This window comes from Passer domesticus, chromosome 26, assembly GCF_036417665.1.
Source record: "Passer domesticus isolate bPasDom1 chromosome 26, bPasDom1.hap1, whole genome shotgun sequence".
Taxonomy (NCBI): Eukaryota; Metazoa; Chordata; class Aves; order Passeriformes; family Passeridae; genus Passer; species Passer domesticus.
In genome coordinates this window covers 2451871-2521235 of record NC_087499.1, presented here as the reverse complement: position 1 = coordinate 2521235, position 69365 = coordinate 2451871, and positions in this window count along the sequence as shown.

Sequence of the window (69365 nt, the reverse complement as noted above, 5' to 3'; positions counted from 1 at the left end):
TTGTTTCTCAGGGGAAAGGGCATCGTTCGTGTCCAGGGCCCGGTGGCCCGGAGTGGCCGGCTGCCTGCTGAAATTCCGCATGCTTCAGGATATCTCCCAGATGCAAGGTGCCCCCACAGGCAACTGTGTCTGGTTTGACAGTGCCAAGTGCCTCCTGCAAACTGACATCAGGAACCTGGCCTGGTGACTTTTGTTTCTCAGGGGAAAGGGCATCGTTCGTGTCCAGGGCCCGGTGGCCCGGAGTGGCCGGCTGCCTGCTGAAATTCCGCATGCTTCAGGATATCTCCCAGATGCAAGGTGCCCCCACAGGCAACTGTGTCTGGTTTGAGAGTGCCAAGTGCCTCCTGCAAACTGACATCAGGAACCTGGCCTGGTGAGTTTTGTTTCTCAGGGGAAAGGGCTTCGTTTGTGTCCAGGGCCCGGTGGCCCGGAGTGGCCGGCTGCCTGCTGAAATTCCGCATGCTTCAGGATATCTCCCAGATGCATGGTGCCCCCACAGGCAACTGTGTCTGGTTTGACAGTGCCAAGTGCCTCCTGCAAACTGACATCAGGAACCTGGCCTGGTGAGTTTTGTTTCTCAGGGGAAAGGGCATCGTTTTTGTCCAGGGCCTGGTGGCCCGGAGTGCCGGCTGCCTGCTGAAATTCCGCATGCTTCAGGATATCTCCCAGATGCAAGGTGCCCCCACAGGCAACTGTGTCTGGTTTGACAGTGCCAAGTGCCTCCTGCAAACTGACATCAGGAACCTGGCCTGGTGAGTTTTGTTTCTCAGGGCAAAGGCCATCGTTCTTGTCCAGGGCCCGGTGGCCCGGAGTGGCCGGCTGCCTGCTGAAATTCCGTATGCTTCAGGATATCTCCCAGATGCAAGGTGCACCCACAGGCAACTGTGTCTGGTTTGACAGAGCCAAGTGCCTCCTGCAAACTGACATCAGGAACCTGGCCTGGTGACTTTTGTTTGTCAGGGGAAAGGGCATCGTTCGTGTCCAGGGCCCGGTGGCCCGGAGTGGCCGGCTGCCTGCTGAAATTCTGCATGCTTCAGGATATCTCCCAGATGCAAGGTGCCCCCACAGGCAACTGTGTCTGGTTTGAGAGTGCCAAGTGCCTCCTGCAAACTGACATCAGGAACCTGGCCTGGTGAGTTTTGTTTCTCAGGGGAAAGGGCATCGTTCGTGTCCAGGACCCGGTGGCCCGGAGTGGCCGGCTGCCTGCTGAAATTCCGCATGCTTCAGGATATCTCCCAGATGCAAGGTGCCCCCACAGGCAACTGTGTCTGGTTTGACAGTGCCAAGTGCCTCCTGCAAACTGACATCAGGAACCTGGCCTGGTGAGTTTTGTTTCTCAGGGCAAAGGCCATCGTTCGTGTCCAGGGCCCGGTGGCCCGGAGTGGCCGGCTGCCTGCTGAAATTCCGCATGCTTCAGGATATCTCCCAGATGCAAGGTGCCCCCAGAGGCAACTGTGTCTGGTTTGACAGTGCCAAGTGCCTCCTGCAAACTGACATCAGGAACCTGGCCTGGTGAGTTTTGTTTCTCAGGGGAAAGGGCATCATTCGTGTCCAGGGCCCGGTGGCCCGGAGTGGCCGGCTGCCTGCTGAAATTCCGCATGCTTCAGGATATCTCCCAGATGCAAGGTGCCCCCACAGGCAACTGTGTCTGGTTTGACAGTGCCAAGTGCCTCCTGCAAACTGACATCAGGAACCTGGCCTGGTGAGTTTTGTTTCTCAGGGGAAAGGGAATCGTTTGTGTCCAGGGCCCGGTGGCCCGGAGTGGCCGGCTGCCTGCTGAAATTCCGCATGCTTCAGGATATCTCCCAGATGCAAGGTGCCCCCACAGGCAACTGTGTCTGGTTTGACAGTGCCAAGTGCCTCCTGCAAACTGACATCAGGAACCTGGCCTGGTGAGTTTTGTTTCTCAGGGGAAAGGGCATCGTTCGTGTCCAGGGCCCGGTGGCCCGGAGTGGCCGGCTGCCTGCTGAAATTCCGCATGCTTCAGGATATCTCCCAGATGCAAGGTGCCCCCACAGGCAACTGTGTCTGGTTTGACAGTGCCAAGTGCCTCCTGCAAACTGACATCAGGAACCTGGCCTGGTGACTTTTGTTTCTCAGGGGAAAGGGCATCGTTCGTGTCCAGGGCCCGGTGGCCCGGAGTGGCCGGCTGCCTGCTGAAATTCCGCATGCTTCAGGATATCTCCCAGATGCAAGGTGCCCCCACAGGCAACTGTGTCTGGTTTGACAGTGCCAAGTGCCTCCTGCAAACTGACATCAGGAACCTGGCCTGGTGAGTTTTGTTTCTCAGGGGAAAGGGCTTCGTTTGTGTCCAGGGCCCGGTGGCCCGGAGTGGCCGGCTGCCTGCTGAAATTCCGCATGCTTCAGGATATCTCCCAGATGCATGGTGCCCCCACAGGCAACTGTGTCTGGTTTGACAGTGCCAAGTGCCTCCTGCAAACTGACATCAGGAACCTGGCCTGGTGAGTTTTGTTTCTCAGGGGAAAGGGCATCGTTTTTGTCCAGGGCCTGGTGGCCCGGAGTGCCGGCTGCCTGCTGAAATTCCGCATGCTTCAGGATATCTCCCAGATGCAAGGTGCCCCCACAGGCAACTGTGTCTGGTTTGACAGTGCCAAGTGCCTCCTGCAAACTGACATCAGGAACCTGGCCTGGTGAGTTTTGTTTCTCAGGGCAAAGGCCATCGTTCTTGTCCAGGGCCCGGTGGCCCGGAGTGGCCGGCTGCCTGCTGAAATTCCGTATGCTTCAGGATATCTCCCAGATGCAAGGTGCCCCCACAGGCAACTGTGTCTGGTTTGACAGAGCCAAGTGCCTCCTGCAAACTGACATCAGGAACCTGGCCTGGTGACTTTTGTTTGTCAGGGGAAAGGGCATCGTTCGTGTCCAGGGCCCGGTGGCCCGGAGTGGCCGGCTGCCTGCTGAAATTCTGCATGCTTCAGGATATCTCCCAGATGCAAGGTGCCCCCACAGGCAACTGTGTCTGGTTTGACAGTGCCAAGTGCCTCCTGCAAACTGACATCAGGAACCTGGCCTGGTGACTTTTGTTTCTCAGGGGAAAGGGCATCGTTTGTGTCCAGGGCCCGGTGGCCCGGAGTGGCCGGCTGCCTGCTGAAATTCCGCATGCTTCAGGATATCTCCCAGATGCATGGTGCCCCCACAGGCAACTGTGTCTGGTTTGACAGTGCCAAGTGCCTCCTGCAAACTGACATCAGGAACCTGGCCTGGTGAGTTTTGTTTCTCAGGGGAAAGGGCATCGTTTGTGTCCAGGGCCCGGTGGCCCGGAGTGGCCGGCTGCCTGCTGAAATTCCGCATGCTTCAGGATATCTCCCAGATGCATGGTGCCCCCACAGGCAACTGTGTCTGGTTTGACAGTGCCAAGTGCCTCCTGCAAACTGACATCAGGAACCTGGCCTGGTGAGTTTTGTTTCTCAGGGGAAAGGGCATCGTTTGTGTCCAGGGCCCGGTGGCCCGGAGTGGCCGGCTGCCTGCTGAAATTCCGCATGCTTCAGGATATCTCCCAGATGCAAGGTGCCCCCACAGGCAACTGTGTCTGGTTTGACAGTGCCAAGTGCCTCCTGCAAACTGACATCAGGAACCTGGCCTGGTGAGTTTTGTTTCTCAGGGGAAAGGGAATCGTTTGTGTCCAGGGCCCGGTGGCCCGGAGTGGCCGGCTGCCTGCTGAAATTCCGCATGCTTCAGGATATCTCCCAGATGCAAGGTGCCCCCACAGGCAACTGTGTCTGGTTTGACAGTGCCAAGTGCCTCCTGCAAACTGACATCAGGAACCTGGCCTGGTGAGTTTTGTTTCTCAGGGGAAAGGGCATCGTTCGTGTCCAGGGCCCGGTGGCCCGGAGTGGCCGGCTGCCTGCTGAAATTCCGCATGCTTCAGGATATCTCCCAGATGCAAGGTGCCCCCACAGGCAACTGTGTCTGGTTTGACAGTGCCAAGTGCCTCCTGCAAACTGACATCAGGAACCTGGCCTGGTGAGTTTTGTTTCTCAGGGGAAAGGCCATCGTTCGTGTCCAGGGCCCGGTGGCCCGGAGTGGCCGGCTGCCTGCTGAAATTCCGCATGCTTCAGGATATCTCCCAGATGCAAGGTGCCCCCACAGGCAACTGTGTCTGGTTTGAGAGTGCCAAGTGCCTCCTGCAAACTGACATCAGGAACCTGGCCTGGTGAGTTTTGTTTCTCAGGGGAAAGGGCTTCGTTTGTGTCCAGGGCCCGGTGGCCCGGAGTGGCCGGCTGCCTGCTGAAATTCCGCATGCTTCAGGATATCTCCCAGATGCATGGTGCCCCCACAGGCAACTGTGTCTGGTTTGACAGTGCCAAGTGCCTCCTGCAAACTGACATCAGGAACCTGGCCTGGTGAGTTTTGTTTCTCAGGGGAAAGGGCATCGTTTTTGTCCAGGGCCTGGTGGCCCGGAGTGCCGGCTGCCTGCTGAAATTCCGCATGCTTCAGGATATCTCCCAGATGCAAGGTGCCCCCACAGGCAACTGTGTCTGGTTTGACAGTGCCAAGTGCCTCCTGCAAACTGACATCAGGAACCTGGCCTGGTGAGTTTTGTTTCTCAGGGCAAAGGCCATCGTTCTTGTCCAGGGCCCGGTGGCCCGGAGTGGCCGGCTGCCTGCTGAAATTCCGTATGCTTCAGGATATCTCCCAGATGCAAGGTGCACCCACAGGCAACTGTGTCTGGTTTGACAGAGCCAAGTGCCTCCTGCAAACTGACATCAGGAACCTGGCCTGGTGACTTTTGTTTGTCAGGGGAAAGGGCATCGTTCGTGTCCAGGGCCCGGTGGCCCGGAGTGGCCGGCTGCCTGCTGAAATTCTGCATGCTTCAGGATATCTCCCAGATGCAAGGTGCCCCCACAGGCAACTGTGTCTGGTTTGAGAGTGCCAAGTGCCTCCTGCAAACTGACATCAGGAACCTGGCCTGGTGAGTTTTGTTTCTCAGGGGAAAGGGCATCGTTCGTGTCCAGGACCCGGTGGCCCGGAGTGGCCGGCTGCCTGCTGAAATTCCGCATGCTTCAGGATATCTCCCAGATGCAAGGTGCCCCCACAGGCAACTGTGTCTGGTTTGACAGTGCCAAGTGCCTCCTGCAAACTGACATCAGGAACCTGGCCTGGTGAGTTTTGTTTCTCAGGGCAAAGGCCATCGTTCGTGTCCAGGGCCCGGTGGCCCGGAGTGGCCGGCTGCCTGCTGAAATTCCGCATGCTTCAGGATATCTCCCAGATGCAAGGTGCCCCCAGAGGCAACTGTGTCTGGTTTGACAGTGCCAAGTGCCTCCTGCAAACTGACATCAGGAACCTGGCCTGGTGAGTTTTGTTTCTCAGGGGAAAGGGCATCATTCGTGTCCAGGGCCCGGTGGCCCGGAGTGGCCGGCTGCCTGCTGAAATTCCGCATGCTTCAGGATATCTCCCAGATGCAAGGTGCCCCCACAGGCAACTGTGTCTGGTTTGACAGTGCCAAGTGCCTCCTGCAAACTGACATCAGGAACCTGGCCTGGTGAGTTTTGTTTCTCAGGGGAAAGGGAATCGTTTGTGTCCAGGGCCCGGTGGCCCGGAGTGGCCGGCTGCCTGCTGAAATTCCGCATGCTTCAGGATATCTCCCAGATGCAAGGTGCCCCCACAGGCAACTGTGTCTGGTTTGACAGTGCCAAGTGCCTCCTGCAAACTGACATCAGGAACCTGGCCTGGTGAGTTTTGTTTCTCAGGGGAAAGGGCATCGTTCGTGTCCAGGGCCCGGTGGCCCGGAGTGGCCGGCTGCCTGCTGAAATTCCGCATGCTTCAGGATATCTCCCAGATGCAAGGTGCCCCCACAGGCAACTGTGTCTGGTTTGACAGTGCCAAGTGCCTCCTGCAAACTGACATCAGGAACCTGGCCTGGTGACTTTTGTTTCTCAGGGGAAAGGGCATCGTTCGTGTCCAGGGCCCGGTGGCCCGGAGTGGCCGGCTGCCTGCTGAAATTCCGCATGCTTCAGGATATCTCCCAGATGCAAGGTGCCCCCACAGGCAACTGTGTCTGGTTTGACAGTGCCAAGTGCCTCCTGCAAACTGACATCAGGAACCTGGCCTGGTGAGTTTTGTTTCTCAGGGGAAAGGGCTTCGTTTGTGTCCAGGGCCCGGTGGCCCGGAGTGGCCGGCTGCCTGCTGAAATTCCGCATGCTTCAGGATATCTCCCAGATGCATGGTGCCCCCACAGGCAACTGTGTCTGGTTTGACAGTGCCAAGTGCCTCCTGCAAACTGACATCAGGAACCTGGCCTGGTGAGTTTTGTTTCTCAGGGGAAAGGGCATCGTTTTTGTCCAGGGCCTGGTGGCCCGGAGTGCCGGCTGCCTGCTGAAATTCCGCATGCTTCAGGATATCTCCCAGATGCAAGGTGCCCCCACAGGCAACTGTGTCTGGTTTGACAGTGCCAAGTGCCTCCTGCAAACTGACATCAGGAACCTGGCCTGGTGAGTTTTGTTTCTCAGGGCAAAGGCCATCGTTCTTGTCCAGGGCCCGGTGGCCCGGAGTGGCCGGCTGCCTGCTGAAATTCCGTATGCTTCAGGATATCTCCCAGATGCAAGGTGCCCCCACAGGCAACTGTGTCTGGTTTGACAGAGCCAAGTGCCTCCTGCAAACTGACATCAGGAACCTGGCCTGGTGACTTTTGTTTGTCAGGGGAAAGGGCATCGTTCGTGTCCAGGGCCCGGTGGCCCGGAGTGGCCGGCTGCCTGCTGAAATTCTGCATGCTTCAGGATATCTCCCAGATGCAAGGTGCCCCCACAGGCAACTGTGTCTGGTTTGACAGTGCCAAGTGCCTCCTGCAAACTGACATCAGGAACCTGGCCTGGTGACTTTTGTTTCTCAGGGGAAAGGGCATCGTTTGTGTCCAGGGCCCGGTGGCCCGGAGTGGCCGGCTGCCTGCTGAAATTCCGCATGCTTCAGGATATCTCCCAGATGCATGGTGCCCCCACAGGCAACTGTGTCTGGTTTGAGAGTGCCAAGTGCCTCCTGCAAACTGACATCAGGAACCTGGCCTGGTGAGTTTTGTTTCTCAGGGGAAAGGGCATCGTTTGTGTCCAGGGCCCGGTGGCCCGGAGTGGCCGGCTGCCTGCTGAAATTCCGCATGCTTCAGGATATCTCCCAGATGCATGGTGCCCCCACAGGCAACTGTGTCTGGTTTGACAGTGCCAAGTGCCTCCTGCAAACTGACATCAGGAACCTGGCCTGGTGAGTTTTGTTTCTCAGGGGAAAGGGCATCGTTTGTGTCCAGGGCCCGGTGGCCCGGAGTGGCCGGCTGCCTGCTGAAATTCCGCATGCTTCAGGATATCTCCCAGATGCAAGGTGCCCCCACAGGCAACTGTGTCTGGTTTGACAGTGCCAAGTGCCTCCTGCAAACTGACATCAGGAACCTGGCCTGGTGAGTTTTGTTTCTCAGGGCAAAGGCCATCGTTCGTGTCCAGGGCCCGGTGGCCCGGAGTGGCCGGCTGCCTGCTGAAATTCCGCATGCTTCAGGATATCTCCCAGATGCAACGTGCACCCACAGGCAACTGTGTCTGGTTTGACAGTGCCAAGTGCCTCCTGCAAACTGACATCAGGAACCTGGCCTGGTGAGTTTTGTTTCTCAGGGGAAAGGCCATCGTTCGTGTCCAGGGCCCGGTGGCCCGGAGTGGCCGGCTGCCTGCTGAAATTCCGCATGGTTCAGGATATCTCCCAGATGCAAGGTGCCCCCACAGGCAACTGTGTCTGGTTTGAGAGTGCCAAGTGCCTCCTGCAAACTGACATCAGGAACCTGGCCTGGTGACTTTTGTTTCTCAGGGGAAAGGGCATCGTTCGTGTCTTGGGCCCGGTGGCCCGGAGTGGCCGGCTGCCTGCTGAAATTCCGCATGCTTCAGGATATCTCCCAGATGCAAGGTGCCCCCACAGGCAACTGTGTCTGGTTTGACAGTGCCAAGTGCCTCCTGCAAACTGACATCAGGAACCTGGCCTGGTGAGTTTTGTTTCTCAGGGGAAAGGGCATCGTTTGTGTCCAGGGCAAGGTGGACCGGAGTTGCCGGCTGCCTGCTGGAATTCCGCATGCTTCAGGATATCTCCCAGATGCAAGGTGCCCCCACAGACAACTGTGTCTGGTTTGACAGTGCCAAGTGCCTCCTGCAAACTGACATCAGGAACCTGGCCTGGTGACTTTTGTTTCTCAGGGGAAAGGGCATCGTTTTTGTCCAGGGCCTGGTGGCCCGGAGTGCCGGCTGCCTGCTGAAATTCCGCATGCTTCAGGATATCTCCCAGATGCAAGGTGCCCCCACAGGCAACTGTGTCTGGTTTGACAGTGCCAAGTGCCTCCTGCAAACTGACATCAGGAACCTGGCCTGGTGAGTTTTGTTTCTCAGGGGAAAGGGCATCGTTCGTGTCCAGGGCCCGGTGGCCTGGAGTGGCTGGCTGCCTGCTGAAATTCCGCATGCTTCAGGATATCTCCCAGATGCAAGGTGCCCCTACAGGCAACTGTGTCTGTTTTGGCAGTGCCAAGTGCCTCCTGCAAACTGACATCAGGAACCTGGCCTGGTGAGTTTTGTTTCTCAGGGGAAAGGGCATCGTTTGTGTCCAGGGCCCGGTGGCCCGGAGTGGCCGGCTGCCTGCTGAAATTCCGCATGCTTCAGGATATCTCCCAGATGCATGGTGCCCCCACAGGCAACTGTGTCTGGTTTGACAGTGCCAAGTGCCTCCTGCAAACTGACATCAGGAACCTGGCCTGGTGAGTTTTGTTTCTCAGGGGAAAGGGCATCGTTTTTGTCCAGGGCCTGGTGGCCCGGAGTGCCGGCTGCCTGCTGAAATTCCGCATGCTTCAGGATATCTCCCAGATGCAAGGTGCCCCCACAGGCAACTGTGTCTGGTTTGACAGTGCCAAGTGCCTCCTGCAAACTGACATCAGGAACCTGGGCTGGTGAGTTTTGTTTCTCAGGGCAAAGGCCATCGTTCGTGTCCACGGCCCGGTGGCCCGGAGTGGCCGGCTGCCTGCTGAAATTCCGCATGCTTCAGGATATCTCCCAGATGCAACGTGCACCCACAGGCAACTGAGTCTGGTTTGAGAGTGCCAAGTGCCTCCTGCAAACTGACATCAGGAACCTGGCCTGGTGAGTTTTGTTTCTCAGGGGAAAGGGCATCGTTTGTGTCCAGGGCCCGGTGGCCCGGAGTGGCCGGCTGCCTGCTGAAATTCCGCATGGTTCAGGATATCTCCCAGATGCAAGGTGCCCCCACAGGCAACTGTGTCTGGTTTGACAGTGCCAAGTGCCTCCTGCAAACTGACATCAGGAACCTGGCCTGGTGAGTTTTGTTTCTCAGGGGAAAGGGCATCGTTCGTGTCCAGGACCCGGTGACCCGGAGTGGCCGGCTGCCTGCTGAAATTCCGCATGCTTCAGGATATCTCCCAGATGCAAGGTGCACCCACAGGCAACTGTGTCTGGTTTGACAGTGCCAAGTGCCTCCTGCAAACTGACATCAGGAACCTGGCCTGGTGAGTTTTGTTTCTCAGGGGAAAGGGCATCGTTCGTGTCCAGGACCCGGTGGCCCGGAGTTGCCGGCTGCCTGCTGAAATTCCGCATGCTTCAGGATATCTCCCCGATGCAAGGTGCCCCCACAGGCAACTGTGTCTGGTTTGAGAGTGCCAAGTGCCTCCTGCAAACTGACATCAGGAACCTGGCCTGGTGAGTTTTGTTTCTCAGGGGAAAGGGCTTCGTTTGTGTCCAGGGCCCGGTGGCCCGGAGTGGCCGGCTGCCTGCTGAAATTCCGCATGCTTCAGGATATCTCCCAGATGCAAGGTGCCCCCACAGGCAACTGTGTCTGGTTTGACAGTGCCAAGTGCCTCCTGCAAACTGACATCAGGAACCTGGCCTGGTGAGTTTTGTTTCTCAGGGGAAAGGGCATCGTTCGTGTCCAGGGCCCGGTGGCCCGGAGTGGCCGGCTGCCTGCTGAAATTCCGCATGCTTCAGGATATCTCCCAGATGCAAGGTGCCCCCACAGGCAACTGTGTCTGGTTTGACAGTGCCAAGTGCCTCCTGCAAACTGACATCAGGAACCTGGCCTGGTGAGTTTTGTTTCTCAGGGGAAAGGGAATCGTTTGTGTCCAGGGCCCGGTGGCCCGGAGTGGCCGGCTGCCTGCTGAAATTCCGCATGCTTCAGGATATCTCCCAGATGCAAGGTGCCCCCACAGGCAACTGTGTCTGGTTTGACAGTGCCAAGTGCCTCCTGCAAACTGACATCAGGAACCTGGCCTGGTGAGTTTTGTTTCTCAGGGGAAAGGGCATCGTTCGTGTCCAGGGCCCGGTGGCCCGGAGTGGCCGGCTGCCTGCTGAAATTCCGCATGCTTCAGGATATCTCCCAGATGCAAGGTGCCCCCACAGGCAACTGTGTCTGGTTTGACAGTGCCAAGTGCCTCCTGCAAACTGACATCAGGAACCTGGCCTGGTGAGTTTTGTTTCTCAGGGGAAAGGGCATCGTTTGTGTCCAGGGCCCGGTGGCCCGGAGTGGCCGGCTGCCTGCTGAAATTCCGCATGCTTCAGGATATCTCCCAGATGCATGGTGCCCCCACAGGCAACTGTGTCTGGTTTGAGAGTGCCAAGTGCCTCCTGCAAACTGACATCAGGAACCTGGCCTGGTGAGTTTTGTTTCTCAGGGGAAAGGGCATCGTTTGTGTCCAGGGCCCGGTGGCCCGGAGTGGCCGGCTGCCTGCTGAAATTCCGCATGCTTCAGGATATCTCCCAGATGCATGGTGCCCCCACAGGCAACTGTGTCTGGTTTGACAGTGCCAAGTGCCTCCTGCAAACTGACATCAGGAACCTGGCCTGGTGAGTTTTGTTTCTCAGGGGAAAGGGCATCGTTTGTGTCCAGGGCCTGGTGGCCCGGAGTGGCCGGCTGCCTGCTGGAATTCCGCATGCTTCAGGATATCTCCCAGATGCAAGGTGCCCCCACAGGCAACTGTGTCTGGTTTGACAGTGCCAAGTGCCTCCTGCAAACTGACATCAGGAACCTGGCCTGGTGAGTTTTGTTTCTCAGGGCAAAGGCCATCGTTCGTGTCCAGGGCCCGGTGGCCCGGAGTGGCCGGCTGCCTGCTGAAATTCCGCATGCTTCAGGATATCTCCCAGATGCAACGTGCACCCACAGGCAACTGTGTCTGGTTTGACAGTGCCAAGTGCCTCCTGCAAACTGACATCAGGAACCTGGCCTGGTGAGTTTTGTTTCTCAGGGGAAAGGCCATCGTTCGTGTCCAGGGCCCGGTGGCCCGGAGTGGCCGGCTGCCTGCTGAAATTCCGCATGGTTCAGGATATCTCCCAGATGCAAGGTGCCCCCACAGGCAACTGTGTCTGGTTTGAGAGTGCCAAGTGCCTCCTGCAAACTGACATCAGGAACCTGGCCTGGTGACTTTTGTTTCTCAGGGGAAAGGGCATCGTTCGTGTCTTGGGCCCGGTGGCCCGGAGTGGCCGGCTGCCTGCTGAAATTCCGCATGCTTCAGGATATCTCCCAGATGCAAGGTGCCCCCACAGGCAACTGTGTCTGGTTTGACAGTGCCAAGTGCCTCCTGCAAACTGACATCAGGAACCTGGCCTGGTGAGTTTTGTTTCTCAGGGGAAAGGGCATCGTTTGTGTCCAGGGCCCGGTGGCCCGGAGTTGCCGGCTGCCTGCTGGAATTCCGCATGCTTCAGGATATCTCCCAGATGCAAGGTGCCCCCACAGACAACTGTGTCTGGTTTGACAGTGCCAAGTGCCTCCTGCAAACTGACATCAGGAACCTGGCCTGGTGAGTTTTGTTTCTCAGGGGAAAGGGCATCGTTCGTGTCCAGGGCCCGGTGGCCCGGAGTGGCTGGCTACCTGCTGAAATTCCGCATGCTTCAGGATATCTCCCAGATGCAAGGTGCCCCTACAGGCAACTGTGTCTGGTTTGGCAGTGCCAAGTGCCTCCTGCAAACTGACATCAGGAACCTGGCCTGGTGAGTTTTGTTTCTCAGGGGAAAGGGCATCGTTTGTGTCCAGGGCCCGGTGGCCCGGAGTGGCCGGCTGCCTGCTGAAATTCCGCATGCTTCAGGATATCTCCCAGATGCAAGGTGCCCCCACAGGCAACTGTGTCTGGTTTGACAGTGCCAAGTGCCTCCTGCAAACTGACATCAGGAACCTGGCCTGGTGAGTTTTGTTTCTCAGGGGAAAGGGCATCGTTTTTGTCCAGGGCCTGGTGGCCCGGAGTGCCGGCTGCCTGCTGAAATTCCGCATGCTTCAGGATATCTCCCAGATGCAAGGTGCCCCCACAGGCAACTGTGTCTGGTTTGACAGTGCCAAGTGCCTCCTGCAAACTGACATCAGGAACCTGGGCTGGTGAGTTTTGTTTCTCAGGGCAAAGGCCATCGTTCGTGTCCACGGCCCGGTGGCCCGGAGTGGCCGGCTGCCTGCTGAAATTCCGCATGCTTCAGGATATCTCCCAGATGCAACGTGCACCCACAGGCAACTGAGTCTGGTTTGACAGTGCCAAGTGCCTCCTGCAAACTGACATCAGGAACCTGGCCTGGTGACTTTTGTTTCTCAGGGGAAAGGGCATCGTTTGTGTCCAGGGCCCGGTGGCCCGGAGTGGCCGGCTGCCTGCTGAAATTCCGCATGGTTCAGGATATCTCCCAGATGCAAGGTGCCCCCACAGGCAACTGTGTCTGGTTTGACAGTGCCAAGTGCCTCCTGCAAACTGACATCAGGAACCTGGCCTGGTGAGTTTTGTTTCTCAGGGGAAAGGGCATCGTTCGTGTCCAGGACCCGGTGACCCGGAGTGGCCGGCTGCCTGCTGAAATTCCGCATGCTTCAGGATATCTCCCAGATGCAAGGTGCACCCACAGGCAACTGTGTCTGGTTTGACAGTGCCAAGTGCCTCCTGCAAACTGACATCAGGAACCTGGCCTGGTGAGTTTTGTTTCTCAGGGGAAAGGGCATCGTTCGTGTCCAGGACCCGGTGGCCCGGAGTGGCCGGCTGCCTGCTGAAATTCCGCATGCTTCAGGATATCTCCCCGATGCAAGGTGCCCCCACAGGCAACTGTGTCTGGTTTGAGAGTGCCAAGTGCCTCCTGCAAACTGACATCAGGAACCTGGCCTGGTGAGTTTTGTTTCTCAGGGCAAAGGCCATCGTTCGTGTCCAGGGCCCGGTGGCCCGGAGTGGCCGGCTGCCTGCTGAAATTCCGCATGCTTCAGGATATCTCCCAGATGCAAGGTGCCCCCACAGGCAACTGTGTCTGGTTTGACAGTGCCAAGTGCCTCCTGCAAACTGACATCAGGAACCTGGCCTGGTGAGTTTTGTTTCTCAGGGCAAAGGCCATCGTTCGTGTCCAGGGCCCGGTGGCCCGGAGTGGCCGGCTGCCTGCTGAAATTCCGCATGCTTCAGGATATCTCCCAGATGCAAGGTGCCCCCACAGGCAACTGTGTCTGGTTTGACAGTGCCAAGTGCCTCCTGCAAACTGACATCAGGAACCTGGCCTGGTGAGTTTTGTTTCTCAGGGGAAAGGGCATCGTTCGTGTCCAGGACCCGGTGACCCGGAGTGGCCGGCTGCCTGCTGAAATTCCGCATGCTTCAGGATATCTCCCAGATGCAAGGTGCACCCACAGGCAACTGTGTCTGGTTTGACAGTGCCAAGTGCCTCCTGCAAACTGACATCAGGAACCTGGCCTGGTGAGTTTTGTTTCTCAGGGGAAAGGGCATCGTTCGTGTCCAGGACCCGGTGGCCCGGAGTTGCCGGCTGCCTGCTGAAATTCCGCATGCTTCAGGATATCTCCCCGATGCAAGGTGCCCCCACAGGCAACTGTGTCTGGTTTGACAGTGCCAAGTGCCTCCTGCAAACTGACATCAGGAACCTGGCCTGGTGAGTTTTGTTTCTCAGGGCAAAGGCCATCGTTCGTGTCCAGGGCCCGGTGGCCCGGAGTGGCCGGCTGCCTGCTGAAATTCCGCATGGTTCAGGATATCTCCCAGATGCAAGGTGCCCCCACAGGCAACTGTGTCTGGTTTGACAGTGCCAAGTGCCTCCTGCAAACTGACATCAGGAACCTGGCCTGGTGAGTTTTGTTTCTCAGGGGAAAGGCCATCGTTCGTGTCCAGGGCCCGGTGGCCCGGAGTGGACGGCTGCCTGCTGAAATTCCGCATGCTTCAGGATATCTCCCAGATGCAAGGTGCCCCCACAGGCAACTGTGTCTGGTTTGACAGTGCCAAGTGCCTCCTGCAAACTGACATCAGGAACCTGGCCTGGTGAGTTTTGTTTCTCAGGGGAAAGGGAATCGTTTGTGTCCAGGGCCCGGTGGCCCGGAGTGGCCGGCTGCCTGCTGAAATTCCGCATGCTTCAGGATATCTCCCAGATGCAAGGTGCCCCCACAGGCAACTGTGTCTGGTTTGACAGTGCCAAGTGCCTCCTGCAAACTGACATCAGGAACCTGGCCTGGTGAGTTTTGTTTCTCAGGGGAAAGGGCATCGTTCGTGTCCAGGGCCCGGTGGCCCGGAGTGGCCGGCTGCCTGCTGAAATTCCGCATGCTTCAGGATATCTCCCAGATGCAAGGTGCCCCCACAGGCAACTGTGTCTGGTTTGACAGTGCCAAGTGCCTCCTGCAAACTGACATCAGGAACCTGGCCTGGTGACTTTTGTTTCTCAGGGGAAAGGGCATCGTTTGTGTCCAGGGCCCGGTGGCCCGGAGTGGCCGGCTGCCTGCTGAAATTCCGCATGCTTCAGGATATCTCCCAGATGCATGGTGCCCCCACAGGCAACTGTGTCTGGTTTGAGAGTGCCAAGTGCCTCCTGCAAACTGACATCAGGAACCTGGCCTGGTGAGTTTTGTTTCTCAGGGGAAAGGGCATCGTTTGTGTCCAGGGCCCGGTGGCCCGGAGTGGCCGGCTGCCTGCTGAAATTCCGCATGCTTCAGGATATCTCCCAGATGCATGGTGCCCCCACAGGCAACTGTGTCTGGTTTGACAGTGCCAAGTGCCTCCTGCAAACTGACATCAGGAACCTGGCCTGGTGAGTTTTGTTTCTCAGGGGAAAGGGCATCGTTTGTGTCCAGGGCCTGGTGGCCCGGAGTGGCCGGCTGCCTGCTGAAATTCCGCATGCTTCAGGATATCTCCCAGATGCAAGGTGCCCCCACAGGCAACTGTGTCTGGTTTGACAGTGCCAAGTGCCTCCTGCAAACTGACATCAGGAACCTGGCCTGGTGAGTTTTGTTTCTCAGGGCAAAGGCCATCGTTCGTGTCCAGGGCCCGGTGGCCCGGAGTGGCCGGCTGCCTGCTGAAATTCCGCATGCTTCAGGATATCTCCCAGATGCAACGTGCACCCACAGGCAACTGTGTCTGGTTTGACAGTGCCAAGTGCCTCCTGCAAACTGACATCAGGAACCTGGCCTGGTGAGTTTTGTTTCTCAGGGGAAAGGCCATCGTTCGTGTCCAGGGCCCGGTGGCCCGGAGTGGCCGGCTGCCTGCTGAAATTCCGCATGGTTCAGGATATCTCCCAGATGCAAGGTGCCCCCACAGGCAACTGTGTCTGGTTTGAGAGTGCCAAGTGCCTCCTGCAAACTGACATCAGGAACCTGGCCTGGTGACTTTTGTTTCTCAGGGGAAAGGGCATCGTTCGTGTCTTGGGCCCGGTGGCCCGGAGTGGCCGGCTGCCTGCTGAAATTCCGCATGCTTCAGGATATCTCCCAGATGCAAGGTGCCCCCACAGGCAACTGTGTCTGGTTTGACAGTGCCAAGTGCCTCCTGCAAACTGACATCAGGAACCTGGCCTGGTGAGTTTTGTTTCTCAGGGGAAAGGGCATCGTTTGTGTCCAGGGCCCGGTGGCCCGGAGTTGCCGGCTGCCTGCTGGAATTCCGCATGCTTCAGGATATCTCCCAGATGCAAGGTGCCCCCACAGACAACTGTGTCTGGTTTGACAGTGCCAAGTGCCTCCTGCAAACTGACATCAGGAACCTGGCCTGGTGACTTTTGTTTCTCAGGGGAAAGGGCATCGTTTTTGTCCAGGGCCTGGTGGCCCGGAGTGCCGGCTGCCTGCTGAAATTCCGCATGCTTCAGGATATCTCCCAGATGCAAGGTGCCCCCACAGGCAACTGTGTCTGGTTTGACAGTGCCAAGTGCCTCCTGCAAACTGACATCAGGAACCTGGCCTGGTGAGTTTTGTTTCTCAGGGGAAAGGGCATCGTTCGTGTCCAGGGCCCGGTGGCCCGGAGTGGCTGGCTACCTGCTGAAATTCCGCATGCTTCAGGATATCTCCCAGATGCAAGGTGCCCCTACAGGCAACTGTGTCTGGTTTGGCAGTGCCAAGTGCCTCCTGCAAACTGACATCAGGAACCTGGCCTGGTGAGTTTTGTTTCTCAGGGGAAAGGGCATCGTTTGTGTCCAGGGCCCGGTGGCCTGGAGTGGCCGGCTGCCTGCTGAAATTCCGCATGCTTCAGGATATCTCCCAGATGCATGGTGCCCCCACAGGCAACTGTGTCTGGTTTGACAGTGCCAAGTGCCTCCTGCAAACTGACATCAGGAACCTGGCCTGGTGAGTTTTGTTTCTCAGGGGAAAGGGCATCGTTTTTGTCCAGGGCCTGGTGGCCCGGAGTGCCGGCTGCCTGCTGAAATTCCGCATGCTTCAGGATATCTCCCAGATGCAAGGTGCCCCCACAGGCAACTGTGTCTGGTTTGACAGTGCCAAGTGCCTCCTGCAAACTGACATCAGGAACCTGGGCTGGTGAGTTTTGTTTCTCAGGGCAAAGGCCATCGTTCGTGTCCACGGCCCGGTGGCCCGGAGTGGCCGGCTGCCTGCTGAAATTCCGCATGCTTCAGGATATCTCCCAGATGCAACGTGCACCCACAGGCAACTGAGTCTGGTTTGAGAGTGCCAAGTGCCTCCTGCAAACTGACATCAGGAACCTGGCCTGGTGAGTTTTGTTTCTCAGGGGAAAGGGCATCGTTTGTGTCCAGGGCCCGGTGGCCCGGAGTGGCCGGCTGCCTGCTGAAATTCCGCATGGTTCAGGATATCTCCCAGATGCAAGGTGCCCCCACAGGCAACTGTGTCTGGTTTGACAGTGCCAAGTGCCTCCTGCAAACTGACATCAGGAACCTGGCCTGGTGAGTTTTGTTTCTCAGGGGAAAGGGCATCGTTCGTGTCCAGGACCCGGTGACCCGGAGTGGCCGGCTGCCTGCTGAAATTCCGCATGCTTCAGGATATCTCCCAGATGCAAGGTGCACCCACAGGCAACTGTGTCTGGTTTGACAGTGCCAAGTGCCTCCTGCAAACTGACATCAGGAACCTGGCCTGGTGAGTTTTGTTTCTCAGGGGAAAGGGCATCGTTCGTGTCCAGGACCCGGTGGCCCGGAGTGGCCGGCTGCCTGCTGAAATTCCGCATGCTTCAGGATATCTCCCCGATGCAAGGTGCCCCCACAGGCAACTGTGTCTGGTTTGACAGTGCCAAGTGCCTCCTGCAAACTGACATCAGGAACCTGGCCTGGTGAGTTTTGTTTCTCAGGGCAAAGGCCATCGTTCGTGTCCAGGGCCCGGTGGCCCGGAGTGGCCGGCTGCCTGCTGAAATTCCGCATGCTTCAGGATATCTCCCAGATGCAAGGTGCCCCCACAGGCAACTGTGTCTGGTTTGACAGTGCCAAGTGCCTCCTGCAAACTGACATCAGGAACCTGGCCTGGTGAGTTTTGTTTCTCAGGGCAAAGGCCATCGTTCGTGTCCAGGGCCCGGTGGCCCGGAGTGGCCGGCTGCCTGCTGAAATTCCGCATGCTTCAGGATATCTCCCAGATGCAAGGTGCCCCCACAGGCAACTGTGTCTGGTTTGACAGTGCCAAGTGCCTCCTGCAAACTGACATCAGGAACCTGGCCTGGTGAGTTTTGTTTCTCAGGGGAAAGGGAATCGTTTGTGTCCAGGGCCCGGTGGCCCGGAGTGGCCGGCTGCCTGCTGAAATTCCGCATGCTTCAGGATATCTCCCAGATGCAAGGTGCCCCCACAGGCAACTGTGTCTGGTTTGACAGTGCCAAGTGCCTCCTGCAAACTGACATCAGGAACCTGGCCTGGTGAGTTTTGTTTCTCAGGGGAAAGGGCATCGTTCGTGTCCAGGGCCCGGTGGCCCGGAGTGGCCGGCTGCCTGCTGAAATTCCGCATGCTTCAGGATATCTCCCAGATGCAAGGTGCCCCCACAGGCAACTGTGTCTGGTTTGACAGTGCCAAGTGCCTCCTGCAAACTGACATCAGGAACCTGGCCTGGTGACTTTTGTTTCTCAGGGGAAAGGGCATCGTTCGTGTCCAGGGCCCGGTGGCCCGGAGTGGCCGGCTGCCTGCTGAAATTCCGCATGCTTCAGGATATCTCCCAGATGCAAGGTGCCCCCACAGGCAACTGTGTCTGGTTTGACAGTGCCAAGTGCCTCCTGCAAACTGACATCAGGAACCTGGCCTGGTGAGTTTTGTTTCTCAGGGGAAAGGGCTTCGTTTGTGTCCAGGGCCCGGTGGCCCGGAGTGGCCGGCTGCCTGCTGAAATTCCGCATGCTTCAGGATATCTCCCAGATGCATGGTGCCCCCACAGGCAACTGTGTCTGGTTTGACAGTGCCAAGTGCCTCCTGCAAACTGACATCAGGAACCTGGCCTGGTGAGTTTTGTTTCTCAGGGGAAAGGGCATCGTTTTTGTCCAGGGCCTGGTGGCCCGGAGTGCCGGCTGCCTGCTGAAATTCCGCATGCTTCAGGATATCTCCCAGATGCAAGGTGCCCCCACAGGCAACTGTGTCTGGTTTGACAGTGCCAAGTGCCTCCTGCAAACTGACATCAGGAACCTGGCCTGGTGAGTTTTGTTTCTCAGGGCAAAGGCCATCGTTCTTGTCCAGGGCCCGGTGGCCCGGAGTGGCCGGCTGCCTGCTGAAATTCCGCATGCTTCAGGATATCTCCCAGATGCAACGTGCACCCACAGGCAACTGAGTCTGGTTTGAGAGTGCCAAGTGCCTCCTGCAAACTGACATCAGGAACCTGGCCTGGTGACTTTTGTTTCTCAGGGGAAAGGGCATCGTTCGTGTCCAGGGCCCGGTGGCCCGGAGTGGCCGGCTGCCTGCTGAAATTCCGCATGCTTCAGGATATCTCCCAGATGCAAGGTGCCCCCACAGGCAACTGTGTCTGGTTTGACAGTGCCAAGTGCCTCCTGCAAACTGACATCAGGAACCTGGCCTGGTGAGTTTTGTTTCTCAGGGGAAAGGGCATCGTTCGTGTCCAGGACCCGGTGACCCGGAGTGGCCGGCTGCCTGCTGAAATTCCGCATGCTTCAGGATATCTCCCAGATGCAAGGTGCACCCACAGGCAACTGTGTCTGGTTTGACAGTGCCAAGTGCCTCCTGCAAACTGACATCAGGAACCTGGCCTGGTGAGTTTTGTTTCTCAGGGGAAAGGGCATCGTTCGTGTCCAGGACCCGGTGGCCCGGAGTGGCCGGCTGCCTGCTGAAATTCCGCATGCTTCAGGATATCTCCCCGATGCAAGGTGCCCCCACAGGCAACTGTGTCTGGTTTGACAGTGCCAAGTGCCTCCTGCAAACTGACATCAGGAACCTGGCCTGGTGAGTTTTGTTTCTCAGGGCAAAGGCCATCGTTCGTGTCCAGGGCCCGGTGGCCCGGAGTGGCCGGCTGCCTGCTGAAATTCCGCATGCTTCAGGATATCTCCCAGATGCAAGGTGCCCCCACAGGCAACTGTGTCTGGTTTGACAGTGCCAAGTGCCTCCTGCAAACTGACATCAGGAACCTGGCCTGGTGAGTTTTGTTTCTCAGGGGAAAGGCCATCGTTCGTGTCCAGGGCCCGGTGGCCCGGAGTGGCCGGCTGCCTGCTGAAATTCCGCATGCTTCAGGATATCTCCCAGATGCAAGGTGCCCCCACAGGCAACTGTGTCTGGTTTGACAGTGCCAAGTGCCTCCTGCAAACTGACATCAGGAACCTGGCCTGGTGACTTTTGTTTCTCAGGGGAAAGGGAATCGTTTGTGTCCAGGGCCCGGTGGCCCGGAGTGGCCGGCTGCCTGCTGGAATTCCGCATGCTTCAGGATATCTCCCAGATGCAAGGTGCCCCCACAGGCAACTGTGTCTGGTTTGACAGTGCCAAGTGCCTCCTGCAAACTGACATCAGGAACCTGGCCTGGTGAGTTTTGTTTCTCAGGGGAAAGGGCATCGTTCGTGTCCAGGGCCCGGTGGCCCGGAGTGGCCGGCTGCCTGCTGAAATTCCGCATGCTTCAGGATATCTCCCAGATGCAAGGTGCCCCCACAGGCAACTGTGTCTGGTTTGACAGTGCCAAGTGCCTCCTGCAAACTGACATCAGGAACCTGGCCTGGTGACTTTTGTTTCTCAGGGGAAAGGGCATCGTTCGTGTCCAGGGCCCGGTGGCCCGGAGTGGCCGGCTGCCTGCTGAAATTCCGCATGCTTCAGGATATCTCCCAGATGCAAGGTGCCCCCACAGGCAACTGTGTCTGGTTTGAGAGTGCCAAGTGCCTCCTGCAAACTGACATCAGGAACCTGGCCTGCTGAGTTTTGTTTCTCAGGGGAAAGGGCTTCGTTTTTGTCCAGGGCCCGGTGGCCCGGAGTGGCCGGCTGCCTGCTGAAATTCCGCATGCTTCAGGATATCTCCCAGATGCATGGTGCCCCCACAGGCAACTGTGTCTGGTTTGACAGTGCCAAGTGCCTCCTGCAAACTGACATCAGGAACCTGGCCTGGTGAGTTTTGTTTCTCAGGGGAAAGGGCATCGTTTTTGTCCAGGGCCTGGTGGCCCGGAGTGCCGGCTGCCTGCTGAAATTCCGCATGCTTCAGGATATCTCCCAGATGCAAGGTGCCCCCACAGGCAACTGTGTCTGGTTTGACAGTGCCAAGTGCCTCCTGCAAACTGACATCAGGAACCTGGCCTGGTGAGTTTTGTTTCTCAGGGCAAAGGCCATCGTTCTTGTCCAGGGCCCGGTGGCCCGGAGTGGCCGGCTGCCTGCTGAAATTCCGCATGCTTCAGGATATCTCCCAGATGCATGGTGCCCCCACAGGCAACTGTGTCTGGTTTGACAGTGCCAAGTGCCTCCTGCAAACTGACATCAGGAACCTGGCCTGGTGAGTTTTGTTTCTCAGGGGAAAGGGCATGGTTCGTGTCCAGGGCCCGGTGGCCCGGAGTGGCCGGCTGCCTGCTGAAATTCCGCATGCTTCAGGATATCTCCCAGATGCAAGGTGCCCCCACAGGCAACTGTGTCTGGTTTGACAGTGCCAAGTGCCTCCTGCAAACTGACATCAGGAACCTGGCCTGGTGAGTTTTGTTTCTCAGGGGAAAGGGCATCGTTTGTGTCCAGGGCCCGGTGGCCCGGAGTGGCCGGCTGCCTGCTGAAATTCCGTATGCTTCAGGATATCTCCCAGATGCAAGGTGCCCCCACAGGCAACTGTGTCTGGTTTGACAGTGCCAAGTGCCTCCTGCAAACTGACATCAGGAACCTGGCCTGGTGAGTTTTGTTTCTCAGGGGAAAGGCAATCGTTCGTGTCCAGGGCCCGGTGGCCCGGAGTGGCCGGCTGCCTGCTGAAATTCCGCATGCTTCAGGATATCTCCCAGATGCAAGGTGCCCCCACAGGCAACTGTGTCTGGTTTGACAGTGCCAAGTGCCTCCTGCAAACTGAGATCAGGAACCTGGCCTGGTGACTTTTGTTTCTCAGGGGAAAGGGCATCGTCTGTGTCCAGGGCCCGGTGGCCCGGAGTGGCCGGCTGCCTGCTGAAATTCCGCATGCTTCAGGATATCTCCCAGATGCATGGTGCCCCCACAGGCAACTGTGTCTGGTTTGACAGTGCCAAGTGCCTCCTGCAAACTGACATCAGGAACCTGGCCTGGTGAGTTTTGTTTCTCAGGGGAAAGGGCATCGTTCGTGTCCAGGGCCCGGTGGCCCGGAGTGGCCGGCTGCCTGCTGAAATTCCGCATGCTTCAGGATATCTCCCAGATGCAAGGTGCCCCCACAGGCAACTGTGTCTGGTTTGACAGTGCCAAGTGCCTCCTGCAAACTGACATCAGGAACCTGGCCTGGTGAGTTTTGTTTCTCAGGGGAAAGGGAATCGTTTGTGTCCAGGGCCCGGTGGCCCGGAGTGGCCGGCTGCCTGCTGGAATTCCGCATGCTTCAGGATATCTCCCAGATGCAAGGTGCCCCCACAGGCAACTGTGTCTGGTTTGACAGTGCCAAGTGCCTCCTGCAAACTGACATCAGGAACCTGGCCTGGTGAGTTTTGTTTCTCAGGGGAAAGGGCATCGTTCGTGTCCAGGGCCCGGTGGCCCGGAGTGGCCGGCTGCCTGCTGAAATTCCGCATGCTTCAGGATATCTCCCAGATGCAAGGTGCCCCCACAGGCAACTGTGTCTGGTTTGACAGTGCCAAGTGCCTCCTGCAAACTGACATCAGGAACCTGGCCTGGTGAGTTTTGTTTCTCAGGGGAAAGGGCATCGTTCGTGTCCAGGGCCCGGTGGCCCGGAGTGGCCGGCTGCCTGCTGAAATTCCGCATGCTTCAGGATATCTCCCAGATGCAAGGTGCCCCCACAGGCAACTGTGTCTGGTTTGACAGTGCCAAGTGCCTCCTGCAAACTGACATCAGGAACCTGGCCTGCTGAGTTTTGTTTCTCAGGGGAAAGGGCTTCGTTTTTGTCCAGGGCCCGGTGGCCCGGAGTGGCCGGCTGCCTGCTGAAATTCCGCATGCTTCAGGATATCTCCCAGATGCATGGTGCCCCCACAGGCAACTGTGTCTGGTTTGACAGTGCCAAGTGCCTCCTGCAAACTGACATCAGGAACCTGGCCTGGTGAGTTTTGTTTCTCAGGGGAAAGGGCATCGTTTTTGTCCAGGGCTTGGTGGCCCGGAGTGCCGGCTGCCTGCTGAAATTCCGCATGCTTCAGGATATCTCCCAGATGCAAGGTGCCCCCACAGGCAACTGTGTCTGGTTTGACAGTGCCAAGTGCCTCCTGCAAACTGACATCAGGAACCTGGCCTGGTGAGTTTTGTTTCTCAGGGCAAAGGCCATCGTTCTTGTCCAGGGCCCGGTGGCCCGGAGTGGCCGGCTGCCTGCTGAAATTCCGCATGCTTCAGGATATCTCCCAGATGCATGGTGCCCCCACAGGCAACTGTGTCTGGTTTGACAGTGCCAAGTGCCTCCTGCAAACTGACATCAGGAACCTGGCCTGGTGAGTTTTGTTTCTCAGGGGAAAGGGCATGGTTCGTGTCCAGGGCCCGGTGGCCCGGAGTGGCCGGCTGCCTGCTGAAATTCCGCATGCTTCAGGATATCTCCCAGATGCAAGGTGCCCCCACAGGCAACTGTGTCTGGTTTGAGAGTGCCAAGTGCCTCCTGCAAACTGACATCAGGAACCTGGCCTGGTGAGTTTTGTTTCTCAGGGGAAAGGGCATCGTTTGTGTCCAGGGCCCGGTGGCCCGGAGTGGCCGGCTGCCTGCTGAAATTCCGCATGCTTCAGGATATCTCCCAGATGCAAGGTGCCCCCACAGGCAACTGTGTCTGGTTTGACAGTGCCAAGTGCCTCCTGCAAACTGACATCAGGAACCTGGCCTGGTGACTTTTGTTTCTCAGGGGAAAGGGCATCGTTCGTGTCTTGGGCCCGGTGGCCCGGAGTGGCCGGCTGCCTGCTGAAATTCCGCATGCTTCAGGATATCTCCCAGATGCAAGGTGCCCCCACAGGCAACTGTGTCTGGTTTGACAGTGCCAAGTGCCTCCTGCAAACTGACATCAGGAACCTGGCCTGGTGAGTTTTGTTTCTCAGGGGAAAGGGCATCGTTTGTGTCCAGGGCGCGGTGGCCCGGAGTTGCCGGCTGCCTGCTGGAATTCCGCATGCTTCAGGATATCTCCCAGATGCAAGGTGCCCCCACAGACAACTGTGTCTGGTTTGACAGTGCCAAGTGCCTCCTGCAAACTGACATCAGGAACCTGGCCTGGTGAGTTTTGTTTCTCAGGGGAAAGGGCATCGTTTTTGTCCAGGGCCTGGTCGCCCGGAGTGGCCGGCTGCCTGCTGAAATTCCGCATGCTTCAGGATATCTCCCAGATGCAAGGTGCCCCCACAGGCAACTGTGTCTGGTTTGACAGTGCCAAGTGCCTCCTGCAAACTGACATCAGGAACCTGGCCTGGTGAGTTTTGTTTCTCAGGGGAAAGGGCATCGTTTGTGTCCAGGGCCCGGTGGCCCGGAGTGGCCGGCTGCCTGCTGAAATTCCGCATGCTTCAGGATATCTCCCAGATGCAAGGTGCCCCTACAGGCAACTGTGTCTGGTTTGGCAGTGCCAAGTGCCTCCTGCAAACTGACATCAGGAACCTGGCCTGGTGAGTTTTGTTTCTCAGGGGAAAGGGCATCGTTTGTGTCCAGGGCCCGGTGGCCCGGAGTGGCCGGCTGCCTGCTGAAATTCCGCATGCTTCAGGATATCTCCCAGATGCATGGTGCCCCCACAGGCAACTGTGTCTGGTTTGACAGTGCCAAGTGCCTCCTGCAAACTGACATCAGGAACCTGGCCTGGTGAGTTTTGTTTCTCAGGGGAAAGGGCATCGTTTTTGTCCAGGGCCTGGTGGCCCGGAGTGCCGGCTGCCTGCTGAAATTCCGCATGCTTCAGGATATCTCCCAGATGCAAGGTGCCCCCACAGGCAACTGTGTCTGGTTTGACAGTGCCAAGTGCCACCTGCAAACTGACATCAGGAACCTGGCCTGGTGAGTTTTGTTTCTCAGAGGAAAGGGCATCGTTCGTGTCCACGGCCCGGTGGCCCGGAGTGGCCGGCTGCCTGCTGAAATTCCGCATGCTTCAGGATATCTCCCAGATGCAAGGTGCCCCCACAGGCAACTGAGTCTGGTTTGAGAGTGCCAAGTGCCTCCTGCAAACTGACATCAGGAACCTGGCCTGGTGACTTTTGTTTCTCAGGGGAAAGGGCATCGTTCGTGTCCAGGGCCCGGTGGCCCGGAGTGGCCGGCTGCCTGCTGAAATTCCGCATGCTTCAGGATATCTCCCAGATGCAAGGTGCCCCCACAGGCAACTGTGTCTGGTTTGACAGTGCCAAGTGCCTCCTGCAAACTGACATCAGGAACCTGGCCTGGTGAGTTTTGTTTCTCAGGGGAAAGGGCATCGTTTTTGTCCAGGGCCTGGTGGCCCGGAGTGCCGGCTGCCTGCTGAAATTCCGCATGCTTCAGGATATCTCCCAGATGCAAGGTGCCCCCACAGGCAACTGTGTCTGGTTTGACAGTGCCAAGTGCCTCCTGCAAACTGACATCAGGAACCTGGCCTGGTGAGTTTTGTTTCTCAGGGGAAAGGGCATCGTTCGTGTCCAGGGCCCGGTGGCCCGGAGTGGCTGGCTGCCTGCTGAAATTCCGCATGCTTCAGGATATCTCCCAGATGCAAGGTGCCCCTACAGGCAACTGTGTCTGGTTTGGCAGTGCCAAGTGCCTCCTGCAAACTGACATCAGGAACCTGGCCTGGTGAGTTTTGTTTCTCAGGGGAAAGGGCATCGTTCGTGTCCAGGGCCCGGTGGCCCGGAGTGGCTGGCTGCCTGCTGAAATTCCGCATGCTTCAGGATATCTCCCAGATGCAAGGTGCCCCTACAGGCAACTGTGTCTGGTTTGGCAGTGCCAAGTGCCTCCTGCAAACTGACATCAGGAACCTGGCCTGGTGAGTTTTGTTTCTCAGGGGAAAGGGCATCGTTCGTGTCCAGGGCCCGGTGGCCCGGAGTGGCTGGCTGCCTGCTGAAATTCCGCATGCTTCAGGATATCTCCCAGATGCATGGTGCCCCCACAGGCAACTGTGTCTGGTTTGACAGTGCCAAGTGCCTCCTGCAAACTGACATCAGGAACCTGGCCTGGTGAGTTTTGTTTCTCAGGGGAAAGGGCATCGTTTTTGTCCAGGGCTTGGTGGCCCGGAGTGCCGGCTGCCTGCTGAAATTCCGCATGCTTCAGGATATCTCCCAGATGCAAGGTGCCCCCACAGGCAACTGTGTCTGGTTTGACAGTGCCAAGTGCCTCCTGCAAACTGACATCAGGAACCTGGCCTGGTGAGTTTTGTTTCTCAGGGCAAAGGCCATCGTTCTTGTCCAGGGCCCGGTGGCCCGGAGTGGCCGGCTGCCTGCTGAAATTCCGCATGCTTCAGGATATCTCCCAGATGCATGGTGCCCCCACAGGCAACTGTGTCTGGTTTGACAGTGCCAAGTGCCTCCTGCAAACTGACATCAGGAACCTGGCCTGGTGAGTTTTGTTTCTCAGGGGAAAGGGCATGGTTCGTGTCCAGGGCCCGGTGGCCCGGAGTGGCCGGCTGCCTGCTGAAATTCCGCATGCTTCAGGATATCTCCCAGATGCAAGGTGCCCCCACAGGCAACTGTGTCTGGTTTGAGAGTGCCAAGTGCCTCCTGCAAACTGACATCAGGAACCTGGCCTGGTGAGTTTTGTTTCTCAGGGGAAAGGGCATCGTTTGTGTCCAGGGCCCGGTGGCCCGGAGTGGCCGGCTGCCTGCTGAAATTCCGCATGCTTCAGGATATCTCCCAGATGCAAGGTGCCCCCACAGGCAACTGTGTCTGGTTTGACAGTGCCAAGTGCCTCCTGCAAACTGACATCAGGAACCTGGCCTGGTGACTTTTGTTTCTCAGGGGAAAGGGCATCGTTCGTGTCTTGGGCCCGGTGGCCCGGAGTGGCCGGCTGCCTGCTGAAATTCCGCATGCTTCAGGATATCTCCCAGATGCAAGGTGCCCCCACAGGCAACTGTGTCTGGTTTGACAGTGCCAAGTGCCTCCTGCAAACTGACATCAGGAACCTGGCCTGGTGAGTTTTGTTTCTCAGGGGAAAGGGCATCGTTTGTGTCCAGGGCGCGGTGGCCCGGAGTTGCCGGCTGCCTGCTGGAATTCCGCATGCTTCAGGATATCTCCCAGATGCAAGGTGCCCCCACAGACAACTGTGTCTGGTTTGACAGTGCCAAGTGCCTCCTGCAAACTGACATCAGGAACCTGGCCTGGTGAGTTTTGTTTCTCAGGGGAAAGGGCATCGTTTTTGTCCAGGGCCTGGTCGCCCGGAGTGGCCGGCTGCCTGCTGAAATTCCGCATGCTTCAGGATATCTCCCAGATGCAAGGTGCCCCCACAGGCAACTGTGTCTGGTTTGACAGTGCCAAGTGCCTCCTGCAAACTGACATCAGGAACCTGGCCTGGTGAGTTTTGTTTCTCAGGGGAAAGGGCATCGTTTGTGTCCAGGGCCCGGTGGCCCGGAGTGGCCGGCTGCCTGCTGAAATTCCGCATGCTTCAGGATATCTCCCAGATGCAAGGTGCCCCTACAGGCAACTGTGTCTGGTTTGGCAGTGCCAAGTGCCTCCTGCAAACTGACATCAGGAACCTGGCCTGGTGAGTTTTGTTTCTCAGGGGAAAGGGCATCGTTTGTGTCCAGGGCCCGGTGGCCCGGAGTGGCCGGCTGCCTGCTGAAATTCCGCATGCTTCAGGATATCTCCCAGATGCATGGTGCCCCCACAGGCAACTGTGTCTGGTTTGACAGTGCCAAGTGCCTCCTGCAAACTGACATCAGGAACCTGGCCTGGTGAGTTTTGTTTCTCAGGGGAAAGGGCATCGTTTTTGTCCAGGGCCTGGTGGCCCGGAGTGCCGGCTGCCTGCTGAAATTCCGCATGCTTCAGGATATCTCCCAGATGCAAGGTGCCCCCACAGGCAACTGTGTCTGGTTTGACAGTGCCAAGTGCCACCTGCAAACTGACATCAGGAACCTGGCCTGGTGAGTTTTGTTTCTCAGAGGAAAGGGCATCGTTCGTGTCCACGGCCCGGTGGCCCGGAGTGGCCGGCTGCCTGCTGAAATTCCGCATGCTTCAGGATATCTCCCAGATGCAAGGTGCCCCCACAGGCAACTGAGTCTGGTTTGAGAGTGCCAAGTGCCTCCTGCAAACTGACATCAGGAACCTGGCCTGGTGACTTTTGTTTCTCAGGGGAAAGGGCATCGTTCGTGTCCAGGGCCCGGTGGCCCGGAGTGGCCGGCTGCCTGCTGAAATTCCGCATGCTTCAGGATATCTCCCAGATGCAAGGTGCCCCCACAGGCAACTGTGTCTGGTTTGACAGTGCCAAGTGCCTCCTGCAAACTGACATCAGGAACCTGGCCTGGTGAGTTTTGTTTCTCAGGGGAAAGGGCATCGTTTTTGTCCAGGGCCTGGTGGCCCGGAGTGCCGGCTGCCTGCTGAAATTCCGCATGCTTCAGGATATCTCCCAGATGCAAGGTGCCCCCACAGGCAACTGTGTCTGGTTTGACAGTGCCAAGTGCCTCCTGCAAACTGACATCAGGAACCTGGCCTGGTGAGTTTTGTTTCTCAGGGCAAAGGCCATCGTTCGTGTCCAGGGCCCGGTGGCCCGGAGTGCCGGCTGCCTGCTGAAATTCCGCATGCTTCAGGATATCTCCCAGATGCAACGTGCACCCACAGGCAACTGTGTCTGGTTTGACAGTGCCAAGTGCCTCCTGCAAACTGACATCAGGAACCTGGCCTGGTGACTTTTGTTTCTCAGGGGAAAGGGCATCGTTCGTGTCCAGGGCCCGGTGGCCCGGAGTGGCCGGCTGCCTGCTGAAATTCCGCATGCTTCAGGATATCTCCCAGATGCAAGGTGCCCCCACAGGCAACTGTGTCTGGTTTGAGAGTGCCAAGTGCCTCCTGCAAACTGACATCAGGAACCTGGCCTGGTGAGTTTTGTTTCTCAGGGGAAAGGGCATCGTTTGTGTCCAGGGCCCAGTGGCCCGGAGTGGCCGGCTGCCTGCTGAAATTCCGCATGCTTCAGGATATCTCCCAGATGCAAGGTGCCCCCACAGGCAACTGTGTCTGGTTTGACAGTGCCAAGTGCCTCCTGCAAACTGACATCAGGAACCTGGCCTGGTGAGTTTTGTTTCTCAGGGGAAAGGGCATCGTTTGTGTCCAGGGCCCGGTGGCCCGGAGTGGCCGGCTGCCTGCTGAAATTCCGCATGCTTCAGGATATCTCCCAGATGCATGGTGCCCCCACAGGCAACTGTGTCTGGTTTGACAGTGCCAAGTGCCTCCTGCAAACTGACATCAGGAACCTGGCCTGGTGAGTTTTGTTTCTCAGGGGAAAGGGCATCGTTTGTGTCCAGGGCCTGGTGGCCCGGAGTGGCCGGCTGCCTGCTGAAATTCCGCATGCTTCAGGATATCTCCCAGATGCAAGGTGCCCCCACAGGCAACTGTGTCTGGTTTGACAGTGCCAAGTGCCTCCTGCAAACTGACATCAGGAACCTGGCCTGGTGAGTTTTGTTTCTCAGGGCAAAGGCAATCGTTCGTGTCCAGGGCCCGGTGGCCCGGAGTGGCCGGCTGCCTGCTGAAATTCCGCATGCTTCAGGATATCTCCCAGATGCAAGGTGCACCCACAGGCAACTGTGTCTGGTTTGACAGTGCCAAGTGCCTCCTGCAAACTGACATCAGGAACCTGGCCTGGTGAGTTTTGTTTCTCAGGGGAAAGGGCATCGTTCGTGTCCAGGGCCCGGTGGCCCGGAGTGGCCGGCTGCCTGCTGAAATTCCGCATGCTTCAGGATATCTCCCAGATGCAAGGTGCCCCCACAGGCAACTGTGTCTGGTTTGAGAGTGCCAAGTGCCTCCTGCAAACTGACATCAGGAACCTGGCCTGGTGACTTTTGTTTCTCAGGGGAAAGGGCATCGTTCGTGTCTTGGGCCCGGTGGCCCGGAGTGGCCGGCTGCCTGCTGAAATTCCGCATGGTTCAGGATATCTCCCAGATGCAAGGTGCCCCCACAGGCAACTGTGTCTGGTTTGACAGTGCCAAGTGCCTCCTGCAAACTGACATCAGGAACCTGGCCTGGTGAGTTTTGTTTCTCAGGGGAAAGGGCATCGTTTGTGTCCAGGGCCCGGTGGCCCGGAGTTGCCGGCTGCCTGCTGGAATTCCGCATGCTTCAGGATATCTCCCAGATGCAAGGTGCCCCCACAGACAACTGTGTCTGGTTTGACAGTGCCAAGTGCCTCCTGCAAACTGACATCAGGAACCTGGCCTGGTGAGTTTTGTTTCTCAGGGGAAAGGGCATCGTTCGTGTCCAGGGCCCGGTGGCCCGGAGTGGCTGGCTGCCTGCTGAAATTCCGCATGCTTCAGGATATCTCCCAGATGCAAGGTGCCCCTACAGGCAACTGTGTCTGGTTTGGCAGTGCCAAGTGCCTCCTGCAAACTGACATCAGGAACCTGGCCTGGTGAGTTTTGTTTCTCAGGGGAAAGGGCATCGTTCGTGTCCAGGGCCCGGTGGCCCGGAGTGGCTGGCTGCCTGCTGAAATTCCGCATGCTTCAGGATATCTCCCAGATGCAAGGTGCCCCTACAGGCAACTGTGTCTGGTTTGGCAGTGCCAAGTGCCTCCTGCAAACTGACATCAGGAACCTGGCCTGGTGAGTTTTGTTTCTCAGGGGAAAGGGCATCGTTCGTGTCCAGGGCCCGGTGGCCCGGAGTGGCTGGCTGCCTGCTGAAATTCCGCATGCTTCAGGATATCTCCCAGATGCAAGGTGCCCCTACAGGCAACTGTGTCTGGTTTGACAGTGCCAAGTGCCTCCTGCAAACTGACATCAGGAACCTGGCCTGGTGAGTTTTGTTTCTCAGGGGAAAGGGCATCGTTTTTGTCCAGGGCCTGGTGGCCCGGAGTGCCGGCTGCCTGCTGAAATTCCGCATGCTTCAGGATATCTCCCAGATGCAAGGTGCCCCCACAGGCAACTGTGTCTGGTTTGACAGTGCCAAGTGCCTCCTGCAAACTGACATCAGGAACCTGGCCTGGTGAGTTTTGTTTCTCAGGGCAAAGGCCATCGTTCGTGTCCAGGGCCCGGTGGCCCGGAGTGGCCGGCTGCCTGCTGAAATTCCGCATGCTTCAGGATATCTCCCAGATGCAACGTGCACCCACAGGCAACTGAGTCTGGTTTGAGAGTGCCAAGTGCCTCCTGCAAACTGACATCAGGAACCTGGCCTGGTGAGTTTTGTTTCTCCGGGGAAAGGCCATCGTTTGTGTCCAGGGCCCGGTGGCCCGGAGTGGCCGGCTGCCTGCTGAAATTCCGCATGCTTCAGGATATCTCCCAGATGCAAGGTGCCCCCACAGACAACTGTGTCTGGTTTGACAGTGCCAAGTGCCTCCTGCAAACTGACATCAGGAACCTGGCCTGGTGAGTTTTGTTTCTCAGGGGAAAGGGCATCGTTCGTGTCCAGGGCCCGGTGGCCCGGAGTGGCCGGCTGCCTGCTGAAATTCCGCATGCTTCAGGATATCTCCCAGATGCAAGGTGCCCCCACAGGCAACTGTGTCTGGTTTGACAGTGCCAAGTGCCTCCTGCAAACTGACATCAGGAACCTGGCCTGGTGAGTTTTGTTTCTCAGGGGAAAGGGCATCGTTCGTGTCCAGGGCCCGGTGGCCCGGAGTGGCCGGCTGCCTGCTGAAATTCCGCATGCTTCAGGATATCTCCCAGATGCAAGGTGCCCCCACAGGCAACTGTGTCTGGTTTGAGAGTGCCAAGTGCCTCCTGCAAACTGACATCAGGAACCTGGCCTGGTGACTTTTGTTTCTCAGGGGAAAGGGCATCGTTCGTGTCCAGGGCCCGGTGGCCTGGAGTGGCCGGCTGCCTGCTGAAATTCCGCATGCTTCAGGATATCTCCCAGATGCAACGTGCACCCGCAGGCAACTGTGTCTGGTTTGAGAGTGCCAAGTGCCTCCTGCAAACTGAGATCAGGAACCTGGCCTGGTGAGTTTTGTTTCTCAGGGGAAAGGGCATCGTTTGTGTCCAGGACCCGGTGGCCCGGAGTGGCCGGCTGCCTGCTGAAATTCCGCATGCTTCAGGATATCTCCCAGATGCAAGGTGCCCCCACAGGCAACTGTGTCTGGTTTGACAGTGCCAAGTGCCTCCTGCAAACTGACATCAGGAACCTGGCCTGGTGAGTTTTGTTTCTCAGGGGAAAGGGCATCGTTCATGTCCAGGGCCCGGTGGCCCGGAGTGGCCGGCTGCCTGCTGAAATTCCGCATGCTTCAGGATATCTCCCAGATGCAAGGTGCCCCCACAGGCAACTGTGTCTGGTTTGACAGTGCCAAGTGCCTCCTGCAAACTGACATCAGGAACCTGGCCTGGTGAGTTTTGTTTCTCAGGGGAAAGGGCATCGTTCGTGTCCAGGGCCCGGTGGCCCGGAGTGGCCGGCTGCCTGCTGAAATTCCGCATGCTTCAGGATATCTCCCAGATGCAAGGTGCCCCCACAGGCAACTGTGTCTGGTTTGAGAGTGCCAAGTGCCTCCTGCAAACTGACATCAGGAACCTGGCCTGGTGAGTTATGTTTCTCAGGGGAAAGGGCATCGTTCGTGTCCAGGGCCCGGTGGCCCGGAGTGGCCGGCTGCCTGCTGAAATTCCGCATGCTTCAGGATATCTCCCAGATGCAAGGTGCCCCCACAGGCAACTGTGTCTGGTTTGACAGTGCCAAGTGCCTCCTGCAAACTGACATCAGGAACCTGGCCTGGTGAGTTTTGTTTCTCAGGGGAAAGGGCATCGTTCGTGTCCAGGGCCCGGTGGCCCGGAGTGGCCGGCTGCCTGCTGAAATTCCGCATGCTTCAGGATATCTCCCAGATGCAAGGTGCCCCCACAGGCAACTGTGTCTGGTTTGAGAGTGCCAAGTGCCTCCTGCAAACTGACATCAGGAACCTGGCCTGGTGAGTTATGTTTCTCAGGGGAAAGGCCATCGTTCGTGTCCAGGGCCCGGTGGCCCGGAGTGGCCGGCTGCCTGCTGAAATTCCGCATGCTTCAGGATATCTCCCAGATGCAAGGTGCCCCCACAGACAACTGTGTCTGGTTTGACAGTGCCAAGTGCCTCCTGCAAACTGACATCAGGAACCTGGCCTGGTGACTTTTGTTTCTCAGGGGAAAGGGCATCGTTTGTGTCCAGGTCCCGGTGGCCCGGAGTGGCCGGCTGCCTGCTGAAATTCCGCATGCTTCAGGATATCTCCCAGATGCATGGTGCCCCCACAGGCAACTGTGTCTGGTTTGACAGTGCCAAGTGCCTCCTGCAAACTGACATCAGGAACCTGGCCTGGTGACTTTTGTTTCTCAGGGGAAAGGGCATCGTTCGTGTCCAGGGCCCGGTGGCCCGGAGTGGCCGGCTGCCTGCTGAAATTCCGCATGCTTCAGGATATCTCCCAGATGCAAGGTGCCCCCACAGGCAACTGTGTCTGGTTTGAGAGTGCCAAGTGCCTCCTGCAAACTGACATCAGGAACCTGGCCTGGTGAGTTTTGTTTCTCAGGGGAAAGGGCATCGTTTGTGTCCAGGGCCCAGTGGCCCGGAGTGGCCGGCTGCCTGCTGAAATTCCGCATGCTTCAGGATATCTCCCAGATGCAAGGTGCCCCCACAGGCAACTGTGTCTGGTTTGACAGTGCCAAGTGCCTCCTGCAAACTGACATCAGGAACCTGGCCTGGTGAGTTTTGTTTCTCAGGGGAAAGGGCATCGTTTGTGTCCAGGGCCCGGTGGCCCGGAGTGGCCGGCTGCCTGCTGAAATTCCGCATGCTTCAGGATATCTCCCAGATGCATGGTGCCCCCACAGGCAACTGTGTCTGGTTTGACAGTGCCAAGTGCCTCCTGCAAACTGACATCAGGAACCTGGCCTGGTGAGTTTTGTTTCTCAGGGGAAAGGGCATCGTTTGTGTCCAGGGCCTGGTGGCCCGGAGTGGCCGGCTGCCTGCTGAAATTCCGCATGCTTCAGGATATCTCCCAGATGCAAGGTGCCCCCACAGGCAACTGTGTCTGGTTTGACAGTGCCAAGTGCCTCCTGCAAACTGACATCAGGAACCTGGCCTGGTGAGTTTTGTTTCTCAGGGCAAAGGCAATCGTTCGTGTCCAGGGCCCGGTGGCCCGGAGTGGCCGGCTGCCTGCTGAAATTCCGCATGCTTCAGGATATCTCCCAGATGCAAGGTGCACCCACAGGCAACTGTGTCTGGTTTGACAGTGCCAAGTGCCTCCTGCAAACTGACATCAGGAACCTGGCCTGGTGAGTTTTGTTTCTCAGGGGAAAGGGCATCGTTCGTGTCCAGGGCCCGGTGGCCCGGAGTGGCCGGCTGCCTGCTGAAATTCCGCATGCTTCAGGATATCTCCCAGATGCAAGGTGCCCCCACAGGCAACTGTGTCTGGTTTGAGAGTGCCAAGTGCCTCCTGCAAACTGACATCAGGAACCTGGCCTGGTGACTTTTGTTTCTCAGGGGAAAGGGCATCGTTCGTGTCTTGGGCCCGGTGGCCCGGAGTGGCCGGCTGCCTGCTGAAATTCCGCATGGTTCAGGATATCTCCCAGATGCAAGGTGCCCCCACAGGCAACTGTGTCTGGTTTGACAGTGCCAAGTGCCTCCTGCAAACTGACATCAGGAACCTGGCCTGGTGAGTTTTGTTTCTCAGGGGAAAGGGCATCGTTTGTGTCCAGGGCCCGGTGGCCCGGAGTTGCCGGCTGCCTGCTGGAATTCCGCATGCTTCAGGATATCTCCCAGATGCAAGGTGCCCCCACAGACAACTGTGTCTGGTTTGACAGTGCCAAGTGCCTCCTGCAAACTGACATCAGGAACCTGGCCTGGTGAGTTTTGTTTCTCAGGGGAAAGGGCATCGTTCGTGTCCAGGGCCCGGTGGCCCGGAGTGGCTGGCTGCCTGCTGAAATTCCGCATGCTTCAGGATATCTCCCAGATGCAAGGTGCCCCTACAGGCAACTGTGTCTGGTTTGGCAGTGCCAAGTGCCTCCTGCAAACTGACATCAGGAACCTGGCCTGGTGAGTTTTGTTTCTCAGGGGAAAGGGCATCGTTCGTGTCCAGGGCCCGGTGGCCCGGAGTGGCTGGCTGCCTGCTGAAATTCCGCATGCTTCAGGATATCTCCCAGATGCAAGGTGCCCCTACAGGCAACTGTGTCTGGTTTGGCAGTGCCAAGTGCCTCCTGCAAACTGACATCAGGAACCTGGCCTGGTGAGTTTTGTTTCTCAGGGGAAAGGGCATCGTTCGTGTCCAGGGCCCGGTGGCCCGGAGTGGCTGGCTGCCTGCTGAAATTCCGCATGCTTCAGGATATCTCCCAGATGCAAGGTGCCCCTACAGGCAACTGTGTCTGGTTTGACAGTGCCAAGTGCCTCCTGCAAACTGACATCAGGAACCTGGCCTGGTGAGTTTTGTTTCTCAGGGGAAAGGGCATCGTTTTTGTCCAGGGCCTGGTGGCCCGGAGTGCCGGCTGCCTGCTGAAATTCCGCATGCTTCAGGATATCTCCCAGATGCAAGGTGCCCCCACAGGCAACTGTGTCTGGTTTGACAGTGCCAAGTGCCTCCTGCAAACTGACATCAGGAACCTGGCCTGGTGAGTTTTGTTTCTCAGGGCAAAGGCCATCGTTCGTGTCCAGGGCCCGGTGGCCCGGAGTGGCCGGCTGCCTGCTGAAATTCCGCATGCTTCAGGATATCTCCCAGATGCAACGTGCACCCACAGGCAACTGAGTCTGGTTTGAGAGTGCCAAGTGCCTCCTGCAAACTGACATCAGGAACCTGGCCTGGTGAGTTTTGTTTCTCCGGGGAAAGGCCATCGTTTGTGTCCAGGGCCCGGTGGCCCGGAGTGGCCGGCTGCCTGCTGAAATTCCGCATGCTTCAGGATATCTCCCAGATGCAAGGTGCCCCCACAGACAACTGTGTCTGGTTTGACAGTGCCAAGTGCCTCCTGCAAACTGACATCAGGAACCTGGCCTGGTGAGTTTTGTTTCTCAGGGGAAAGGGCATCGTTCGTGTCCAGGGCCCGGTGGCCCGGAGTGGCCGGCTGCCTGCTGAAATTCCGCATGCTTCAGGATATCTCCCAGATGCAAGGTGCCCCCACAGGCAACTGTGTCTGGTTTGACAGTGCCAAGTGCCTCCTGCAAACTGACATCAGGAACCTGGCCTGGTGAGTTTTGTTTCTCAGGGGAAAGGGCATCGTTCGTGTCCAGGGCCCGGTGGCCCGGAGTGGCCGGCTGCCTGCTGAAATTCCGCATGCTTCAGGATATCTCCCAGATGCAAGGTGCCCCCACAGGCAACTGTGTCTGGTTTGAGAGTGCCAAGTGCCTCCTGCAAACTGACATCAGGAACCTGGCCTGGTGACTTTTGTTTCTCAGGGGAAAGGGCATCGTTCGTGTCCAGGGCCCGGTGGCCTGGAGTGGCCGGCTGCCTGCTGAAATTCCGCATGCTTCAGGATATCTCCCAGATGCAACGTGCACCCGCAGGCAACTGTGTCTGGTTTGAGAGTGCCAAGTGCCTCCTGCAAACTGAGATCAGGAACCTGGCCTGGTGAGTTTTGTTTCTCAGGGGAAAGGGCATCGTTTGTGTCCAGGACCCGGTGGCCCGGAGTGGCCGGCTGCCTGCTGAAATTCCGCATGCTTCAGGATATCTCCCAGATGCAAGGTGCCCCCACAGGCAACTGTGTCTGGTTTGACAGTGCCAAGTGCCTCCTGCAAACTGACATCAGGAACCTGGCCTGGTGAGTTTTGTTTCTCAGGGGAAAGGGCATCGTTCATGTCCAGGGCCCGGTGGCCCGGAGTGGCCGGCTGCCTGCTGAAATTCCGCATGCTTCAGGATATCTCCCAGATGCAAGGTGCCCCCACAGGCAACTGTGTCTGGTTTGACAGTGCCAAGTGCCTCCTGCAAACTGACATCAGGAACCTGGCCTGGTGAGTTTTGTTTCTCAGGGGAAAGGGCATCGTTCGTGTCCAGGGCCCGGTGGCCCGGAGTGGCCGGCTGCCTGCTGAAATTCCGCATGCTTCAGGATATCTCCCAGATGCAAGGTGCCCCCACAGGCAACTGTGTCTGGTTTGAGAGTGCCAAGTGCCTCCTGCAAACTGACATCAGGAACCTGGCCTGGTGAGTTATGTTTCTCAGGGGAAAGGGCATCGTTCGTGTCCAGGGCCCGGTGGCCCGGAGTGGCCGGCTGCCTGCTGAAATTCCGCATGCTTCAGGATATCTCCCAGATGCAAGGTGCCCCCACAGGCAACTGTGTCTGGTTTGACAGTGCCAAGTGCCTCCTGCAAACTGACATCAGGAACCTGGCCTGGTGAGTTTTGTTTCTCAGGGGAAAGGGCATCGTTCGTGTCCAGGGCCCGGTGGCCCGGAGTGGCCGGCTGCCTGCTGAAATTCCGCATGCTTCAGGATATCTCCCAGATGCAAGGTGCCCCCACAGGCAACTGTGTCTGGTTTGAGAGTGCCAAGTGCCTCCTGCAAACTGACATCAGGAACCTGGCCTGGTGAGTTATGTTTCTCAGGGGAAAGGCCATCGTTCGTGTCCAGGGCCCGGTGGCCCGGAGTGGCCGGCTGCCTGCTGAAATTCCGCATGCTTCAGGATATCTCCCAGATGCAAGGTGCCCCCACAGACAACTGTGTCTGGTTTGACAGTGCCAAGTGCCTCCTGCAAACTGACATCAGGAACCTGGCCTGGTGACTTTTGTTTCTCAGGGGAAAGGGCATCGTTTGTGTCCAGGTCCCGGTGGCCCGGAGTGGCCGGCTGCCTGCTGAAATTCCGCATGCTTCAGGATATCTCCCAGATGCATGGTGCCCCCACAGGCAACTGTGTCTGGTTTGACAGTGCCAAGTGCCTCCTGCAAACTGACATCAGGAACCTGGCCTGGTGACTTTTGTTTGTCAGGGGAAAGGGCATCGTTTGTGTCCAGGGCCCGGTGGCCCGGAGTGCCGGCTGCCTGCTGAAATTCCGCATGCTTCAGGATATCTCCCAGATGCAAGGTGCCCCCACAGGCAACTGTGTCTGGTTTGACAGTGCCAAGTGCCTCCTGCAAACTGACATCAGGAACCTGGCCTGGTGAGTTTTGTTTCTCAGGGCAAAGGCCATCGTTCGTGTCCAGGGCCCGGTGGCCCGGAGTGGCCGGCTGCCTGCTGAAATTCCGCATGCTTCAGGATATCTCCCAGATGCAACGTGCACCCACAGGCAACTGTGTCTGGTTTGACAGTGCCAAGTGCCTCCTGCAAACTGACATCAGGAACCTGGCCTGGTGAGTTTTGTTTCTCAGGGGAAAGGGCATGGTTCGTGTCCAGGGCCCGGTGGCCCGGAGTGGCCGGCTGCCTGCTGAAATTCCGCATGGTTCAGGATATCTCCCAGATGCAAGGTGCCCCCACAGGCAACTGTGTCTGGTTTGACAGTGCCAAGTGCCTCCTGCAAACTGACATCAGGAACCTGGCCTGGTGAGTTTTGTTTCTCAGGGGAAAGGGCATCGTTTGTGTCCAGGGCCCGGTGGCCCGGAGTGGCCGGCTGCCTGCTGAAATTCCGCATGTTTCAGGATATCTCCCAGATGCAACGTGCACCCACAGGCAACTGTGTCTGGTTTGACAGTGCCAAGTGCCTCCTGCAAACTGACATCAGGAACCTGGCCTGGTGAGTTTTGTTTCTCAGGGGAAAGGGCATCGTTCGTGTCCAGGGCCCGGTGGCCCGGAGTGGCCGGCTGCCTGCTGAAATTCCGCATGCTTCAGGATATCTCCCAGATGCAAGGTGCCCCCACAGGCAACTGTGTCTGGTTTGAGAGTGCCAAGTGCCTCCTGCAAACTGACATCAGGAACCTGGCCTGGTGACTTTTGTTTCTCAGGGGAAAGGGCATCGTTCGTGTCCAGGGCCCGGTGGCCTGGAGTGGCCGGCTGCCTGCTGAAATTCCGCATGCTTCAGGATATCTCCCAGATGCAACGTGCACCCACAGGCAACTGTGTCTGGTTTGACAGTGCCAAGTGCCTCCTGCAAACTGAGATCAGGAACCTGGCCTGGTGAGTTTTGTTTCTCAGGGGAAAGGGCATCGTTTGTGTCCAGGACCCGGTGGCCCGGAGTGGCCGGCTGCCTGCTGAAATTCCGCATGCTTCAGGATATCTCCCAGATGCAAGGTGCCCCCACAGGCAACTGTGTCTGGTTTGACAGTGCCAAGTGCCTCCTGCAAACTGACATCAGGAACCTGGCCTGGTGAGTTTTGTTTCTCAGGGGAAAGGGCATCGTTCGTGTCCAGGGCCCGGTGGCCCGGAGTGGCCGGCTGCCTGCTGAAATTCCGCATGCTTCAGGATATCTCCCAGATGCAAGGTGCCCCCACAGGCAACTGTGTCTGGTTTGACAGTGCCAAGTGCCTCCTGCAAACTGACATCAGGAACCTGGCCTGGTGAGTTTTGTTTCTCAGGGGAAAGGGCATCGTTTGTGTCCAGGGCCCGGTGGCCCGGAGTGGCCGGCTGCCTGCTGAAATTCCGCATGCTTCAGGATATCTCCCAGATGCATGGTGCCCCCACAGGCAACTGTGTCTGGTTTGACAGTGCCAAGTGCCTCCTGCAAACTGACATCAGGAACCTGGCCTGGTGAGTTTTGTTTCTCAGGGGAAAGGGCATCGTTCGTGTCCAGGGCCCGGTGGCCCGGAGTGGCCGGCTGCCTGCTGAAATTCCGCATGCTTCAGGATATCTCCCAGATGCAAGGTGCCCCCACAGGCAACTGTGTCTGGTTTGACAGTGCCAAGTGCCTCCTGCAAACTGACATCAGGAACCTGGCCTGGTGAGTTTTGTTTCTCAGGGGAAAGGGCATCGTTCGTGTCCAGGGCCCGGTGGCCTGGAGTGGCCGGCTGCCTGCTGAAATTCCGCATGCTTCAGGATATCTCCCAGATGCAACGTGCACCCGCAGGCAACTGTGTCTGGTTTGAGAGTGCCAAGTGCCTCCTGCAAACTGAGATCAGGAACCTGGCCTGGTGAGTTTTGTTTCTCAGGGGAAAGGGCATCGTTTGTGTCCAGGACCCGGTGGCCCGGAGTGGCCGGCTGCCTGCTGAAATTCCGCATGCTTCAGGATATCTCCCAGATGCAAGGTGCCCCCACAGGCAACTGTGTCTGGTTTGACAGTGCCAAGTGCCTCCTGCAAACTGACATCAGGAACCTGGCCTGGTGAGTTTTGTTTCTCAGGGGAAAGGGCATCGTTCATGTCCAGGGCCCGGTGGCCCGGAGTGGCCGGCTGCCTGCTGAAATTCCGCATGCTTCAGGATATCTCCCAGATGCAAGGTGCCCCCACAGGCAACTGTGTCTGGTTTGACAGTGCCAAGTGCCTCCTGCAAACTGACATCAGGAACCTGGCCTGGTGAGTTTTGTTTCTCAGGGGAAAGGGCATCGTTCGTGTCCAGGGCCCGGTGGCCCGGAGTGGCCGGCTGCCTGCTGAAATTCCGCATGCTTCAGGATATCTCCCAGATGCAAGGTGCCCCCACAGGCAACTGTGTCTGGTTTGAGAGTGCCAAGTGCCTCCTGCAAACTGACATCAGGAACCTGGCCTGGTGAGTTATGTTTCTCAGGGGAAAGGGCATCGTTCGTGTCCAGGGCCCGGTGGCCCGGAGTGGCCGGCTGCCTGCTGAAATTCCGCATGCTTCAGGATATCTCCCAGATGCAAGGTGCCCCCACAGGCAACTGTGTCTGGTTTGACAGTGCCAAGTGCCTCCTGCAAACTGACATCAGGAACCTGGCCTGGTGAGTTTTGTTTCTCAGGGGAAAGGGCATCGTTCGTGTCCAGGGCCCGGTGGCCCGGAGTGGCCGGCTGCCTGCTGAAATTCCGCATGCTTCAGGATATCTCCCAGATGCAAGGTGCCCCCACAGGCAACTGTGTCTGGTTTGAGAGTGCCAAGTGCCTCCTGCAAACTGACATCAGGAACCTGGCCTGGTGAGTTATGTTTCTCAGGGGAAAGGCCATCGTTCGTGTCCAGGGCCCGGTGGCCCGGAGTGGCCGGCTGCCTGCTGAAATTCCGCATGCTTCAGGATATCTCCCAGATGCAAGGTGCCCCCACAGACAACTGTGTCTGGTTTGACAGTGCCAAGTGCCTCCTGCAAACTGACATCAGGAACCTGGCCTGGTGACTTTTGTTTCTCAGGGGAAAGGGCATCGTTTGTGTCCAGGTCCCGGTGGCCCGGAGTGGCCGGCTGCCTGCTGAAATTCCGCATGCTTCAGGATATCTCCCAGATGCATGGTGCCCCCACAGGCAACTGTGTCTGGTTTGACAGTGCCAAGTGCCTCCTGCAAACTGACATCAGGAACCTGGCCTGGTGACTTTTGTTTGTCAGGGGAAAGGGCATGGTTCGTGTCCAGGGCCCGGTGGCCCGGAGTGCCGGCTGCCTGCTGAAATTCCGCATGCTTCAGGATATCTCCCAGATGCAAGGTGCCCCCACAGGCAACTGTGTCTGGTTTGACAGTGCCAAGTGCCTCCTGCAAACTGACATCAGGAACCTGGCCTGGTGAGTTTTGTTTCTCAGGGCAAAGGCCATCGTTCGTGTCCAGGGCCCGGTGGCCCGGAGTGGCCGGCTGCCTGCTGAAATTCCGCATGCTTCAGGATATCTCCCAGATGCAACGTGCACCCACAGGCAACTGTGTCTGGTTTGACAGTGCCAAGTGCCTCCTGCAAACTGACATCAGGAACCTGGCCTGGTGAGTTTTGTTTCTCAGGGGAAAGGGCATGGTTCGTGTCCAGGGCCCGGTGGCCCGGAGTGGCCGGCTGCCTGCTGAAATTCCGCATGGTTCAGGATATCTCCCAGATGCAAGGTGCCCCCACAGGCAACTGTGTCTGGTTTGACAGTGCCAAGTGCCTCCTGCAAACTGACATCAGGAACCTGGCCTGGTGAGTTTTGTTTCTCAGGGGAAAGGGCATCGTTTGTGTCCAGGGCCCGGTGGCCCGGAGTGGCCGGCTGCCTGCTGAAATTCCGCATGTTTCAGGATATCTCCCAGATGCAACGTGCACCCACAGGCAACTGTGTCTGGTTTGACAGTGCCAAGTGCCTCCTGCAAACTGACATCAGGAACCTGGCCTGGTGAGTTTTGTTTCTCAGGGGAAAGGGCATCGTTCGTGTCCAGGGCCCGGTGGCCCGGAGTGGCCGGCTGCCTGCTGAAATTCCGCATGCTTCAGGATATCTCCCAGATGCAAGGTGCCCCCACAGGCAACTGTGTCTGGTTTGAGAGTGCCAAGTGCCTCCTGCAAACTGACATCAGGAACCTGGCCTGGTGACTTTTGTTTCTCAGGGGAAAGGGCATCGTTCGTGTCCAGGGCCCGGTGGCCTGGAGTGGCCGGCTGCCTGCTGAAATTCCGCATGCTTCAGGATATCTCCCAGATGCAACGTGCACCCACAGGCAACTGTGTCTGGTTTGACAGTGCCAAGTGCCTCCTGCAAACTGAGATCAGGAACCTGGCCTGGTGAGTTTTGTTTCTCAGGGGAAAGGGCATCGTTTGTGTCCAGGACCCGGTGGCCCGGAGTGGCCGGCTGCCTGCTGAAATTCCGCATGCTTCAGGATATCTCCCAGATGCAAGGTGCCCCCACAGGCAACTGTGTCTGGTTTGACAGTGCCAAGTGCCTCCTGCAAACTGACATCAGGAACCTGGCCTGGTGAGTTTTGTTTCTCAGGGGAAAGGGCATCGTTCGTGTCCAGGGCCCGGTGGCCCGGAGTGGCCGGCTGCCTGCTGAAATTCCGCATGCTTCAGGATATCTCCCAGATGCAAGGTGCCCCCACAGGCAACTGTGTCTGGTTTGACAGTGCCAAGTGCCTCCTGCAAACTGACATCAGGAACCTGGCCTGGTGAGTTTTGTTTCTCAGGGGAAAGGGCATCGTTTGTGTCCAGGGCCCGGTGGCCCGGAGTGGCCGGCTGCCTGCTGAAATTCCGCATGCTTCAGGATATCTCCCAGATGCAAGGTGCCCCCACAGGCAACTGTGTCTGGTTTGACAGTGCCAAGTGCCTCCTGCAAACTGAGATCAGGAACGTGGCCTGGTGAGTTTTGTTTCTCAGGGGAAAGGGCATCTTTTGTGTCCAGGGCCCGGTGGCCCGGAGTGGCCGGCTGCCTGCTGAAATTCCGCAAGCTTCAGGATATCTCCCAGATGCATGGTGCCCCCACAGGCAACTGTGTCTGGTTTGACAGTGCCAAGTGCCTCCTGCAAACTGACATCAGGAACCTGGCCTGGTGAGTTTTGTTTCTCAGGGGAAAGGCCATCGTTCGTGTCCAGGGCCCGGTGGCCCGGAGTGGCCGGCTGCCTGCTGAAATTCCGCATGCTTCAGGATATCTCCCAGATGCATGGTGCCCCCACAGGCAACTGTGTCTGATTTGACAGTGCCAAGTGCCTCCTGCAAACTGACATCAGGAACCTGGCCTGGTGAGTTTTGTTTCTCAGGGGAAATGGCATCGTTCATGTCCAGGGCCCGGTGGCCCGGAGTGGCCGGCTGCCTACTGAAATTCCGCATGCTTCAGGATATCTCCCAGATGCATGGTGCCCCCACAGGCAACTGTGTCTGGTTTGACAGTGCCAAGTGCCTCCTGCAAACTGACATCAGGAACCTGGCCTGGTGACTTTTGTTTGTCAGGGGAAAGGGCATCGTTTTTGTCCAGGGCCCGGTGGCCCGGAGTGCCGGCTGCCTGCTGAAATTCCGCATGCTTCAGGATATCTCCCAGATGCAAGGTGCCCCCACAGGCAACTGTGTCTGGTTTGACAGTGCCAAGTGCCTCCTGCAAACTGACATCAGGAACCTGGCCTGGTGAGTTTTGTTTCTCAGGGGAAAGGCCATCGTTCGTGTCCAGGGCCCGGTGGCCCGGAGTGGCCGGCTGCGTGCTGAAATTCCGCATGCTTCAGGATATCTCCCAGATGCAAGGTGCCCCCACAGGCAACTGTGTCTGGTTTGAGAGTGCCAAGTGCCTCCTGCAAACTGACATCAGGAACCTGGCCTGGTGAGTTTTGTTTCTCAGGGGAAAGGGCATCGTTTGTGTCCAGGGCCCGGTGGCCCGGAGTGGCCGGCTGCCTGCTGAAATTCCGCATGCTTCAGGATATCTCCCAGATGCATGGTGCCCCCACAGGCAACTGTGTCTGGTTTGACAGTGCCAAGTGCCTCCTGCAAACTGACATCAGGAACCTGGCCTGGTGAATTTTGTTTCTCAGGGCAAAGGCCATCGTTCGTGTCCAGGGCCCGGTGGCCCGGAGTGGCCGGCTGCCTGCTGAAATTCCGCATGGTTCAGGATATCTCCCAGATGCAACCTGCACCCACAGGCAACTGTGTCTGGTTTGACAGTGCCAAGTGCCTCCTGCAAACTGACATCAGGAACCTGGCCTGGTGAGTTTTGTTTCTCAGGGGAAAGGCCATCGTTCGTGTCCAGGGCCCGGTGGCCCGGAGTGGCCGGCTGCCTGCTGAAATTCCGCATGGTTCAGGATATCTCCCAGATGCAAGGTGCCCCCACAGGCAACTGTGTCTGGTTTGACAGTGCCAAGTGCCTCCTGCAAACTGACATCAGGAACCTGGCCTGGTGAGTTTTGTTTCTCAGGGGAAAGGGCATCGTTTGTGTCCAGGGCCCGGTGGCCCGGAGTTGCCGGCTGCCTGCTGGAATTCCGCATGCTTCAGGATATCTCCCAGATGCAAGGTGCCCCCACAGACAACTGTGTCTTGTTTGACAGTGCCAAGTGCCTCCTGCAAACTGACATCAGGAACCTGGCCTGGTGAGTTTTGTTTCTCAGGGGAAAGGGCATCGTTTTTGTCCAGGGCCTGGTGGCCCGGAGTGCCGGCTGCCTGCTGAAATTCCGCATGCTTCAGGATATCTCCCAGATGCAAGGTGCCCCCACAGGCAACTGTGTCTGGTTTGACAGTGCCAAGTGCCTCCTGCAAACTGACATCAGGAACCTGGCCTGGTGAGTTTTGTTTCTCAGGGGAAATGGCATCGTTCTTGTCCAGGGCCCGGTGGCCCGGAGTGGCCGGCTGCCTGCTGAAATTCCGCATGCTTCAGGATATCTCCCAGATGCAAGGTGCCCCTACAGGCAACTGTGTCTGGTTTGGCAGTGCCAAGTGCCTCCTGCAAACTGACATCAGGAACCTGGCCTGGTGAGTTTTGTTTCTCAGGGGAAAGGGCATCGTTTGTGTCCAGGGCCCGGTGGCCCGGAGTGGCCGGCTGCCTGCTGAAATTCCGCATGCTTCAGGATATCTCCCAGATGCAAGGTGCCCCCACAGGCAACTGTGTCTGGTTTGAGAGTGCCAAGTGCCTCCTGCAAACTGACATCAGGAACCTGGCCTGGTGAGTTTTGTTTCTCAGGGGAAAGGGCATCGTTTGTGTCCAGGGCCCGGTGGCCCGGAGTGGCCGGCTGCCTGCTGAAATTCCGCATGCTTCAGGATATCTCCCAGATGCAAGGTGCCCCCACAGGCAACTGTGTCTGGTTTGACAGTGCCAAGTGCCTCCTGCAAACTGACATCAGGAACCTGGCCTGGTGAGTTTTGTTTCTCAGGGGAAAGGGCATCGTTCGTGTCCAGGGCCCGGTGGCCCGGAGTGGCCGGCTGCCTGCTGAAATTCCGCATGCTTCAGGATATCTCCCAGATGCAAGGTGCCCCCACAGGCAACTGTGTCTGATTTGACAGTGCCAAGTGCCTCCTGCAAACTGACATCAGGAACCTGGCCTGGTGAGTTTTGTTTCTCAGGGGAAATGGCATCGTTCATGTCCAGGGCCCGGTGGCCCGGAGTGGCCGGCTGCCTGCTGAAATTCCGCATGCTTCAGGATATCTCCCAGATGCATGGTGCCCCCACAGGCAACTGTGTCTGGTTTGAGAGTGCCAAGTGCCTCCTGCAAACTGACATCAGGAACCTGGCCTGGTGAGTTTTGTTTCTCAGGGCAAAGGGCATCGTTTGTGTCCAGGGCCCGGTGGCCCGGAGTGCCGGCTGCCTGCTGAAATTCCGCATGTTTCAGGATATCTCCCAGATGCAACGTGCACCCACAGGCAACTGTGTCTGGTTTGACAGTGCCAAGTGCCTCCTGCAAACTGACATCAGGAACCTGGCCTGGTGAGTTTTGTTTCTCAGGGGAAAGGGCATGGTTCGTGTCCAGGGCCCGGTGGCCCGGAGTGGCCGGCTGCCTGCTGAAATTCCGCATGCTTCAGGATATCTCCCAGATGCAAGGTGCCCCCACAGACAACTGTGTCTGGTTTGACAGTGCCAAGTGCCTCCTGCAAACTGAGATCAGGAACCTGGCCTGGTGAGTTTTGTTTCTCAGGGGAAAGGGCATCGTTTGTGTCCAGGGCCCGGTGGCCCGCAGTGGCCGGCTGCCTGCTGAAATTCCGCATGCTTCAGGATATCTCCCAGATGCATGGTGCCCCCACAGGCAACTGTGTCTGGTTTGACAGTGCCAAGTGCCTCCTGCAAACTGACATCAGGAACCTGGCCTGGTGAGTTTTGTTTGTCAGGGGAAAGGGCATCGTTTGTGTCCAGGGCCCGGTGGCCCGGAGTGCCGGCTGCCTGCTGAAATTCCGCATGCTTCAGGATATCTCCCAGATGCAAGGTGCCCCCACAGGCAACTGTGTCTGGTTTGACAGTGCCAAGTGCCTCCTGCAAACTGACATCAGGAACCTGGCCTGGTGAGTTTTGTTTCTCAGGGCAAAGGCCATCGTTCGTGTCCAGGGCCCGGTGGCCCGGAGTGGCCGGCTGCCTGCTGAAATTCCGCATGGTTCAGGATATCTCCCAGATGCAACGTGCACCCACAGGCAACTCTGTCTGGTTTGACAGTGCCAAGTGCCTCCTGCAAACTGACATCAGGAACCTGGCCTGGTGAGTTTTGTTTCTCAGGGGAAAGGCCATCGTTCGTGTCCAGGGCCCGGTGGCCCGGAGTGGCCGGCTGCCTGCTGAAATTCCGCATGCTTCAGGATATCTCCCAGATGCAAGGTGCCCCCACAGGCAACTGTGTCTGGTTTGACAGTGCCAAGTGCCTCCTGCAAACTGAGATCAGAAACCTGGCCTGGTGAGTTTTGTTTCTCAGGGGAAAGGGCATCGTTTGTGTCCAGGGCCCGGTGGCCCGGAGTTGCCGGCTGCCTGCTGGAATTCCGCATGCTTCAGGATATCTCCCAGATGCAAGGTGCCCCCACAGACAACTGTGTCTGGTTTGACAGTGCCAAGTGCCTCCTGCAAACTGACATCAGGAACCTGGCCTGGTGAGTTTTGTTTCTCAGGGGAAAGGGCATCGTTTTTGTCCAGGGCCTGGTGGCCCGGAGTGCCGGCTGCCTGCTGAAATTCCGCATGCTTCAGGATATCTCCCAGATGCAAGGTGCCCCCACAGGCAACTGTGTCTGGTTTGACAGTGCCAAGTGCCTCCTGCAAACTGAGATCAGGAACCTGGCCTGGTGAGTTTTGTTTCTCAGGGGAAAGGGCATCGTTTGTGTCCAGGGCCCGGTGGCCCGGAGTGGCCGGCTGCCTGCTGAAATTCCGTATGCTTCAGGATATCTCCCAGATGCATGGTGCCCCCACAGGCAACTGTGTCTGGTTTGACAGTGCCAAGTGCCTCCTGCAAACTGACATCAGGAACCTGGCCTGGTGAGTTTTGTTTCTCAGGGGAAAGGGCATCGTTTTTGTCCAGGGCCTGGTGGCCCGGAGTGCCGGCTGCCTGCTGAAATTCCGCATGCTTCAGGATATCTCCCAGATGCAAGGTGCCCCCACAGGCAACTGTGTCTGGTTTGACAGTGCCAAGTGCCTCCTGCAAACTGACATCAGGAACCTGGCCTGGTGAGTTTTGTTTCTCAGGGCAAAGGGCATCGTTTGTGTCCAGGGCCCGGTGGCCCGGAGTGGCCGGCTGCCTGCTGAAATTCCGCATGCTTCAGGATATCTCCCAGATGCAAGGTGCCCCCACAGGCAACTGTGTCTGGTTTGAGAGTGCCAAGTGCCTCCTGCAAACTGACATCAGGAACCTGGCCTGGTGAGTTTTGTTTCTCAGGGGAAAGGCCATCGTTCGTGTCCAGGGCCCGGTGGCCCGGAGTGGCCGGCTGCCTGCTGAAATTCCGCATGCTTCAGGATATCTCCCAGATGCAAGGTGCCCCCACAGGCAACTGTGTCTGGTTTGAGAGTGCCAAGTGCCTCCTGCAAACTGACATCAGGAACCTGGCCTGGTGAGTTTTGTTTCTCAGGGGAAAGGGCATCGTTTGTGTCCAGGGCCCGGTGGCCCGGAGTGGCCGGCTGCCTGCTGAAATTCCGCATGCTTCAGGATATCTCCCAGATGCAAGGTGCCCCCACAGGCAACTGTGTCTGGTTTGACAGTGCCAAGTGCCTCCTGCAAACTGACATCAGGAACCTGGCCTGGTGAGTTTTGTTTCTCAGGGGAAAGGGCATCGTTCGTGTCCAGGGCCCGGTGGCCCGGAGTGGCCGGCTGCCTGCTGAAATTCCGCATGCTTCAGGATATCTCCCAGATGCAAGGTGCCCCCACAGGCAACTGTGTCTGATTTGACAGTGCCAAGTGCCTCCTGCAAACTGACATCAGGAACCTGGCCTGGTGAGTTTTGTTTCTCAGGGGAAATGGCATCGTTCATGTCCAGGGCCCGGTGGCCCGGAGTGGCCGGCTGCCTGCTGAAATTCCGCATGCTTCAGGATATCTCCCAGATGCATGGTGCCCCCACAGGCAACTGTGTCTGGTTTGAGAGTGCCAAGTGCCTCCTGCAAACTGACATCAGGAACCTGGCCTGGTGAGTTTTGTTTCTCAGGGCAAAGGGCATCGTTTGTGTCCAGGGCCCGGTGGCCCGGAGTGGCCGGCTGCCTGCTGAAATTCCGCATGTTTCAGGATATCTCCCAGATGCAACGTGCACCCACAGGCAACTGTGTCTGGTTTGACAGTGCCAAGTGCCTCCTGCAAACTGACATCAGGAACCTGGCCTGGTGAGTTTTGTTTCTCAGGGGAAAGGGCATGGTTCGTGTCCAGGGCCCGGTGGCCCGGAGTGGCCGGCTGCCTGCTGAAATTCCGCATGCTTCAGGATATCTCCCAGATGCAAGGTGCCCCCACAGACAACTGTGTCTGGTTTGACAGTGCCAAGTGCCTCCTGCAAACTGAGATCAGGAACCTGGCCTGGTGAGTTTTGTTTCTCAGGGGAAAGGGCATCGTTCCTGTCCAGGGCCCGGTGGCCCGCAGTGGCCGGCTGCCTGCTGAAATTCCGCATGCTTCAGGATATCTCCCAGATGCATGGTGCCCCCACAGGCAACTGTGTCTGGTTTGACAGTGCCAAGTGCCTCCTGCAAACTGACATCAGGAACCTGGCCTGGTGAGTTTTGTTTGTCAGGGGAAAGGGCATCGTTTGTGTCCAGGGCCCGGTGGCCCGGAGTGCCGGCTGCCTGCTGAAATTCCGCATGCTTCAGGATATCTCCCAGATGCAAGGTGCCCCCACAGGCAACTGTGTCTGGTTTGACAGTGCCAAGTGCCTCCTGCAAACTGACATCAGGAACCTGGCCTGGTGAGTTTTGTTTCTCAGGGCAAAGGCCATCGTTCGTGTCCAGGGCCCGGTGGCCCGGAGTGGCCGGCTGCCTGCTGAAATTCCGCATGGTTCAGGATATCTCCCAGATGCAACGTGCACCCACAGGCAACTCTGTCTGGTTTGACAGTGCCAAGTGCCTCCTGCAAACTGACATCAGGAACCTGGCCTGGTGAGTTTTGTTTCTCAGGGGAAAGGCCATCGTTCGTGTCCAGGGCCCGGTGGCCCGGAGTGGCCGGCTGCCTGCTGAAATTCCGCATGCTTCAGGATATCTCCCAGATGCAAGGTGCCCCCACAGGCAACTGTGTCTGGTTTGACAGTGCCAAGTGCCTCCTGCAAACTGAGATCAGAAACCTGGCCTGGTGAGTTTTGTTTCTCAGGGGAAAGGGCATCGTTTGTGTCCAGGGCCCGGTGGCCCGGAGTTGCCGGCTGCCTGCTGGAATTCCGCATGCTTCAGGATATCTCCCAGATGCAAGGTGCCCCCACAGACAACTGTGTCTGGTTTGACAGTGCCAAGTGCCTCCTGCAAACTGACATCAGGAACCTGGCCTGGTGAGTTTTGTTTCTCAGGGGAAAGGGCATCGTTTTTGTCCAGGGCCTGGTGGCCCGGAGTGCCGGCTGCCTGCTGAAATTCCGCATGCTTCAGGATATCTCCCAGATGCAAGGTGCCCCCACAGGCAACTGTGTCTGGTTTGACAGTGCCAAGTGCCTCCTGCAAACTGAGATCAGGAACCTGGCCTGGTGAGTTTTGTTTCTCAGGGGAAAGGGCATCGTTTGTGTCCAGGGCCCGGTGGCCCGGAGTGGCCGGCTGCCTGCTGAAATTCCGTATGCTTCAGGATATCTCCCAGATGCATGGTGCCCCCACAGGCAACTGTGTCTGGTTTGACAGTGCCAAGTGCCTCCTGCAAACTGACATCAGGAACCTGGCCTGGTGAGTTTTGTTTCTCAGGGGAAAGGGCATCGTTTTTGTCCAGGGCCTGGTGGCCCGGAGTGCCGGCTGCCTGCTGAAATTCCGCATGCTTCAGGATATCTCCCAGATGCAAGGTGCCCCCACAGGCAACTGTGTCTGGTTTGACAGTGCCAAGTGCCTCCTGCAAACTGACATCAGGAACCTGGCCTGGTGAGTTTTGTTTCTCAGGGCAAAGGGCATCGTTTGTGTCCAGGGCCCGGTGGCCCGGAGTGGCCGGCTGCCTGCTGAAATTCCGCATGCTTCAGGATATCTCCCAGATGCAAGGTGCCCCCACAGGCAACTGTGTCTGGTTTGAGAGTGCCAAGTGCCTCCTGCAAACTGACATCAGGAACCTGGCCTGGTGAGTTTTGTTTCTCAGGGGAAAGGCCATCGTTCGTGTCCAGGGCCCGGTGGCCCGGAGTGGCCGGCTGCCTGCTGAAATTCCGCATGCTTCAGGATATCTCCCAGATGCAAGGTGCCCCCACAGGCAACTGTGTCTGGTTTGAGAGTGCCAAGTGCCTCCTGCAAACTGACATCAGGAACCTGGCCTGGTGAGTTTTGTTTCTCAGGGGAAAGGGCATCGTTTGTGTCCAGGGCCCGGTGGCCCGGAGTGGCCGGCTGCCTGCTGAAATTCCGCATGCTTCAGGATATCTCCCAGATGCAAGGTGCCCCCACAGGCAACTGTGTCTGGTTTGACAGTGCCAAGTGCCTCCTGCAAACTGACATCAGGAACCTGGCCTGGTGAGTTTTGTTTCTCAGGGGAAAGGGCATCGTTCGTGTCCAGGGCCCGGTGGCCCGGAGTGGCCGGCTGCCTGCTGAAATTCCGCATGCTTCAGGATATCTCCCATATGCAAGGTGCCCCCACAGGCAACTGTGTCTGATTTGACAGTGCCAAGTGCCTCCTGCAAACTGAGATCAGGAACCTGGCCTGGTGAGTTTTGTTTCTCAGGGGAAATGGCATCGTTCATGTCCAGGGCCCGGTGGCCCGGAGTGGCCGGCTGCCTGCTGAAATTCCGCATGCTTCAGGATATCTCCCAGATGCATGGTGCCCCCACAGGCAACTGTGTCTGGTTTGAGAGTGCCAAGTGCCTCCTGCAAACTGACATCAGGAACCTGGCCTGGTGAGTTTTGTTTCTCAGGGCAAAGGGCATCGTTTTTGTCCAGGGCCCGGTGGCCCGGAGTGCCGGCTGCCTGCTGAAATTCCGCATGGTTCAGGATATCTCCCAGATGCAACGTGCACCCACAGGCAACTGTGTCTGGTTTGACAGTGCCAAGTGCCTCCTGCAAACTGACATCAGGAACCTGGCCTGGTGAGTTTTGTTTCTCAGGGGAAAGGGCATCGTTCGTGTCCAGGGCCCGGTGGCCCGGAGTGGCCGGCTGCCTGCTGAAATTCCGCATGCTTCAGGATATCTCCCAGATGCAAGGTGCCCCCACAGGCAACTGTGTCTGGTTTGACAGTGCCAAGTGCCTCCTGCAAACTGAGATCAGGAACCTGGCCTGGTGAGTTTTGTTTCTCAGGGGAAAGGGCATCGTTTGTGTCCAGGGCCCGGTGGCCCGGAGTGGCCGGCTGCCTGCTGAAATTCCGCATGCTTCAGGATATCTCCCAGATGCATGGTGCCCCCACAGGCAACTGTGTCTGGTTTGACAGTGCCAAGTGCCTCCTGCAAACTGACATCAGGAACCTGGCCTGGTGAGTTTTGTTTGTCAGGGGAAAGGGCATCGTTTGTGTCCAGGGCCCGGTGGCCCGGAGTGCCGGCTGCCTGCTGAAATTCCGCATGCTTCAGGATATCTCCCAGATGCAAGGTGCCCCCACAGGCAACTGTGTCTGGTTTGACAGTGCCAAGTGCCTCCTGCAAACTGACATCAGAAACCTGGCCTGGTGAGTTTTGTTTCTCAGGGGAAAGGGCATCGTTTGTGTCCAGGGCCCGGTGGCCCGGAGTTGCCGGCTGCCTGCTGGAATTCTGCATGCTTCAGGATATCTCCCAGATGCAAGGTGCCCCCACAGACAACTGTGTCTGGTTTGACAGTGCCAAGTGCCTCCTGCAAACTGACATCAGGAACCTGGCCTGGTGAGTTTTGTTTCTCAGGGGAAAGGGCATCGTTTTTGTCCAGGGCCTGGTGGCCCGGAGTGCCGGCTGCCTGCTGAAATTCCGCATGCTTCAGGATATCTCCCAGATGCAAGGTGCCCCCACAGGCAACTGTGTCTGGTTTGACAGTGCCAAGTGCCTCCTGCAAACTGACATCAGGAACCTGGCCTGGTGAGTTTTGTTTCTCAGGGGAAATGGCATCGTTCTTGTCCAGGGCGCGGTGGCCCGGAGTGGCCGGCTGCCTGCTGAAATTCCGCATGCTTCAGGATATCTCCCAGATGCAAGGTGCCCCTACAGGCAACTGTGTCTGGTTTGGCAGTGCCAAGTGCCTCCTGCAAACTGACATCAGGAACCTGGCCTGGTGAGTTTTGTTTCTCAGGGGAAAGGGCATCGTTTGTGTCCAGGGCCCGGTGGCCCGGAGTGGCCGGCTGCCTGCTGAAATTCCGCATGCTTCAGGATATCTCCCAGATGCATGGTGCCCCCACAGGCAACTGTGTCTGGTTTGACAGTGCCAAGTGCCTCCTGCAAACTGACATCAGGAACCTGGCCTGGTGAGTTTTGTTTCTCAGGGGAAAGGGCATCGTTTTTGTCCAGGGCCTGGTGGCCCGGAGTGCCGGCTGCCTGCTGAAATTCCGCATGCTTCAGGATATCTCCCAGATGCAAGGTGCCCCCACAGGCAACTGTGTCTGGTTTGACAGTGCCAAGTGCCTCCTGCAAACTGACATCAGGAACCTGGCCTGGTGAGTTTTGTTTCTCAGGGCAAAGGGCATCGTTTGTGTCCAGGGCCCGGTGGCCCGGAGTGGCCGGCTGCCTGCTGAAATTCCGCATGCTTCAGGATATCTCCCAGATGCAAGGTGCCCCCACAGGCAACTGTGTCTGGTTTGAGAGTGCCAAGTGCCTCCTGCAAACTGACATCAGGAACCTGGCCTGGTGAGTTTTGTTTCTCAGGGGAAAGGCCATCGTTCGTGTCCAGGGCCCGGTGGCCCGGAGTGGCCGGCTGCCTGCTGAAATTCCGCATGCTTCAGGATATCTCCCAGATGCAAGGTGCCCCCACAGGCAACTGTGTCTGGTTTGAGAGTGCCAAGTGCCTCCTGCAAACTGACATCAGGAACCTGGCCTGGTGAGTTTTGTTTCTCAGGGGAAAGGGCATCGTTTGTGTCCAGGGCCCGGTGGCCCGGAGTGGCCGGCTGCCTGCTGAAATTCCGCATGCTTCAGGATATCTCCCAGATGCAAGGTGCCCCCACAGGCAACTGTGTCTGGTTTGACAGTGCCAAGTGCCTCCTGCAAACTGACATCAGGAACCTGGCCTGGTGAGTTTTGTTTCTCAGGGGAAAGGGCATCGTTCGTGTCCAGGGCCCGGTGGCCCGGAGTGGCCGGCTCCCTGCTGAAATTCCGCATGCTTCAGGATATCTCCCAGATGCAAGGTGCCCCCACAGGCAACTGTGTCTGGTTTGACAGTGCCAAGTGCCTCCTGCAAACTGAGATCAGGAACGCGGCCTGGTGAGTTTTGTTTCTCAGGGGAAATGGCATCGTTCTTGTCCACGGCCCGGTGGCCCGGAGTGGTTGGCTGCCTGCTGAAATTCCGCAAGCTTCAGGATATCTCCCAGATGCATGGTGCCCCCACAGGCAACTGTGTCTGGTTTGACAGTGCCAAGTGCCTCCTGCAAACTGACATCAGGAACCTGGCCTGGTGAGTTTTGTTTCTCAGGGGAAAGGGCATCGTTTGTGTCCAGGGCCCGGTGGCCCGGAGTGGCCGGCTGCCTGCTGAAATTCCGCATGCTTCAGGATATCTCCCAGATGCAAGGTGCCCCCACAGGCAACTGTGTCTGATTTGACAGTGCCAAGTGCCTCCTGCAAACTGACATCAGGAACCTGGCCTGGTGAGTTTTGTTTCTCAGGGGAAATGGCATCGTTCGTGTCCAGGGCCCGGTGGCCCGGAGTGGCCGGCTGCCTGCTGAAATTCCGCATGCTTCAGGATATCTCCCAGATGCATGGTGCCCCCACAGACAACTGTGTCTGGTTTGACAGTGCCAAGTGCCTCCTGCAAACTGACATCAGGAACCTGGCCTGGTGAGTTTTGTTTCTCAGGGCAAAGGCCATCGTTCGTGTCCAGGGCCCGGTGGCCCGGAGTGGCCGGCTGCCTGCTGAAATTCCGCATGGTTCAGGATATCTCCCAGATGCAAGGTGCACCCACAGGCAACTGTGTCTGGTTTGACAGTGCCAAGTGCCTCCTGCAAACTGACATCAGGAACCTGGCCTGGTGAGTTTTGTTTCTCAGGGCAAAGGCCATCGTTCGTGTCCAGGGCCCGGTGGCCCGGAGTGGCCGGCTGCCTGCTGAAATTCCGCATGGTTCAGGATATCTCCCAGATGCAAGGTGCCCCCACAGGCAACTGTGTCTGGTTTGAGAGTGCCAAGTGCCTCCTGCAAACTGACATCAGGAACCTGGCCTGGTGAGTTTTGTTTCTCAGGGGAAAGGGCATCGTTCGTGTCCAGGGCCCGGTGGCCCGGAGTGGCCGGCTGCCTGCTGAAATTCCGCATGCTTCAGGATATCTCCCAGATGCAAGGTGCCCCCACAGGCAACTGTGTCTGGTTTGACAGTGCCAAGTGCCTCCTGCAAACTGACATCAGGAACCTGGCCTGGTGACTTTTGTTTCTCAGGGGAAAGGGCATGGTTCGTGTCCAGGGCCCGGTGGCCCGGAGTGGCCGGCTGCCTGCTGAAATTCCGCATGCTTCAGGATATCTCCCAGATGCAACGTGCACCCACAGGCAACTGTGTCTGGTTTGACAGTGCCAAGTGCCTCCTGCAAACTGAGATCAGGAACCTGGCCTGGTGAGTTTTGTTTCTCAGGGCAAAGGCCATCGTTCGTGTCCAGGGCCCGGTGGCCCGGAGTGGCCGGCTGCCTGCTGAAATTCCGCATGCTTCAGGATATCTCCCAGATGCAAGGTGCCCCCACAGGCAACTGTGTCTGGTTTGAGAGTGCCAAGTGCCTCCTGCAAACTGACATCAGGAACCTGGCCTGGTGAGTTTTGTTTCTCAGGGGAAAGGGCATCGTTTGTGTCCAGGGCCCGGTGGCCCGGAGTGGCCGGCTGCCTGCTGAAATTCCGCATGCTTCAGGATATCTCCCAGATGCAAGGTGCCCCCACAGGCAACTGAGTCTGGTTTGACAGTGCCAAGTGCCTCCTGCAAACTGACATCAGGAACCTGGCCTGGTGAGTTTTGTTTCTCAGGGGAAAGGGCATCGTTTGTGTCCAGGGCCCGGTGGCCCGGAGTGCCGGCTGCCTGCTGAAATTCCGCATGCTTCAGGATATCTCACTGATGCAACGTGCACCCACAGGCAACTGTGTCTGGTTTGACAGTGCCAAGTGCCTCCTGCAAACTGAGATCAGGAACGTGGCCTGGTGAGTTTTGTTTCTCAGGGGAAAGGGCATCGTTTGTGTCCAGGGCCCGGTGGCCCGGAGTGGTTGGCTGCCTGCTGAAATTCCGCAAGCTTCAGGATATCTCCCAGATGCATGGTGCCCCCACAGGCAACTGTGTCTGGTTTGACGGTGCCAAGTGCCTCCTGCAAACTGACATCAGGAACCTGGCCTGGTGAGTTTTGTTTCTCAGGGGAAAGGGCATCGTTTGTGTCCAGGGCCCGGTGGCCCGGAGTGCCGGCTGCCTGCTGAAATTCCGCATGTTTCAGGATATCTCCCAGATGCAACGTGCACCCACAGGCAACTGTGTCTGGTTTGACAGTGCCAAGTGCCTCCTGCAAACTGACATCAGGAACCTGGCCTGGTGAGTTTTGTTTCTCAGGGGAAAGGGCATCGTTCGTGTCCAGGGCCCGGTGGCCCGGAGTGGCCGGCTGCCTGCTGAAATTCCGCATGCTTCAGGATATCTCCAGGATGCAAGGTGCCCCCACAGACAACTGTGTCTGGTTTGACAGTGCCAAGTGCCTCCTGCAAACTGACATCAGGAACCTGGCCTGGTGACTTTTGTTTCTCAGGGGAAAGGGCATCGTTTGTGTCCAGGGCCCGGTGGCCCGGAGTGGCCGGCTGCCTGCTGAAATTCCGCATGCTTCAGGATATCTCCCAGATGCATGGTGCCCCCACAGGCAACTGTGTCTGGTTTGACAGTGCCAAGTGCCTCCTGCAAACTGACATCAGGAACCTGGCCTGGTGAGTTTTGTTTGTCAGGGGAAAGGCCATCGTTCGTGTCCAGGGCCCGGTGGCCCGGAGTGCCGGCTGCCTGCTGAAATTCCGCATGCTTCAGGATATCTCCCAGATGCAAGGTGCCCCCACAGGCAACTGTGTCTGGTTTGACAGTGCCAAGTGCCTCCTGCAAACTGACATCAGGAACCTGGCCTGGTGAGTTTTGTTTCTCAGGGGAAAGGCCATCGTTCGTGTCCAGGGCCCGGTGGCCCGGAGTGGCCGGCTGCCTGCTGAAATTCCGCATGGTTCAGGATATCTCCCAGATGCAAGGTGCCCCCACAGGCAACTGTGTCTGGTTTGACAGTGCCAAGTGCCTCCTGCAAACTGACATCAGAAACCTGGCCTGGTGAGTTTTGTTTCTCAGGGGAAAGGGCATCGTTTGTGTCCAGGGCCCGGTGGCCCGGAGTTGCCGGCTGCCTGCTGGAATTCTGCATGCTTCAGGATATCTCCCAGATGCAAGGTGCCCCCACAGACAACTGTGTCTGGTTTGACAGTGCCAAGTGCCTCCTGCAAACTGACATCAGGAACCTGGCCTGGTGAGTTTTGTTTGTCAGGGGAAAGGGCATCGTTTTTGTCCAGGGCCTGGTGGCCCGGAGTGCCGGCTGCCTGCTGAAATTCCGCATGCTTCAGGATATCTCCCAGATGCAAGGTGCCCCCACAGGCAACTGTGTCTGGTTTGACTGTGCCAAGTGCCTCCTGCAAACTGACATCAGGAACCTGGCCTGGTGAGTTTTGTTTCTCAGGGGAAATGGCATCGTTCTTGTCCAGGGCGCGGTGGCCCGGAGTGGCCGGCTGCCTGCTGAAATTCCGCATGCTTCAGGATATCTCCCAGATGCAAGGTGCCCCTACAGGCAACTGTGTCTGGTTTGGCAGTGCCAAGTGCCTCCTGCAAACTGACATCAGGAACCTGGCCTGGTGAGTTTTGTTTCTCAGGGGAAAGGGCATCGTTTGTGTCCAGGGCCCGGTGGCCCGGAGTGGCCGGCTGCCTGCTGAAATTCCGCATGCTTCAGGATATCTCCCAGATGCATGGTGCCCCCACAGGCAACTGTGTCTGGTTTGACAGTGCCAAGTGCCTCCTGCAAACTGACATCAGGAACCTGGCCTGGTGAGTTTTGTTTCTCAGGGGAAAGGGCATCGTTTTTGTCCAGGGCCTGGTGGCCCGGAGTGCCGGCTGCCTGCTGAAATTCCGCATGCTTCAGGATATCTCCCAGATGCAAGGTGCCCCCACAGGCAACTGTGTCTGGTTTGACAGTGCCAAGTGCCTCCTGCAAACTGACATCAGGAACCTGGCCTGGTGAGTTTTGTTTCTCAGGGCAAAGGGCATCGTTTGTGTCCAGGGCCCGGTGGCCCGGAGTGGCCGGCTGCCTGCTGAAATTCCGCATGCTTCAGGATATCTCCCAGATGCAAGGTGCCCCCACAGGCAACTGTGTCTGGTTTGAGAGTGCCAAGTGCCTCCTGCAAACTGACATCAGGAACCTGGCCTGGTGAGTTTTGTTTCTCAGGGGAAAGGCCATCGTTCGTGTCCAGGGCCCGGTGGCCCGGAGTGGCCGGCTGCCTGCTGAAATTCCGCATGCTTCAGGATATCTCCCAGATGCAAGGTGCCCCCACAGGCAACTGTGTCTGGTTTGAGAGTGCCAAGTGCCTCCTGCAAACTGACATCAGGAACCTGGCCTGGTGAGTTTTGTTTCTCAGGGGAAAGGGCATCGTTTGTGTCCAGGGCCCGGTGGCCCGGAGTGGCCGGCTGCCTGCTGAAATTCCGCATGCTTCAGGATATCTCCCAGATGCAAGGTGCCCCCACAGGCAACTGTGTCTGGTTTGACAGTGCCAAGTGCCTCCTGCAAACTGACATCAGGAACCTGGCCTGGTGAGTTTTGTTTCTCAGGGGAAAGGGCATCGTTCTTGTCCACGGCCCGGTGGCCCGGAGTGGTTGGCTGCCTGCTGAAATTCCGCAAGCTTCAGGATATCTCCCAGATGCATGGTGCCCCCACAGGCAACTGTGTCTGGTTTGACAGTGCCAAGTGCCTCCTGCAAACTGACATCAGGAACCTGGCCTGGTGAGTTTTGTTTCTCAGGGGAAAGGGCATCGTTTGTGTCCAGGGCCCGGTGGCCCGGAGTGGCCGGCTGCCTGCTGAAATTCCGCATGCTTCAGGATATCTCCCAGATGCAAGGTGCCCCCACAGGCAACTGTGTCTGATTTGACAGTGCCAAGTGCCTCCTGCAAACTGACATCAGGAACCTGGCCTGGTGAGTTTTGTTTCTCAGGGGAAATGGCATCGTTCGTGTCCAGGGCCCGGTGGCCCGGAGTGGCCGGCTGCCTGCTGAAATTCCGCATGCTTCAGGATATCTCCCAGATGCATGGTGCCCCCACAGACAACTGTGTCTGGTTTGACAGTGCCAAGTGCCTCCTGCAAACTGACATCAGGAACCTGGCCTGGTGAGTTTTGTTTCTCAGGGCAAAGGCCATCGTTCGTGTCCAGGGCCGGGTGGCCCGGAGTGGCCGGCTGCCTGCTGAAATTCCGCATGGTTCAGGATATCTCCCAGATGCAAGGTGCACCCACAGGCAACTGTGTCTGGTTTGACAGTGCCAAGTGCCTCCTGCAAACTGACATCAGGAACCTGGCCTGGTGAGTTTTGTTTCTCAGGGCAAAGGCCATCGTTCGTGTCCAGGGCCCGGTGGCCCGGAGTGGCCGGCTGCCTGCTGAAATTCCGCATGGTTCAGGATATCTCCCAGATGCAAGGTGCCCCCACAGGCAACTGTGTCTGGTTTGAGAGTGCCAAGTGCCTCCTGCAAACTGACATCAGGAACCTGGCCTGGTGAGTTTTGTTTCTCAGGGGAAAGGGCATCGTTTGTGTCCAGGGCCCGGTGGCCCGGAGTGGCCGGCTGCCTGCTGAAATTCCGCATGCTTCAGGATATCTCCCAGATGCAAGGTGCCCCCACAGGCAACTGTGTCTGGTTTGACAGTGCCAAGTGCCTCCTGCAAACTGACATCAGGAACCTGGCCTGGTGACTTTTGTTTCTCAGGGGAAAGGGCATGGTTCGTGTCCAGGGCCCGGTGGCCCGGAGTGGCCGGCTGCCTGCTGAAATTCCGCATGCTTCAGGATATCTCCCAGATGCAACGTGCACCCACAGGCAACTGTGTCTGGTTTGACAGTGCCAAGTGCCTCCTGCAAACTGAGATCAGGAACCTGGCCTGGTGAGTTTTGTTTCTCAGGGCAAAGGCCATCGTTCGTGTCCAGGGCCCGGTGGCCCGGAGTGGCCGGCTGCCTGCTGAAATTCCGCATGCTTCAGGATATCTCCCAGATGCAAGGTGCCCCCACAGGCAACTGTGTCTGGTTTGAGAGTGCCAAGTGCCTCCTGCAAACTGACATCAGGAACCTGGCCTGGTGAGTTTTGTTTCTCAGGGGAAAGGGCATCGTTTGTGTCCAGGGCCCGGTGGCCCGGAGTGGCCGGCTGCCTGCTGAAATTCCGCATGCTTCAGGATATCTCCCAGATGCAAGGTGCCCCCACAGGCAACTGAGTCTGGTTTGACAGTGCCAAGTGCCTCCTGCAAACTGACATCAGGAACCTGGCCTGGTGAGTTTTGTTTCTCAGGGGAAAGGGCATCGTTTGTGTCCAGGGCCCGGTGGCCCGGAGTGCCGGCTGCCTGCTGAAATTCCGCATGCTTCAGGATATCTCACTGATGCAACGTGCACCCACAGGCAACTGTGTCTGGTTTGACAGTGCCAAGTGCCTCCTGCAAACTGAGATCAGGAACGTGGCCTGGTGAGTTTTGTTTCTCAGGGGAAAGGGCATCGTTTGTGTCCAGGGCCCGGTGGCCCGGAGTGGTTGGCTGCCTGCTGAAATTCCGCAAGCTTCAGGATATCTCCCAGATGCATGGTGCCCCCACAGGCAACTGTGTCTGGTTTGACGGTGCCAAGTGCCTCCTGCAAACTGACATCAGGAACCTGGCCTGGTGAGTTTTGTTTCTCAGGGGAAAGGGCATCGTTTGTGTCCAGGGCCCGGTGGCCCGGAGTGCCGGCTGCCTGCTGAAATTCCGCATGTTTCAGGATATCTCCCAGATGCAACGTGCACCCACAGGCAACTGTGTCTGGTTTGACAGTGCCAAGTGCCTCCTGCAAACTGACATCAGGAACCTGGCCTGGTGAGTTTTGTTTCTCAGGGGAAAGGGCATCGTTCGTGTCCAGGGCCCGGTGGCCCGGAGTGGCCGGCTGCCTGCTGAAATTCCGCATGCTTCAGGATATCTCCCAGATGCAAGGTGCCCCCACAGACAACTGTGTCTGGTTTGACAGTGCCAAGTGCCTCCTGCAAACTGACATCAGGAACCTGGCCTGGTGACTTTTGTTTCTCAGGGGAAAGGGCATCGTTTGTGTCCAGGGCCCGGTGGCCCGGAGTGGCCGGCTGCCTGCTGAAATTCCGCATGCTTCAGGATATCTCCCAGATGCATGGTGCCCCCACAGGCAACTGTGTCTGGTTTGACAGTGCCAAGTGCCTCCTGCAAACTGACATCAGGAACCTGGCCTGGTGAGTTTTGTTTGTCAGGGGAAAGGCCATCGTTCGTGTCCAGGGCCCGGTGGCCCGGAGTGCCGGCTGCCTGCTGAAATTCCGCATGCTTCAGGATATCTCCCAGATGCAAGGTGCCCCCACAGGCAACTGTGTCTGGTTTGACAGTGCCAAGTGCCTCCTGCAAACTGACATCAGGAACCTGGCCTGGTGAGTTTTGTTTCTCAGGGGAAAGGCCATCGTTCGTGTCCAGGGCCCGGTGGCCCGGAGTGGCCGGCTGCCTGCTGAAATTCCGCATGGTTCAGGATATCTCCCAGATGCAAGGTGCCCCCACAGGCAACTGTGTCTGGTTTGACAGTGCCAAGTGCCTCCTGCAAACTGACATCAGAAACCTGGCCTGGTGAGTTTTGTTTCTCAGGGGAAAGGGCATCGTTTGTGTCCAGGGCCCGGTGGCCCGGAGTTGCCGGCTGCCTGCTGGAATTCTGCATGCTTCAGGATATCTCCCAGATGCAAGGTGCCCCCACAGACAACTGTGTCTGGTTTGACAGTGCCAAGTGCCTCCTGCAAACTGACATCAGGAACCTGGCCTGGTGAGTTTTGTTTCTCAGGGGAAAGGGCATCGTTTTTGTCCAGGGCCTGGTGGCCCGGAGTGCCGGCTGCCTGCTGAAATTCCGCATGCTTCAGGATATCTCCCAGATGCAAGGTGCCCCCACAGGCAACTGTGTCTGGTTTGACTGTGCCAAGTGCCTCCTGCAAACTGACATCAGGAACCTGGCCTGGTGAGTTTTGTTTCTCAGGGGAAATGGCATCGTTCTTGTCCAGGGCGCGGTGGCCCGGAGTGGCCGGCTGCCTGCTGAAATTCCGCATGCTTCAGGATATCTCCCAGATGCAAGGTGCCCCTACAGGCAACTGTGTCTGGTTTGGCAGTGCCAAGTGCCTCCTGCAAACTGACATCAGGAACCTGGCCTGGTGAGTTTTGTTTCTCAGGGGAAAGGGCATCGTTTGTGTCCAGGGCCCGGTGGCCCGGAGTGGCCGGCTGCCTGCTGAAATTCCGCATGCTTCAGGATATCTCCCAGATGCATGGTGCCCCCACAGGCAACTGTGTCTGGTTTGACAGTGCCAAGTGCCTCCTGCAAACTGACATCAGGAACCTGGCCTGGTGAGTTTTGTTTCTCAGGGGAAAGGGCATCGTTTTTGTCCAGGGCCTGGTGGCCCGGAGTGCCGGCTGCCTGCTGAAATTCCGCATGCTTCAGGATATCTCCCAGATGCAAGGTGCCCCCACAGGCAACTGTGTCTGGTTTGACAGTGCCAAGTGCCTCCTGCAAACTGACATCAGGAACCTGGCCTGGTGAGTTTTGTTTCTCAGGGCAAAGGGCATCGTTTGTGTCCAGGGCCCGGTGGCCCGGAGTGGCCGGCTGCCTGCTGAAATTCCGCATGCTTCAGGATATCTCCCAGATGCAAGGTGCCCCCACAGGCAACTGTGTCTGGTTTGAGAGTGCCAAGTGCCTCCTGCAAACTGACATCAGGAACCTGGCCTGGTGAGTTTTGTTTCTCAGGGGAAAGGCCATCGTTCGTGTCCAGGGCCCGGTGGCCCGGAGTGGCCGGCTGCCTGCTGAAATTCCGCATGCTTCAGGATATCTCCCAGATGCAAGGTGCCCCCACAGGCAACTGTGTCTGGTTTGAGAGTGCCAAGTGCCTCCTGCAAACTGACATCAGGAACCTGGCCTGGTGAGTTTTGTTTCTCAGGGGAAAGGGCATCGTTTGTGTCCAGGGCCCGGTGGCCCGGAGTGGCCGGCTGCCTGCTGAAATTCCGCATGCTTCAGGATATCTCCCAGATGCAAGGTGCCCCCACAGGCAACTGTGTCTGGTTTGACAGTGCCAAGTGCCTCCTGCAAACTGACATCAGGAACCTGGCCTGGTGAGTTTTGTTTCTCAGCGGAAATGGCATCGTTCATGTCCAGGGCCCGGTGGCCCGGAGTGGCCGGCTGCCTGCTGAAATTCCGCATGCTTCAGGATATCTCCCAGATGCATGGTGCCCCCACAGGCAACTGTGTCTGGTTTGACAGTGCCAAGTGCCTCCTGCAAACTGACATCAGGAACCTGGCCTGGTGAGTTTTGTTTCTCAGGGCAAAGGCCATCGTTCGTGTCCAGGGCCGGGTGGCCCCTAGTGGCCGGCTGCCTGCTGAAATTCCGCATGGTTCAGGATATCTCCCAGATGCAACGTGCACCCACAGGCAACTGTGTCTGGTTTGACAGTGCCAAGTGCCTCCTGCAAACTGACATCAGGAACCTGGCCTGGTGACTTTTGTTTCTCAGGGCAAAGGCCATCGTTCGTGTCCAGGGCCCGGTGGCCCGGAGTGGCCGGCTGCCTGCTGAAATTCCGCATGCTTCAGGATATCTCCCAGATGCAAGGTGCCCCCACAGGCAACTGTGTCTGGTTTGACAGTGCCAAGTGCCTCCTGCAAACTGACATCAGGAACCTGGCCTGGTGAGTTTTGTTTCTCAGGGGAAAGGGCATCGTTTGTGTCCAGGGCCCGGTGGCCCGGAGTGGCCGGCTGCCTGCTGAAATTCCGCATGCTTCAGGATATCTCCCAGATGCAAGGTGCCCCCACAGGCAACTGTGTCTGGTTTGACAGTGCCAAGTGCCTCCTGCAAACTGAGATCAGGAACCTGGCCTGGTGAGTTTTGTTTCTCAGGGGAAAGGGCATGGTTCCTGTCCAGGGCCCGGTGGCCCGGAGTGGCCGGCTGCCTGCTGAAATTCCGCATGCTTCAGGATATCTCCCAGATGCAACGTGCACCCACAGGCAACTGTGTCTGGTTTGACAGTGCCAAGTGCCTCCTGCAAACTGAGATCAGGAACCTGGCCTGGTGAGTTTTGTTTCTCAGGGCAAAGGCCATCGTTCGTGTCCAGGGCCCGGTGGCCCGGAGTGGCCGGCTGCCTGCTGAAATTCCGCATGGTTCAGGATATCTCCCAGATGCAAGGTGCCCCCACAGGCAACTGTGTCTGGTTTGAGAGTGCCAAGTGCCTCCTGCAAACTGACATCAGGAACCTGGCCTGGTGAGTTTTGTTTCTCAGGGGAAAGGGCATCGTTCGTGTCCAGGGCCCGGTGGCCCGGAGTGGCCGGCTGCCTGCTGAAATTCCGCATGCTTCAGGATATCTCCCAGATGCAAGGTGCCCCCACAGGCAACTGAGTCTGGTTTGACAGTGCCAAGTGCCTCCTGCAAACTGACATCAGGAACCTGGCCTGGTGAGTTTTGTTTCTCAGGGGAAAGGGCATCGTTTGTGTCCAGGGCCCGGTGGCCCGGAGTGCCGGCTGCCTGCTGAAATTCCGCATGGTTCAGGATATCTCCCAGATGCAACGTGCACCCACAGGCAACTGTGTCTGGTTTGACAGTGCCAAGTGCCTCCTGCAAACTGACATCAGGAACGTGGCCTGGTGAGTTTTGTTTCTCAGGGGAAAGGGCATCGTTTGTGTCCAGGGCCCGGTGGCCCGGAGTGGTTGGCTGCCTGCTGAAATTCCGCAAGCTTCAGGATATCTCCCAGATGCATGGTGCCCCCACAGGCAACTGTGTCTGGTTTGACAGTGCCAAGTGCCTCCTGCAAACTGACATCAGGAACCTGGCCTGGTGAGTTTTGTTTCTCAGGGCAAAGGCCATCGTTCGTGTCCAGGGCCCGGTGGCCCGGAGTGGCCGGCTGCCTGCTGAAATTCCGCATGGTTCAGGATATCTCCCAGATGCAACGTGCACCCACAGGCAACTGTGTCTGGTTTGACAGTGCCAAGTGCCTCCTGCAAACTGACATCAGGAACCTGGCCTGGTGAGTTTTGTTTCTCAGGGCAAAGGCCATCGTTCGTGTCCAGGGCCCGGTGGCCCGGAGTGGCCGGCTGCCTGCTGAAATTCCGCATGGTTCAGGATATCTCCCAGATGCAAGGTGCCCCCACAGGCAACTGTGTCTGGTTTGAGAGTGCCAAGTGCCTCCTGCAAACTGACATCAGGAACCTGGCCTGGTGACTTTTGTTTCTCAGGGCAAAGGCCATCGTTCGTGTCCAGGGCCCGGTGGCCCGGAGTGGCCGGCTGCCTGCTGAAATTCCGCATGGTTCAGGATATCTCCCAGATGCAAGGTGCCCCCACAGGCAACTGTGTCTGGTTTGAGAGTGCCAAGTGCCTCCTGCAAACTGAGATCAGGAACCTGGCCTGGTGAGTTTTGTTTCTCAGGGGAAAGGGCATCGTTTGTGTCCAGGGCCCGGTGGCCCGGAGTGGCCGGCTGCCTGCTGAAATTCCGCATGCTTCAGGATATCTCCCAGATGCAAGGTGCCCCCACAGGCAACTGTGTCTGGTTTGACAGTGCCAAGTGCCTCCTGCAAACTGACATCAGGAACCTGGCCTGGTGACTTTTGTTTCTCAGGGGAAAGGGCATGGTTCCTGTCCAGGGCCCGGTGGCCCGGAGTGGCCGGCTGCCTGCTGAAATTCCGCATGCTTCAGGATATCTCCCAGATGCAACGTGCACCCACAGGCAACTGTGTCTGGTTTGACAGTGCCAAGTGCCTCCTGCAAACTGAGATCAGGAACCTGGCCTGGTGAGTTTTGTTTCTCAGGGCAAAGGCCATCGTTCGTGTCCAGGGCCCGGTGGCCCGGAGTGGCCGGCTGCCTGCTGAAATTCCGCATGGTTCAGGATATCTCCCAGATGCAAGGTGCCCCCACAGGCAACTGTGTCTGGTTTGAGAGTGCCAAGTGCCTCCTGCAAACTGACATCAGGAACCTGGCCTGGTGAGTTTTGTTTCTCAGGGGAAAGGGCATCGTTCGTGTCCAGGGCCCGGTGGCCCGGAGTGGCCGGCTGCCTGCTGAAATTCCGCATGCTTCAGGATATCTCCCAGATGCAAGGTGCCCCCACAGGCAACTGAGTCTGGTTTGACAGTGCCAAGTGCCTCCTGCAAACTGACATCAGGAACCTGGCCTGGTGAGTTTTGTTTCTCAGGGGAAAGGGCATCGTTTGTGTCCAGGGCCCGGTGGCCCGGAGTGCCGGCTGCCTGCTGAAATTCCGCATGGTTCAGGATATCTCCCAGATGCAACGTGCACCCACAGGCAACTGTGTCTGGTTTGACAGTGCCAAGTGCCTCCTGCAAACTGACATCAGGAACGTGGCCTGGTGAGTTTTGTTTCTCAGGGGAAAGGGCATCGTTTGTGTCCAGGGCCCGGTGGCCCGGAGTGGTTGGCTGCCTGCTGAAATTCCGCAAGCTTCAGGATATCTCCCAGATGCATGGTGCCCCCACAGGCAACTGTGTCTGGTTTGACAGTGCCAAGTGCCTCCTGCAAACTGACATCAGGAACCTGGCCTGGTGAGTTTTGTTTCTCAGGGCAAAGGCCATCGTTCGTGTCCAGGGCCCGGTGGCCCGGAGTGGCCGGCTGCCTGCTGAAATTCCGCATGGTTCAGGATATCTCCCAGATGCAACGTGCACCCACAGGCAACTGTGTCTGGTTTGACAGTGCCAAGTGCCTCCTGCAAACTGACATCAGGAACCTGGCCTGGTGAGTTTTGTTTCTCAGGGCAAAGGCCATCGTTCGTGTCCAGGGCCCGGTGGCCCGGAGTGGCCGGCTGCCTGCTGAAATTCCGCATGGTTCAGGATATCTCCCAGATGCAAGGTGCCCCCACAGGCAACTGTGTCTGGTTTGAGAGTGCCAAGTGCCTCCTGCAAACTGACATCAGGAACCTGGCCTGGTGAGTTTTGTTTCTCAGGGGAAAGGGCATCGTTTGTGTCCAGGGCCCGGTGGCCCGGAGTGGCCGGCTGCCTGCTGAAATTCCGCATGCTTCAGGATATCTCCCAGATGCAAGGTGCCCCCACAGGCAACTGTGTCTGGTTTGACAGTGCCAAGTGCCTCCTGCAAACTGACATCAGGAACCTGGCCTGGTGAGTTTTGTTTCTCAGGGGAAAGGGCATGGTTCGTGTCCAGGGCCCGGTGGCCCGGAGTGGCCGGCTGCCTGCTGAAATTCCGCATGGTTCAGGATATCTCCCAGATGCAACGTGCACCCACAGGCAACTGTGTCTGGTTTGACAGTGCCAAGTGCCTCCTGCAAACTGAGATCAGGAACCTGGCCTGGTGAGTTTTGTTTCTCAGGGCAAAGGCCATCGTTCGTGTCCAGGGCCCGGTGGCCCGGAGTGGCCGGCTGCCTGCTGAAATTCCGCATGGTTCAGGATATCTCCCAGATGCAAGGTGCCCCCACAGGCAACTGTGTCTGGTTTGAGAGTGCCAAGTGCCTCCTGCAAACTGACATCAGGAACCTGGCCTGGTGAGTTTTGTTTCTCAGGGGAAAGGGCATCGTTTGTGTCCAGGGCCCGGTGGCCCGGAGTGGCCGGCTGCCTGCTGAAATTCCGCATGCTTCAGGATATCTCCCAGATGCAAGGTGCCCCCACAGGCAACTGAGTCTGGTTTGACAGTGCCAAGTGCCTCCTGCAAACTGACATCAGGAACCTGGCCTGGTGACTTTTGTTTCTCAGGGGAAAGGGCATGGTTCGTGTCCAGGGCCCGGTGGCCTGAAGTGGCCCGCTGCCTGCTGAAATTCCGCATGCTTCAGGATATCTCCCAGATGCAACGTGCACCCACAGGCAACTGTGTCTGGTTTGACAGTGCCAAGTGCCTCCTGCAAACTGAGATCAGGAACCTGGCCTGGTGAGTTTTGTTTCTCAGGGGAAAGGGCATCGTTTGTGTCCAGGGCCCGGTGGCCCGGAGTGGCCGGCTGCCTGCTGAAATTCCGCATGCTTCAGGATATCTCCCAGATGCATGGTGCCCCCACAGGCAACTGTGTCTGGTTTGACAGTGCCAAGTGCCTCCTGCAAACAGACATCAGGAACCTGGCCTGGTGAGTTTTGTTTCTCAGGGGAAATGGCATCGTTTGTGTCCAGGGCCCGGTGGCCCGGAGTGCCGGCTGCCTGCTGAAATTCCGCATGCTTCAGGATATCTCCCAGATGCAACGTGCACCCACAGGCAACTGTGTCTGGTTTGACAGTGCCAAGTGCCTCCTGCAAACTGACATCAGGAACCTGGCCTGGTGAGTTTTGTTTCTCAGGGGAAAGGGCATCGTTTTTGTCCAGGGCCTGGTGGCCCGGAGTGCCGGCTGCCTGCTGAAATTCCGCATGCTTCAGGATATCTCCCAGATGCAACGTGCACCCACAGGCAACTGTGTCTGGTTTGACAGTGCCAAGTGCCTCCTGCAAACTGAGATCAGGAACCTGGCCTGGTGAGTTTTGTTTCTCAGGGGAAAGGGCATCGTTGTTGTCCAGGGCCCGGTGGCCCGGAGTGGCCGGCTGCCTGCTGAAATTCCGCATGCTTCAGGATATCTCCCAGATGCAAGGTGCCCCCACAGGCAACTGTGTCTGGTTTGAGAGTGCCAAGTGCCTCCTGCAAACTGACATCAGGAACCTGGCCTGGTGAGTTTTGTTTCTCAGGGGAAAGGGCATCGTTTGTGTCCAGGGCCCGGTGGCCCGGAGTGGCCGGCTGCCTGCTGAAATTCCGCATGCTTCAGGATATCTCCCAGATGCAAGGTGCCCCCACAGGCAACTGTGTCTGGTTTGACAGTGCCAAGTGCCTCCTGCAAACTGACATCAGGAACCTGGCCTGGTGACTTTTGTTTCTCAGGGGAAAGGGCATGGTTCGTGTCCAGGGCCCGGTGGCCCGGAGTGGCCGGCTGCCTGCTGAAATTCCGCATGCTTCAGGATATCTCCCAGATGCAACGTGCACCCACAGGCAACTGTGTCTGGTTTGACAGTGCCAAGTGCCTCCTGCAAACTGAGATCAGGAACGTGGCCTGGTGAGTGTTGTTTCTCAGGGGAAAGGGCATTGTTTGCGTCCAGGGCCCAGTGGCCCGGAGTGCCGGCTACCTGCTGAAATTCCGCATGCTTCAGGATATCTCCCAGATGCAAGGTGCCCCCACAGGCAACTGTGTCTGGTTAGACAGTGCCAAGTGCCTCCTGCAAACTGACATCAGGAACCTGGCCTGGTGAGTTTTGTTTCTCAGGGCAAAGGCCATCGTTCGTGTCCAGGGCCCGGTGGCCCGGAGTGGCCGGCTGCCTGCTGAAATTCCGCATGCTTCAGGATATCTCCCAGATGCAACGTGCACCCACAGGCAACTGTGTCTGGTTTGACAGTGCCAAGTGCCTCCTGCAAACTGAGATCAGGAACCTGGCCTGGTGACTTTTGTTTCTCAGGGGAAAGGGCATCGTTTGTGTCCAGGGCCCGGTGGCCCGGAGTGGCCGGCTGCCTGCTGAAATTCCGCATGCTTCAGGATATCTCCCAGATGCATGGTGCCCCCACAGGCAACTGTGTCTGGTTTGACAGTGCCAAGTGCCTCCTGCAAACTGACATCAGGAACCTGGCCTGGTGACTTTTGTTTCTCAGGGGAAAGGGCATCGTTCGTGTCCAGGGCCCGGTGGCCTGGAGTGGCCGGCTGCC